At 33.6% G+C, this 72,089-nt stretch overlaps 1 protein-coding gene across 1 annotated transcript; it reads left to right on the top strand.

The window, feature by feature from the left end:
- Positions 1 to 38,163: 38,163 nt before the first annotated feature.
- On the top strand, positions 38,164 to 51,673 carry LOC139897269 (ent-kaurenoic acid oxidase 1-like). Its single transcript, XM_071879964.1, has 7 exons — positions 38,164 to 38,399; positions 49,465 to 49,942; positions 50,197 to 50,466; positions 50,579 to 50,747; positions 50,840 to 50,946; positions 51,241 to 51,362; positions 51,444 to 51,673. Exons 1-7 carry the CDS (start codon positions 38,164 to 38,166, stop codon positions 51,538 to 51,540), a joined length of 1,479 nt encoding a protein of 492 aa, XP_071736065.1. The 3' UTR covers positions 51,541 to 51,673.
- Positions 51,674 to 72,089: the final 20,416 nt, after the last annotated feature.

The following is a 72,089-nucleotide window of genomic DNA, read 5'->3' as shown; positions in this document are numbered from 1 at the left end:
TGTGCATTAGCTCATTTTAAGGATATTATTGGGAGTCCTTCATGGAATATTTCGAAAGACGTTGCATTCGAGTCGTTGAGTTCATCAAGATTATTATTAGGTCAATTATAGTTGAATGTATTATGAAATGGTATGCATGCCGTCAACCTTCATTGTAAAGAAAGTTTGTCTTTTAAAAACGAATGCAATGTTTGTAAAATGTATCATATAGAGGTCAATTACCTCGCGAGGTAATCATATGTTATTGTATTCGTTCTTATGGATTAGGACGGGTCATTACAGCAAAAATCGGAAAAACCCGTCGAGAACTCGCGAGAACTCGGAAACTCAATCCTGGCGAGAACTCGTTTTGTGAATCGGCCAAAAAATCGGTCAACGCGTAATTTATCGGTCAACGACCGATTTCTCGGAAAAATCGGTCAACTTCTCAGAAAAATCGGTCAAATCTCAAAAATTATCTCAAGAGTCTAATATTTATACATATATTTATTCAAAAATATATATTTATATTAAAAGTCAACGAAAGTCAACCACTGAGTTCTTCCGAGTTCTCCCCGAGTTCTCCGAGAACTCCGAAAAATTGTTCCGCCGAGAACTCCCCAAGTTCCGAGTTCTGTAACCTTGGCTATAGCACAATTTTGATCACTATTAGATAAGGGGTATAATATATATATATATATATGTATATATATATATATATATATATATATATATATATATATATATATATATATATATATATATATATATATATATATATATATATATATATATATATATAGGGGCAGGATTAATGGGGAAGTAACCAATCGGAGGGAAGCGGGGGAAAAAAATTCGTTTTTTTTTTAAAAAAAAATTCCGGCATCAAGATCACACGAAAATATGAACATTTAGAAGAGACACTTCGTGATGAATGTTATTATTTAGGCGGGAAAATGATCGACAAAAATAACATTCAAGATAATATTATTCGTGAAGAATATAAACGTTTTTTTTCCATGTTTTGTGAAGTAAAATTTAGTCCGATTTAGAGTTTAGGGTTTAGGGTTTAGGGTTTGGTGTTTTGGGTTTATTCCATAAACCCAAAACACCAAACCCTAAACCTTAAACCCTAAACCTAAACTCTAAACCGTTCGTGTTAAAAACTCAATCTAAATTCTAAATCTAAACCCTAAATCTAGACCCTAAACCCTAAATTTCTAAACCCTAATATCTAAACCCTATAAATCCTAATATCTAAACCCTAATATCTAAACCCCAATAGCTAAAACCTCAAAATACGCTCGAAAAACACGATAATTGTTATATATTACTTCTTCGAGCGTTTTCTCGCCAAAATAAAAACATTTATCACAAAGTGTCTCTACTAAATGTTCATATTTTCATCTCATCTATAATGTTCGTGAACAAAGTTTTTTCAAAAAACGAAAAAAAAAAAGTTTTTGCTTCCCCCCGAATGGTTACTTCCCTCTTAATCCTACCACTATATATATATATATATATATATATATATATATATATATATATATATATATATATATATATATATATATATATATTGCAAACAAGAAAAAAACATTATCCTGGAGTTAAAGTGTTAGCTACTCGGTTTATATATATATATATATATATATATATATATATATATATATATATATATATATATATATATATATATATATATATATATATATATATATATATATATATATATCTAATATCTAATTTTTTTTTTTTAAGTTTTTTTTTTTTTTTTGGTAAGCAAGGAAACCCTCCTATGAACGAGCACATTGGCTCCCCATAGAAGATAAAACCTCGAGTAATCAAGCCCCCCAAACGCGAGACCTGGTACCGGGTGAATTGCGCATTATGCGCACCCTCTTGTCACACTCCCTTTTTGAACAATTTGGCATAGCCAAGGATTGAATCCGGGTGGTGTGCTTCATTGGATAACTCGATGGCCCGAACTTTTCCATGTTTATATATATATTAAATGAAATTGTTATTTACATGATTAAGTGTTTCCAACATGTTAAGCAATCAAACTTGTTAAAACTTGATTAATTGAAATAGGTTTCATATAGACAATTGACCACCCAAGTTGACCGGTGATTCACGAACGTTAAAACTTGTAAAAACTATACGATGACATATATATGGTTATATATATAGTTAACATGATTTTATTATAAGTATGTATCTCATTAGGTATTTTAACAATGAGTTATATACATAAAAATGAGACTATTAATTTAAGAAACTAGAAAACGATATATATAACGATTATCGTTATAACAACGTCTTACTAGGTACATATGAATCATATTAAGATATTGATACACTTGGTTAATTATGTTAAATTATAAGTAAATATATTATTAAGTGTATTAACAATGAAATACATATGTAAAAATAAGACTACTAACTTAATGATTTCGAAACGAGACATATATGTAACGATTATCGTTGTAACGACATTTAACTGTATATATATCATACTAAGATATATTATATATCATAATATCATGATAATATAACAATTTAACATCTCATTTGTTATAATAAACAATAGGTTAACAACATTCAACAAGATCGTTAACCTAAAGGTTTCAAAACAACATTTACATGTAACGACTAACGATGACTTAACGACTCAGTTAAAATGTATATACATGTAGTGTTTTAATATGTATTCATACACTTTTGAAAGACTTCAAGACACTTATCAAAATACTTCTACTTAACAAAAATGCTTACAATTACATCCTCGTTCAGTTTCATCAACAATTCTACTCGTATGCACCCGTATTCGTACTCGTACAATACACAGCTTTTAGATGTATGTACTATTGGTATATACACTCCAATGATCAGCTCTTAGCAGCCCATGTGAGTCACCTAACACATGTGGGAACCTTCATTTGGCAACTAGCATGAAATATCTCATAAAATTACAAAATATGAGTAATCATTCATGACTTATTTACATGAAAACAAAATTACATATCCTTTATATCTAATCCATACACCAACGACCAAAAATACCTACAAACACTTTCATTCTTCAATTTTCTTCATCTAATTGATCTCTCTCAAGTTCTATCTTCAAGTTCTAAGTGTTCTTCATAAATTCCAAAAGTTCTAGTTTCATAAAATCAAGAATACTTCCAAGATTGCAAGTTTACTTCCAAGTTTTCTAAATCCATTCCAAGTAATCATCCAAGATCAAGAAACCTTTGTTACTTACAGTATGTTATCTTTCTAATACAAGGTAATAATCATATTCAAACTTTAATTCAATTTCTATAACTATAACAATCTTATTTCGAGTGGAAATCTTACTTGAAATTGTTTTCGTGTCATGATTCTGCTTCAAGAACTTTCAAGCCATCCAAGGATCCTTTGAAGCTAGATCTATTTTTCTCATTTCCAGTAGGTTTATCCAAGGAACTTGAGGTAGTAATGATGTTCATAACATCAATCGATTCATACATATAAAGCTATCTTATTCGAAGGTTTAAACTTGTAATCACTAGAACATAGTTTAGTTAATTCTAAACTTGTTCGCAAATAAAAGTTAATCCTTCTAACTTGACTTTTAAAATCAACTAAACACATGTTCTATATCTATATGATATGCTAACTTAATGATTTAAAACCTGGAAACACGAAAAACACCGTAAAACCGGATTTACGCCGTCGTAGTAACACCGCGGGCTGTTTTGGGTTAGTTAATTAAAAACTATGATAAACTTTGATTTAAAAGTTGTTATTCTGGGAAAATGATTTTTATTATGAACATGAAACTATATCCAAAAATTATGGTTAAACTCAAAGTGGAAGTATGTTTTCTAAAATGGTCATCTAGACGTCGTTCTTTCGACTGAAATGACTACCTTTACAAAAACAACTTGTAACTTATTTTTCCGACTATAAACCTATACTTTTTCTATTTAGATTCATAAAATAGAGTTCAATATGAAACCATAGCAATTTTATTCACTCAAAACGGATTTAAAATGAAGAAGTTATGGGTAAAACAAGATTGAATAATTTTTCTCATTTTAGCTACGTGAAAATTGGTAACAAATCTATTCCAACCATAACTTAATCAACTTGTATTGTATATTATGTAATCTTGAGATACCATAGACACGTATACAATGTTTCGACCTATCATGTCGACACATCTATATATATTTCGGAACAACCATAGACACTCTATATGTGAATGTTGAAGTTAGCTATACAGGGTTGAGGTTGATTCCAAAATATATATAGTTTGAGTTGTGATCAATACTGAGATACGTATACACTGGGTCGTGGATTGATTCAAGATAATATTTATCGATTTATTTCTGTACATCTAACTATGGACAACTAGTTGTAGGTTACTAACGAGGACAGCTGACTTAATAAACTTAAAACATCAAAATATATTAAAAGTGTTGTAAATATATTTTGAACATACTTTGATATATATATGTATATATTGTTATAGATTCGTGAATCAACCAGTGGCCAAGTCTTACTTCCCGATGAAGTAAAAATCTGTGAAAGTGAGTTATAGTCCCACTTTTAAAATCTAATATTTTTGGGATGAGAATTAGGTCTGGTAATCTAAGAATTAGGGAACATACACCCTAATTGACGCGAATCCTAAAGATAGATCTATTGGGCCTAACAAACCCCATCCAAAGTACCGGATGCTTTAGTACTTCGAAATTTATATCATATCCGAAGGGTGTCCCGGAATGATGGGGATATTCTTATATATGCATCTTGTTAATGTCGGTTACCAGGTGTTTACCATATGAATGATTTTTATCTCTATGTATGGGATGTGTATTGAAATATGAAATCTTGTGGTCTATTGTTACGATTTGATATATATAGGTTAAACCTATAACTCACCAACATTTTTGTTGACGTTTAAAGCATGTTTATTCTCAGGTGAATACTAAGAGCTTTCGCTGTTGCATACTAAAATAAGGACAAGATTTGGAGTCCATGTTTGTATGATGTTGTGTAAAAACTGCATTCAAGAAACTGATTTCGATGTAACATATTTGTATTGTAAACCATTATATAATGGTCGTGTGTAAACAGGATATTTTAGATTATCATTATTTGATAATCTACGTAAAGCTTTTTAAACCTTTATTTATGAAATAAAGGTTATGGTTTGTTTTAAAATGAATGCAGTTTTTGAAAAACGTCTCATATAGAGGTCAAAATCTCGTAACGAAATCAATTAATATGGAACGTTTTTAATCAATAAGAACGGGACATTTCAGTTGGTATCCGAGCGTTGGTCTTAGAGAACCAGAAATTTGCATTAGTGTGTCTTATCGAGTTTGTTAGGATGCATTAGTGAGTCTGGACTTCGACCGTGTTTTCTTTAAAAATGATTGCTTAACATTTTTGTTGGAAACTATATATTATTAACATGTATATATTATGTGATATATTAATCTCTTAACATGTTTGATATTGTGTGATAGATGTCTACCTCTAGCACAAATCCCATTGACTCACCTAATAATAACGAAGAGTCGAATATATATTGGACTGATTCACAAGTTCCTGAAGAAGAACCGGAAGAAGAATCAGAACCGGAAGAAGAATCAGAATCAGAAGAGGAGGAACCGGAGGAGGAAATAGAACCGGTGGGGGAAATAATATAACGGTTAAGTAAAAGAAAATCCTCAACCAACTGACCAAGGTTAATTATGGTCAATGGTGTTTCCACCAAGGAAGCAAAATATTGGGAGGATTACCAATTCTCCGATGAATCGGATTCCGACGAGAATTCCGATGATGTTATAGAAATTACCCCAACTGAATTTAAAAAGGCAAAAGAAAATAATAAGGGAAAGGGCATAAAAATAGAGAAATCTAATTCAAACCCCGATGAACTTTATATGTATCGTCAACCCCCGAAGCCCTTAAGTTGTAACAATGACCCGGGAACCTCTAAACCACCAGGTTTTTCTAAACCGTTGTGGAAAATGACAGCTCGTATTAGGGGAACATCATATATCCCTAGAAACTTGGCAAAATGAACCAAAACCAAAGAAGAAGAAACGAGCGAGTCGGAATAAGATAGTTGTATTCGTGTGGTGTAATATATGTAATATAGTGTGCTTATGCTTTATGATATATGTAAAAATTGCTTGTATTAATAAGTATTTTTTTTTATGAATCTAACTCTTGTCTATTTTACAGTATAAAAACACAAAATGGATAGACAACCCAATATTTTAAGAGACCTACCCGGAGACATGATTGATGAAATCTTGTCTAGAGTCGGTCAGAATTCTTCGGCACAACTATTTACGGCGAAATCAGTTTGTAAGACATTCGAAGAACGTTTTAAGAATGTCTTGGTTTATAAGAGACTTTCGTTTGAAAGATGGGGGGTATCACATTGGGAAACCCATAAGTTACGATGTGTTTACTTTGACGCATATATTGCGGGGAACCCAAATGCTATTTTACGCAACGGGTTAAGAAATTATTTTGACTCAATGTATCCGAATATAGAACTTCATGATTTAGAAAAAGCGGCTAACATGCAACATAAAGAAGCATGCTATGCTTACGGGTTAGTAATGTTCGCTTCTCACCAAAGTGAGAAAAAGAACATCGGGCTACAACTATTAAACAAAACGTTCCCACAAGTGACGGAGTCGGTAATTGGGGTAAGAAATGAGGTTTTTAGGTTATTACGAGACTGTTGGTCATTACGTAACCCTCGTCCCTTTGACAACGTTACAACACGCTGTCTTATCAACGGCCATAACGGTTATGTTCCACAAGACCAAGGATGGGAAGTAGTCCTAGTAAAACCAGAATGCATGACTTGTTTCTGGACGTATGAATTACGTGTCTTTATTGCCTTTGTTGAACGACTTGTGTACTAGCTAGAATTATCTTCATAACTATCTTGTATCAAAGTTATTGTGTGCTATATTTCATGCTTTATGTAAAATAAGCAGTATTGTAAGTTTGTAAAATATTGTATAAAAGTTTGAACGCGAAATATTATTATAATCAGTTTTTCATAATGAATTGTAGTAGTTGAATTGTATATTAGCTACTAAGTATGAACTTAACGGGTAGGTACTACCCGAATTTAAACTTATAAAACGCTAATATGAAGAAAAAGCTTTTATAAATGAGTTCATATTATGCTACGAAATACTATTAACTACTCTTAACATTCTGTATGATTAACTTGTTCCATTTGACTATTTTGAAGGAAATGGCACCGACTACTCGACACACCGTGAATATGAATGAAGAGGAATTCCGTACTTTTCTAGCTTCAAACATAGCCGCAGTACAGGCTGCGCTACATAACAACAATAACCTTGGATCTAGCAGTACAGGAAATCATGTAGGATGCACCTACAAAGAATTCACTGCCTGCAAACCTTTGGAATTTGATGGAACCGAAGGACTGATCGGATTGAAACGGTGGACCGAGAAGGTCGAATCGGTGTTTGCCATAAGTAAGTGTACTGAAGAGGACAAAGTGAAGTACGCTACGCATACCTTCACAGGTTCTGCGTTAACATGGTGGAATACCTATCTAGAGCAAGTGGGACAAGATGATGCGTACGCACTACCGTGGTCAGCATTCAAGCACTTGATGAACGAGAAGTACCGTCCCAGAACCGAGGTCAATAAGCTCAAGACAGAACTTAGAGGGTTACGAACCCAAGGATTTGATATTACCACGTACGAAAGACGATTCACAGAATTGTGCCTATTGTGTCCAGGAGCGTTCAAAGATGAGGAAGAGAAGATCGACGCATTTGTGAAAGGATTACCGGAAAGAATCCAAGAAGATATAAGTTCACACGAGCCCGCCTCCATACAACAGGCATGTAGAATGGCTCACAAACTAGTGAACCAGATTGAGGAAAGAATTAAAGAACAGACGGCTGAAGAGGCCAATGTGAAGTAAGTCAAAAGAAAGTGGGAGGAAAACGGTGATAAGAATCACCAATACAACAACAACAGCAATTACAATAATAATCGCAACAATTATCCCAACAATCGCAACATCAATCGCAACTACAACAAACAGCCCAACAACAACAACAACAACAACAACAACAACAACTACAACAATTATCCCAACAACAATAACAACCGCAACAACAACAACAATCAGAAGCAGCTATGCCAAAGGTGTGAAAAGTATCACTCGGGGTTCTGCACCAAATTTTGCAACAAGTGTAAAAGAAATGGTCATAGCGCGGCGAAGTGTGAGGTCTACGGACCAGGGGTTAACAGAACGAAAGGAACAAATGGTGTCGGAACGAGTAATGGCGGAGCAAGTAGTGTCGGAGCAAGTTATGCCAATGTAGTTTGTTATAAATGTGGAAAACCGGGCCACATTATTAGAAATTTAACGAACCAGGAAAACACGAATGGACAAGGCCGCGGAAGAGTTTTCAATATTAATGCGGCAGAGGCACAGGAAGACCCGGAGCTTGTTACGGGTACGTTTCTTATTGACAATAAATCTGCTTACGTTTTATTTGATTCGGGTGCAGATAGAAGCTATATGAGTAGAGATTTTTGTGCTAAATTAAGTTGTCCATTGACGCCGTTGGATAGTAAATTTTTACTCGAATTAGCAAACGGTAAATTAATTTCAGCAGATAATATATGCCGGAATCGAGAAATTAAACTGGGTAGTGAAATATTTAAGATTGATTTGATACCAGTAGTGTTAGGGAGTTTTGATGTAATAGTTGGCATGGACTGGCTGAAGAAGGTGAAAGCAGAGATCGTATGTTATAAAGATGCAATTCGCATTGTACGAGAAAAAGGAGAACCCTTAATGGTGTACGGAGAAAAGGGCAACACGAAGCTACATCTTATTAGTAATTTGAAGGCACAAAAACTAATAAGAAAAGGTTGCTATGCTGTTCTAGCACACGTCGAGAAAGTACAAACTGAAGAAAAGAGCATCAATGATGTTCCCGTGGCAAAAGAATTTCCCGATGTATTTCCGAAAGAATTACCGGGATTACCCCCACATCGATCCGTTGAATTTCAAATAGATCTTGTACCAGGAGCTGCACCAATAGCTCGTGCTCCTTACAGAATCGCACCCAGCGAGATGAAAGAACTGCAAAGCCAATTACAAGAACTTTTAGAGCGTGGTTTCATTCGACCAAGCACATCACCGTGGGGAGCTCCTATTTTGTTTGTCAAGAAGAAAGATGGTACATTCAGGTTGTGTATCGACTACCGAGAGTTGAACAAACTTACCATCAAGAACCGCTACCCACTACCGAGAATCGATGACTTATTTGATCAACTACAAGGCTCGTCTGTTTATTCAAAGATTGACTTACGTTCCGGGTATCATCAAATGCGGGTGAAAGAAGATGATATTCCAAAGACTGCTTTCAGAACACGTTACGGTCATTACGAGTTTATGGTCATGCCGTTTGGTTTAACTAATGCACCAGCTGTGTTCATGGACCTTATGAACCGAGTGTGTGGACCATACCTTGACAAGTTTGTCATTGTTTTCATTGATGACATACTTATTTACTCAAAGAATGACCAAGAACACGGTGAACATTTGAGAAAGGTGTTAGAAGTATTGAGGAAGGAAGAATTGTACGCTAAATTTTCAAAGTGTGCATTTTGGTTGGAAGAAGTTCAATTCCTCGGTCACATAGTAAACAAAGAAGGTATTAAGGTGGATCCAGCAAAGATAGAAACTGTTAAAAAGTGGAAAACCCCAAAAACTCCGAAACACATACGCCAGTTTTTAGGACTAGCTGGTTACTACAGAAGGTTCATCCAAGACTTTCCAGAATAGCAAAACCCTTGACTGCATTAACGCATAAAGGGAAGAAATTTGAATGGAAGGATGAACAAGAGAAAGCGTTTCAGTTATTGAAGAAAAAGCTAACTACGGCACCTATATTGTCATTGCCTGAAGGGAATGATGATTTTGTGATTTATTGTGACGCATCAAAGCAAGGTCTCGGTTGTGTATTAATGCAACGAACGAAGGTGATTGCTTATGCGTCTAGACAATTGAAGATTCACGAACAAAATTATACGACGCTTGATTTGGAATTAGGCGCGGTTGTTTTTGCATTAAATACTTGGAGGCACTACTTATATGGGGTCAAAAGTATTATATATACCGACCAAAAAAGTCTTCAGCACATATTTAATTAGAAACAACTGAATATGAGGCAGCGTAGGTGGATTGAATTGTTGAATGATTACGACTTTGAGATTCGTTACCACCCGGGGAAGGCAAATGTGGTAGCCGACGCCTTGAGCAGGAAGGACAGAGAACCCATTCGAGTAAAATCTATGAATATAATGATTCACAATAACCTTACTACTCAAATAAAGGAGGCGCAACAAGGAGTTTTAAAAGAGGGAAATTTAAAGGATGAAATACCCAAAGGATCGGAGAAGCATCTTAATATTCGGGAAGACGGAACCCGGTATAGGGCTGAAAGAATTTGGGTACCAAAATTTGGAGATATGAGAGAAATGGTACTTAGAGAAGCTCATAAAACCAGATACTCAATACATCCTGGAACGGGGAAGATGTACAAGGATCTTAAGAAACATTTTTGGTGGCCAGGTATGAAAGCTGATATTGCTAAATATGTAGGAGAATGTTTGACGTGTTCTAAGGTCAAAGCTGAACATCAGAAACCATCAGGTCTACTACAACAAACCATGGATTTCATTACTAAATTGCCAAGGACTGCAAGTGGTTATGATACTATTTGGGTAATAGTTGATTGTCTCACCAAGTCAGCACACTTCCTGCCAATAAGAGAAGATGACAAGATGGAGAAGTTAGCACGACTGTATTTGAAGGAAGACGTCTCCAGACATGGAATACCAATCTCTATTATCTCTGATAGGGATGGCAGATTTATTTCAAGATTCTGGCAGACATTACAGCAAGCATTGGGAACTCGTCTAGACATGAGTACTGCCTATCATCCACAAACTGATGGGCAAAGCAAAAGGACGATACAAACGCTTGAAGACATGCTACGAGCTTGTGTTATTGATTTTGAAAACAGTTGTTATCGACATCTACCGTTAGCAGAATTTTCCTACAACAACAGCTACCATTCAAGCATTGAGATGGCGCCGTTTGAAGCACTTTATGGTAGAAAGTGCAGGTCTCTGATTTGTTGGAGTGAAGTGGGGGATAGACAGATTACGGGTCCGGAGATAATACAAGAAACTACCGAGAAAATCATCCAAATTCAACAAAGATTGAAAACCGCGCAGAGTGGACAAAAGAGCTACGCGGACAGTAAAAGAAAAGATATAGAGTTTGAAATTGGAGAAATGGTCATGCTTAAGGTTTCACCTTGGAAAGGCGTTGTTCGATTTGGTAAACGGGAGAAACTAAATCCAAGGTACATTGGACCATTCAAGATTATTGATCGTGTCGGACCAGTAGCTTACCAACTGGAGCTACCTCAATAACTCGCGGCTGTACATAACACTTTCCACGTCTCAAATTTGAAGAAATGTTTTGCTAAAGAAGATCTCACTATTCCGTTGGACGAAATCCAAATCAATGAAAAACTTCAATTCATTGAAGAACCCGTCGAAATAATGGATCGTGAGGTTAAGAGACTTAAACAAAACAAGATACCGATTGTTAAGGTTCGATGGAATGCTCGTAGAGGACCCGAGTTCACCTAGGAGCGTGAAGATCAGATGAAGAAGAAATACCCGCATTTATTTCCAGAAGATACGTCAACACCTCCAACTGCTTAAAATTTCGGGACGAAATTTATTTAACGGGTAGGTACTGTAGTGACCCGAACTTTTCCATGTTTATATATATATTAAATGAAATTGTTATTTACATGATTAAGTGTTTCCAACATGTTAAGCAATCAAACTTGTTAAGACTTGATTAATTGAAATAGGTTTCATATAGACAATTGACCACCCAAGTTGACCGGTGATTCACGAACGTTAAAACTTGTAAAAACTATACGATGACATATATATGGTTATATATATAGTTAACATGATTTTATTATAAGTATGTATCTCATTAGGTATTTTAACAATGAGTTATATACATAAAAATGAGACTATTAATTTAAGAAACTCGAAAACGATATATATAACGATTATCGTTATAACAACGTCTTACTAGGTACATATGAATCATATTAAGATATTGATACACTTGGTTAATTATGTTAAATGATAAGTAAATATATTATTAAGTGTATTAACAATGAAATACATATGTAAAAATAAGACTACTAACTTAATGATTTCGAAACGAGACATATATGTAACGATTATCGTTGTAACGACATTTAGTTGTATATATATCATACTAAGATATATTATATATCATAATATCATGATAATATAACAATTTAACATCTCATTTGTTATAATAAACAATGGGTTAACAACATTCAACAAGATCGTTAACCTAAAGGTTTCAAAACAACATTTACATGTAACGACTAACGATGACTTAACGACTCAGTTAAAATGTATATACATGTAGTGTTTTAATATGTATTCATACACTTTTGAAAGACTTCAAGACACTTATCAAAATACTTCTACTTAACAAAAATGCTTACAATTACATCCTCGTTCAGTTTCATCAACAATTCTACTCGTATGCACCCGTATTCGTACTCGTACAATACACAGCTTTTAGATGTATGTACTATTGGTATATACACTTCAATGATCAGCTCTTAGCAGCTCATGTGAGTCACCTAACACATGTGGGAACCATCATTTGGCAAATAGCATGAAATATCTCATAAAATTACAAAAATATGAGTAATCATTCATGACTTATTTACATGAAAACAAAATTACATATCCTTTATATCTAATCCATACACCAACGACCAAAAACACCTACAAACACTTTCATTCTTCAATTTTCTTCATCTAATTGATCTCTCTCAAGTTCTATCTTCAAGTTCTAAGTGTTCTTCATAAATTCCAAAAGTTCTAGTTTCATAAAATCAAGAATACTTCCAAGATTGCAAGTTTACTTCCAAGTTTTCTAAATCCATTCCAAGTAATCATCCAAGATCAAGAAACCTTTGTTACTTACAGTAGGTTATCTTTCTAATACAAGCTAATAATCATATTCAAACTTTAATTCAATTTCTATAACTATAACAATCTTATTTCGAGTGGAAATCTTACTTGAAATTGTTTTCGTGTCATGATTCTGCTTCAAGAACTTTCAAGCCATCCAAGGATCCTTTGAAGCTAGATCTATTTTTATCATTTCTAGTAGGTTTATCCAAGGAACTTGAGGTAGTAATGATGTTCATAACATCATTCAATTCATACATATAAAGCTATCTTATTCGAAGGTTTAAACTTGTAATCACTAGAACATAGTTTAGTTAATTCTAAACTTGTTCGCAAATAAAAGTTAATCCTTCTAACTTGACTTTTAAAATCAACTAAACACATGTTCTATATCTATATGATATGCTAACTTAATTATTTAAAACCTGGAAACACGAAAAACACCGTAAAACCGGATTTACGCCGTCGTAGTAACACCGCGGGCTATTTTGGGTTAGTTAATTAAAAACTATGATAAACTTTGATTTAAAAGTTGTTATTCTGGGAAATGATTTTTATTATGAACATGAAACTATATCCAAAAATTATGGTTAAACTCAAAGTGGAAGTATGTTTTCTAAAATGGTCATCTAGACGTCGTTCTTTCGACTGAAATGACTACCTTTACAAAAATGACTTGTAACTTATTTTTCCGACTATAAACCTATAATTTTTCTGTTTAGATTCATAAAATAGAGTTCAATATGAAACCATAGCAATTTGATTCACTCAAAACGGATTTAAAATGAAGAAGTTATGGGTAAAACAAGATTGGATAATTTTTCTCATTTTAGCTACGTGAAAATTGGTAACAAATCTATTCCAACCATAACTTAATCAACTTGTATTGTATATTATGTAATCTTGAGATACCATAGACACGTATACAATATTTCGACCTATCATGTCGACACATCTATATATATTTCGGAACAACTATAGACACTCTATATGTGAATGTTGGAGTTAGCTATACAGGGTTGAGGTTGATTCCAAAATATATATAGTTTGAGTTGTGATCAATACTGAGATACATATACACTAGGTCGTGGATTGATTCAAGATAATATTTATCGATTTATTTCTGTACATCTAACTGTGGACAACTAGTTGTAGGTTACTAACGAGGACAGCTGACTTAATAAACTTAAAACATCAAAATATATTAAAAGTGTTGTAAATATATTTTGAACATACTTTGATATATATGTATATATTGTTATAGGTTCGTGAATCAACCAGTGGCCAAGTCTTACTTCCCGACGAAGTAAAAATCTGTGAAAGTGAGTTTTAGTCCCACTTTTAAAATCTAATATTTTTGGGATGAGAATACATGCAGGTTTTATAAATGATTTACAAAATAGACACAAGTACGTGAAACTACATTCTATGGTTGAATTATCGAAATCGAATATGCCCCTTTTTATTAAGTCTGGTAATCTAAGAATTAGGGAACAGACACCCTAATTGACGTGAATCCTAAAGATAGATCTATTGGGCTTAACAAACCCCATCCAAAGTACCGGATGCTTTAGTACTTCGAAATTTATATCATATCCGAAGGGTGTCCCGGAATGATGGGGATATTCTTATATATGCATCTTGTTAATGTCGGTTGCCAGGTGTTCACCATATGAATGATTTTTATCTCTATGTATGGGATGTGTATTGAAATATGAAATCTTGTGGTTTATTGTTACGATTTGATATATATAGGTTAAACCTATAACTCACCAACATTTTTGTTGACGTTTAAAGCATGTTTATTCTCAGGTGAATACTAAGAGCTTCCGCTGTTGCATACTAAAATAAGGACAAGATTTGGAGTCCATGTTTGTATGATATTGTGTAAAAACTGCATTCAAGAAACTGATTTCGATGTAACATATTTGTATTGTAAACCATTATGTAATGGTCGTGTGTAAACAGGATATTTTAGATTATCATTATTTGATAATCTACGTAAAGCTTTTTAAACCTTTATTTATGAAATAAAGGTTATGGTTTGTTTTAAAATGAATGCAGTCTTTGAAAAACGTCTCATATAGAGGTCAAAACCTCGCAACGAAAATTAATTAATATGGAACGTTTTTAATCAATAAGAACGGGATATTTCACCCCCCCCCCCAAATATTAAAGTTTTGTGACTTTCACAAAGATAACAGACATGAGACAGATGAATGTTTCCTTCTAAAAATGGTAATCCAAGAAGTTATCTGATCAGGGAATCTATCACACCTGGTCAAAGGTATACGAATTCCCAAAACTCCAAAGCTAGCTGACCAAGTGCCCGAAGAAAAGAAACAAAACGCAGGTAAGGCAATTTTATCAATTGAAAGTTATTTTGTGGTTAAATCCCAAAGATACTATAATAGAGAAAGATCATATGAAGTGATAGAATGGGAAGAAGTCTCATTCCCAGCTCTTGCCACTATCACACCGTCTGATCAGCATGTTACTATCAATAGGTTAATCTTCAACATGTAGGTACAAAGGGTATACCTTGATAGCGGGAGTTCATGTGACATAATGTACGAACATTGCTTCAAACAGCTTAGTCCCACTACCAAACCTCGCATGATGCCTCTACGAGAGCCTCTGGTTGGTTTCTCGGGGGAGAGGTGATGGCCCATCAGAGAGTAAAAATGAGGAAGATGTGTCTACTAGTGTCAACTGTACACCAACTTGTCAAGTTTCATACAAATGAAGGAATCGGGACACTCGCCTCGACCTATGATCGTACAAAAGTAGTCATGGCCATCAAGGAAACAGCTGAAAATCCGGGAGAATGTATTCAGGAAGCCACCGAAAAAAGACCCCACGAAGAAAAGGTGTCCATTAACCCTTTATTTCCAGAACAAAAAATCACTATTGGTTGCCAGATGTCTACGGAAAGAAAGATGAAACTTTGTAAACTATTGTAGGTTAACGTCGATGTCTTTTCCTGAGAGTATGCAGAATGACAGGGATCCCCCAATCTTTGGACATACAAGGGTCACTCTTTACCATAGAGTACAAGCTTAACGAACATAAACACATATAGCCGATCCATGATAATATGGCCATCAAACAGGCCTTCCAAACACCGTTTTGATGTCCACATCATCAAACCGATGTTTGGAGCACCTGTCATACTAGTTTTATAAATTTAACGTATACAAATACGTGTTCTATAAACTTGATCAAAGTTAATACTTGTATGGCAAAAAAATCTTTTGATGTATAAGTGTGAGGCGTGGGTTACTTCCCCCTCACCGAGAACGCGTATTGATAATTGCTCAACTAACGTGATTTTTTATTCTTTTAATTTTAGTTCGAGGAAAAAATGAAAATTTTGTTAATTCACACCTCAAGAATGGTTCTACCTCTTCGAAGGCAATTTAGTTTGATTCGATCTTTTTTGTGTGCTCACGTTCTGTAATATGAAAGTTTTGCTTACTTTGGTTGTGTTTTTTTGCTTTTTTTAGATGTCTCTTTGTTTGTACGAGTTTGTTTAGTTTGTTTTTGTTCCAGTCCGCTTGTTAGTAGATAGCGAGGCCTTGTAGTTGTTTAGAGTTATCTGATCTCGACTCTCTCCTCTTCGTGTTTGGTTGTACTCTGGTTTGGTTCTGTAGCGACCCGACAAAATTGTCATTGACAGCACCGTCTACTTAGGTCCCGTTACGTGGTCATAAGTCTTTAAAACAACGTTTGACCAAAAGTAGGTCGCATTCATTTCAAATGTAAGGATGTTTCAAGGTTTACAAAGCAGTTCGACAACTAGTTACATTACAATGTTTAAAGTACAATTGAAACATATGCGACACAATTTAAGAATAAGTCAAAAGACGCTCTACGTATGCATGTATACTCGACATCCAAGCAAGTATTTCACAGTATAGTGCGGAAGTATGTATCACCTAGTATTCAAGGACCTGAGAAAAACATAGAAAATCTGTCAACGAAAACGTTGGTGAAATCATAGGTATATGTATAAAGTATGTTTTGAACCACAAGATTTAGTATAAACTGATTATCAAGCGTATACATCTCAAAATATGTGTTTGTATCATGAGCATCAAATTATCAAAGCTTAACTGAATCTTACCTCTGCATATAGTGTTAGAACCTACACTATTCCGATAAAATTATATTTCATTCGCTAACGGTAGCGAACCGTCCGAATGAGGGTTCGTTAAACCCGTATGGCCACACAACATAAGTTCACGCTTACACCTTACAAGTGTAACTAATGATAATTGGACTTGAGGATTTTTGTTCTAACTCGTATGTATCTTTGCTTTCGTATTCGTGGTCAAAGTATGAAAGTATAAATCGTTTATGTTTTCTCATCCCACATATAAGTATAAAAGAGTAAAAGTGGGACTATGATCTCACCTTGATGGCACGAGTAAATAAGTACTTCACAAGGTAAACGTGTGCAAGAACAAATGCTAGTCTTGACCTAAATAAATAGATTGTATCAACAACGGTAAACACGATGGGTCAAAGTTGTTCAATTAGTCATATGGCTCGTTACGACTCGATTACATAGCATGTGAATCAAATTATCATGTTTCATGTAAGATATAACTATACAAGAAGATTAGAACGGTTCAAACAAGTATTGGTTAAGTTTGGACAAAAGTCAACTTTGGTCAAGTCAAAGTCAACGAAAAAGTCAACACGTTCGGGTCGGGTCCCGAACTATTTTTCTGAGGTTTTTAATCATATATAAGCATGTTAGAACAAGTTACATGTGAATCGGAGGTGCGTAGCATAGCAAACATTTTTTGTAATTTGATAAGGTAGGTTAGTCCCTGAATGCGGCTATTGCCGTGTGTCACACCCCCAAATAGGGCCTGGGGTATTTGTGACTAATTATATCAAATCACAGTTGTATAAACGATAACGACTCTACATGAGACATTTTGTTGAGTTTTTCAGCGGAAGATAAATATATCTTTAATTGATATGATATGTAATGAAGACTCCAAGCATAGCAAGCAATCATCATCAAAGCAGTAGATATACAGCGGAAGCAATATTTAAGTACCTGAGAATAAACATGCTTAAAAAGTCAACACGAGGTTGAGTGAGTTCATAGGTTTGTCATAAATAATGATTTCAGTAATAGTGTTAGACCACAAGATTTGTTTTTCATAAGTAGATCACTCAGATCCAGTCAAGTTGATCTCCCGCAGGATCAAAAAGTTATGCCAGTGCGTGATATTTAAACTAAACGTTGTTTACCCCGTGACAAGTTGTTCTGTCCTTGTTGTTTAATTTCATTATCAAGTAATACAAAGACTTAGTCAAATGTATCGGGGACGTTACTCCCGATAGGCCTATCCCCAATAATTAAGAATGCCGCAGCAATTAAAAATATCACTGTAGGGACTTAGTCGAACATAGCCGGGTATAGCATAGTTTTAACAGTTGGTACTGATATTTAGACTAGACTTTCAAGTTTGACCCGTAACAAGTTATCGTTTATACTTGTCGGTTGGAGACTTGCTGGTCATAGCCCAACATATCACAGTTTAATAGTTGGTACTTGTATTTAGACTAGACTTTCAAGTTTGCCCCGTAACAAGTTATCGTTTATACTTGTCGGTTGGGGACTTGCTGGTCATAGCCCAACATATCACAGTTTAATAGTTGATACATGTAAAACAGTTATAAAAGTTACGCATGTATTCTCAGCCCAAAAATGTAAAGAGTAAAAGGGATCATATGAAACTCACATTAAATAGCAGTTGAAGTATTCCACGCAAGAAGGAAAGTAAAGCAAGTAAGTGATCTGGATATCAACTAGTAGTAATTCTTCAAAGAGAGAATGAGAGAAATTTTGGTGTGAGTTTGAATGAGAAATGAGAGGTATTTATACTTGAAAAAATTAGGTAAAAAGAATAAAATAATTAAAAGAAAAAGAAATATTTTAATTTTTAATGGGATTTTAAAATTCAAAAGTATTAAATGTTAGGTCATGGGATAATGGACAAAATAAAATAATAAAAGTAGTTTTCCATTATAATTTTTAATTAAAAAGTAATTTATTTATTTATTTATTTATTTTATTAAAAAAATCATTTATTTTAAGGATTTTTTTTTATATTTTTTTTAAAATAAACAAATTGATTTACTACTTTTCCAAGAATATTTGTCAATATTTTTTTTATTCATAATAACAATACTGATAATAAAGATATTAATTATTGATATATTGTTTAAAAGGATATTAATAATAATAATATTAATATATCAAATTAATGGGTAATTATTTACAAATAATTGTTCGTGAATCGTCGGAATTAGTCGAGGTTAAATGAAATCATATAAAGATTTTTGTTTAAATTTTGCCAAAAATTTACGGGTTGTCACAGTATCCCCTTGTTAATAGAAATTTCGTCCCGAAATTTAGTTGTTGCCATCAGTCAGCGTTGTTTGTAAACAGGTGAGGATATTTTCGTTTTATTTGGTCTTCACATTCCCAGGTATGCTCGGGGCCTTTCGTGAATTCCAACTAATAGGATATTGTTTTGTTTCTAGCGTTTAAATCTTACGATCCATAAATTCTACGAAGTGCATTTTATTATTAATGCGGAGGTTATCTAAAGGATTTAACAAGAGTGTCATTGATTAGGTTTTCCTCAGAAAGAGATGATGACGTTATACAAGCATTTCAATATACATGAAATGTGTGATGAATAATAGTGAGCTTATTTAAACCTTGAGCGTTTATGCCACAATATTAGGGTAGACAAAATAGAAAGGAGTTCATGAAAATCAAGGTCACGATATTTGATAGAGATAGTCATTATTTACAACAGGAACATCTTAATGATGAATATGAGTTGGAAAATAGAGTTTTACCAATATTGGGTAATATGGAATGATATGATTCGATTTAACAAGAGTATAAACGAAGCTATCGTAAAAGATTGAAATGAGGAAATTAAATGTTCGCTTTAACTTTTGACTTAGTCACGATTGATTTCCGGAATTTAAGGAATTAAAGAAATCTTCATAATCTTTATAAGATTTGATTCTCCGTTAATTAAGGAAATTAGGATTTTCTTTAATTAAATGCGATGAATTTCCTCAATTGCTATGTATGGAATTTTACTATAAATTAGCTTCTTCCGTTTCATTATCTTCACCACTTATATACTTTCTTCCTCAATTCATACTTTCAAAGATTGTGAAAATGCTCCATCCAATTCTTGTTCTTGACCTTATACTGGTTATCGCTACAATATTCCTTCTTTTCCAACTCCCACCAGAGGAGTCTGTTTACTTCTATTATGCTCTAGGATTTATTGTATTTTTAGTTCTCCTGTGTCTTTATATTGCTATACGCATTGATATACATGGTTTGTAATTTCGGTGTTGTTATCGGGATTTATATTTTCCTTTGAAGCTTCATGCTTTTGTAAAGCAAGTAACGGTCCAGAATTCGTAGGTATGAAGTTTCGAATGATCATAATATACAAAGCAGAATGAAAGGTAATAGCACGATTTGATTTGTCAAATTACTAGAATATACGGAAAGATAGAACTATCAAGAAAAATATTTTCTTGATATGTTTTAGAGTTTAAATGTAAGAGTCGTGTAACATGACAAATGATGATTATAAACTCTATGAATCATCATCTTCCATTAAAAATTTAGCATGACTTACTGTAATATAATCACGTTGGCCTGACGTCATTATATTATACTAACTCATGCTTCAATTCCCAACACTTCTTCAAAACATTTATAATTTAAACTTGAATATAGAAACTAAAACAGTTTCCTTTATGATGTGATAAAGTTATCGCAAAGAGATAATTAATTGCGAACAATAATCGTTATAAACATATCTTCAGAAATATAGAGGATATTTATAACGAAAGATACGGTGATATCTTAGAATTTCTAAGATTCAATGACGAGGAAAATTCTTCTGTTTCCTCTGCATTTAATGCTACCATATCTGAATCATTGGTTACCAATCCGAGATGGTTTCAAGAAATTTTATTTTTAGATGATTAAACACTGATTGTAATCGTCAACGGATCTAATGGTTAACGAATAGGCGTTATTGATTTTAAAAGTGATGAATGATAATTTCGGCGATGTGATAATTCATTGCAGAATACGAATGAATATAATTCATGAATGTAGTAATCTTTAGGAAGATAACACCTGCTAAAGCTTTACTTGAATTCCGTTATGTTAATTTCAGAATGTGTAATTGATTTTGTATGAAGATGATTGTGTATCATTGTGAAGGTAGTGCGTATAATTAATGATTTATGAATCGAAATTGAAGAATGTACAGTGTATTAATGTGAGATGTAAATATTTCTAGGGTATTACCTACCCGTTAAAATATTTTCACAATTAACAGTTTGTACAATAGAATTTACAATCTTTATGAAGATATACGTTCATATATGTATTCTTCAGATATAATCATAGATTTAATGAGTTAATATATATTAAACTCATCTGATTTGCGGTTTGGAACGAGAATAAATAATCTCTAAAACCTTAGAGATTTCATAATTGTCGCGAAATATTTCGCTAATGAAGTTATGAATCAATACATTCATCGTTACACTTGATTTATTATGAAATGGAGTTTATTGTGTTGAAGCATTGATTAACAATTATTAAGTCATTAACGAAGGGTGTACTTCATAGCATATTAGTGATATGAATTAACCAAGTAGTACATACTAGTTGAGATTCACACGTAATTGCTTAGTACGACAAGATTTATTATTGTTCCAAATCATATATATATATAAGATATACATATATAATTCTTCACGAAGAATGAGTCAATACATCTTAGCTCATTATTACTAATATTCCTTGGTATCTATGGGCGTTTGATGTTTGAGGTACTGAGTGTGATGTTGAGGCGTGGGATGCGGATGTTGTTGTTGATGAAGCTGATGCTGTTGGTTGTGATGCTGATGGTACTGGTTATGCTGCTGGTGCAGCTGATGCTTGTAGATATCGCACCGTATTCTCCAGTGCCACCACTCGAGCGCGAAGCTCGTTGACTTCTTCTACCATTCCGGGATGATTGGCGATTGGAACAAGAGGGTGAATAAGATCTAAAATCTTCAATATTATATATTCGTGACGGGATACCATGGAAAGAAGAGAGAAAATGGTGTTCCGAACTGGTTCGCCGGTAAGTGCTTCAGGTTCTTCGCCAAGAGGTGAATTTGATTGATGGAAGGGATCACCTTCTTCTTGCCTCCATTGATTGAGTCAGCTACGAACCCATCCCCAATTCATCCAGAATAGATGATGGCTGATTGGTTCGTTTGTTCCGGTTACGCTGCCGTTGGAGCTCGAGGAGTTCGAGAAATTCATATTATGTGTTTGGAATAGGGTTTGATATGAAATGGGTATTGAATACTAAATGATATATTCGTCTCCTTGAATACGTATTTATAGCAAAAAGATTTCCGTAATTTACGGAGGAAATTTAGGAAAAGTGGTAGAAAAGGTCTATTGGGATAGATATGATAAGATATGATTTGTCTATACTCCAATAATGGCAGTATGACGTGTCGAGATTATAAAATGATAAGTATGTAATCTAATAATCTTTCGATTAAAGACTTTCAATTCGTATACTGTGATAACCCAATGACATTTTCCGGTTCGCAAACTGATGCATAAAGGTATAAGGCATATAGGTACGTGATATAACAGGGAGTTATATACGTTTGAGTATGAATAGTAACAATTATAGGAGTTTCAAAAATCATGGATAATATTTCATGTAATACATATGTAATACACAAAACCATGATAGGTGACATAGGAATATCAAGAATTTCAGAAATCATGGTGTCGCATTTAAATGCGTTGGCGTAATTGGATAATAATTAGGAAAGTGAGCAGAGTTCTTAGGTTGGCTCGGCATTCTAAGATAAGTAAAGTTTCTAAAGTATAGTATAGCATTTAACAGATAAAGGCAACAAGTAAAGGCACTACGGTCAAGGAAAGTTGTAGTCCTACATTGCTAAGGTACCTAATTGTATAAGGCACACATAAAATGCAATCCTGGTTCTCTACAACAACCTGCTCTGATACCAATCTGTCACACCCCCAAATAGGGCCTGGGGTATTTGTGACTAATTATATCAAATCACAGTTGTATAAACGAGAACGACTCTACATGAGACGTTTTGTTGAGTTTTGCAGCGGAAGATAATATGTCTTTAATTGATATGATATGTAATGAAAACTCCAAGCATAGCAAGCAATCATCATCAAAGCAGTAGATATACAGCGGAAGCAATATTTAAGTACCTGAGAATAAACATGCTTAAAAAGTCAACACGAGGTTGAGTGAGTTCATAGGTTTGTCATAAATAATGATTTCAGTAATAGTGTTAGACCACAAGATTTATTTTTCATAAGTAGATCACTCAGATCCAGTCAAGTTGATCTCCCGCAGGATCAAAAAGTTATGCCAGTGCGTGATATTTAAGCTAAACGTTGTTTGCCCCGTGACAAGTTGTTCTGTCCTTGTCGTTTAATTTCATTATCAAGTAATACAAAGACTTAGTCAAATGTATCGGGGACGTTACTCCCGATAGGCCTATCCCCAATAATTAAGAATGCCGCAGCAATTAAAAATATCACTGTAGGGACTTAGTCGGACATAGCCGGGTATAGCATAGTTTTAACAGTTGGTACTGATATTTAGACTAGACTTTCAAGTTTGCCCCGTAACAAGTTATCGTTTATACTTGTTGGTTGGAGACTTGCTGGTCATAGCCCAACATATCACAGTTTAATAGTTGGTACTTGTATTTAGACTAGACTTTCAAGTTTGCCCCGTAACAAGTTATCGTTTATACTTGTCGGTTGGGGACTTGCTGGTCATAGCCCAACATATCACAGTTTAATAGTTGATACGTGTAAAACAGTTATAAAAGTTACGCATGTATTCTCAGCCCAAAAATGTAAAGAGTAAAAGGGATCATATGAAACTCACATTAAATAGCAGTTGAAGTATTCCACGCAAGAAGGAAAGTAAAGCAAGTAAGTGATCTGGATATCAACTAGTAGTAATTCTTCAAAGAGAGAATGAGAGAAATTTTGGTGTGAGTTTGAATGAGAAATGAGAGGTATTTATACTTGAAAAAATTAGGTAAAAAGAATAAAATAATTAAAAGAAAAAGAAATATTTTAATTTTTAATGGGATTTTAAAATTCAAAAGTATTAAATGTTAGGTCATGGGATAATGCACAAAATAAAATAATAAAAGTAGTTTTCCATTATAATTTTTAATTAAAAAGTAATTTATTTATTTATTTTATTAAAAAAATCATTTATTTTAAGGATTTTTTTATATATTTTTTTAAAATAAACAAATTGATTTACTACTTTTCCAAGAATATTTGTCAATATTTTTTTATTCATAATAACAATACTGATAATAAAGATATTAATTATTGATATATTGTTTAAAAAGGATATTAATAATAATAATATTAATATATCAAATTTCGGTAATTATTTACAAATAATTGTTCGTGAATCGTCGGAATTAGTCGAGGTTAAATGAAATCATATAAAGATTTTTGTTTAAATTTTGCCGAAAATTTACGGGTTGTCACACCGTGCCGCGACAATGTGCGGGTGCTAGTACCTGTGTTGTTTCAATTGTTCAAGTCTCATTCAAACTTCAAATTATCATAACTAATGAACCGTAAATACCTAAAACGCATACCATACATCGTCGGAAAGGTAATTTATTGAGGAACACAACTAAACACCTTTCATCAATTAAAAACATCATTTACAAAAATAAAAATCCAAGTTGAATGCTCATTTAATGTTCATCATAAATACTTTCAAGTTCATAAACGTACATTTATGATTCGAGAATTAAATGCATACATATAATACGCCGACTCGTAGGTAATTACGCATACAATACAACTAAACACTTACAATTAATATTGCAAAGCATTCAATGCATCAAAGATCACATTTTAAGGCAACCAAACCCTAACTAACAATCACAAATTTAACAATTTTGTTTATGAAGCTAATCCATGCCAACCTACATACCAAAATGAAGCTAGTGATGCTAGTAATACATTTAATACATGCACTTTTAACATTTAACAACATTTAAGCAACCAAATCTCAAGATCAAACACACCCATTTCAAATTTTAGCTAGTTACATCAAAATGACAAGAATAAGCATATAAATCATATATTCATGTTAGACTTGAGCCATAGACACTAATTAACACTTTTATAAGTTAAAAACATCAAGAACAAGGAATCTAGTGATTTTAGAAAGTTACCCAAACTTGATGAAATCGGTATGGAATTGAAGAGGAAGATGCAAGGATTCCAAATATGTAATTTGTTTTAATGTTTAATTGCTAGATTGAAAATGGATGATGAATCTTTGATTTGGAGTTTTGAGAGAAATGATGAAAGTATTAAGAAAAAGGAAAAAGGAAATGGATAATGAATGGAGGAGATGGATGTTGACTCCTTGACCTAGTCATGAGTTTGGTCAAATGACAACATTGGTCCCTCAAGTTTGAAGCGGGTGCGTGTATTAACCAAACGGATTACCTAAACGAAATATTTTAAAACGCGTATTAACGGAAGATGTTATAATTCTATAACGGACTTTAAATAATTAAACGGAAAGTAAACGGAAAAAGGCGGGATGTTACATTACCTACTCCTTAAAAGAAATTTCGTCCCGAAATTTAAGTAGGCGTAGTGGTCGTTGTTTCTTCCTCTGGATCTTGCGTTTCCAAATCTACGAATAAATTAGGGTATTTCTTTTGCATTTGATCTTGCCTTTCCCAAGTAAAGTCGGGTCCTCTTTTGACGTTCCAACGGACCTTGACAATCGTAATTTGGCTTTGTTTTAGCATTTTGACGGAGTGGTCCACAATTTCAACCGGTTCTTCCACAAAGTGGATTTTGTCATCAATAATAAGTTCCTCGAAAGGGATGATGAGTTCGGGTTCGGCAAAACACTTTTTCAAGTTTGACACATGGAAAGTAGGATGAACGGAGCTCAGTTGAGGCGGAAGATCTAAACGATAAGCAACGGTTCCAACACGCTCCAAGATTTCGAAAGGACCAATATACCGCGGATTTAATTTCCCGCGTTTCCCGAAACGGATTACACCTTTCCAAGGTGCGAATTTTAACATTACGCGGTCACCGACTTAGAATTCGAGGTAATTGCGTCTTTTGTCGGTATAGCTCTTTTGACGACTTCGGGCCGTCCTAAGCCTATCTCGGATTTCAACGATCTTCTCGGTTGTTTCATGAATGAGTTTGGGTCCGGTGATTTATGTGTCGCCTACTTCGGCCCAACAAAGAGGAGAACGACATTTTCAGCCATACAAAGCTTCGAAAGGTGCGGCGTTGATACTCGCGTGGAAACTATTGTTGTAAGAGAATTCGGCGAGAGGCAAGTGCTTCTCCCAAGCTTTTCCAAAATCGATAACACAAGCTCGTAGCATGTCTTCCAAGGTTTGAATTATGCGTTCACTTTGTCCGTCGGTTTGTGGATGATATCCGGTGCTCATGTCTAAACGCGTTCCCAATGCTTCTTGTAAAGTACGCCAAAATCTAGAAACAAAATAGCCATCTCGGTCAGAAATAATCGATAAGGGCACACCGTGACGAGCTACGATCTCTTTAATGTAAAGTTGTGCAAGTTTTTCCATGTTGTCGGTTTCCTTCATGGCTCGGATTTGGTGAGACGGTTAACAATAACCCAAATAGTATCGTAACCGCCCACCGTCTTTGGTAGTTTGGTGATAAAGTCCATCGTTATTCTTTCCCACTTCCATTGCGGGATTTCGGGTTGTTGAAGTAATCCGGACGGTCTTTGATGTTCAGCTTTGACCTTGGAGCAAATTAGACATTTTCCAACATAAGTAGCGACGTCCCTTTTAATGTTCGGCCACCAATATTGTTCTTTGAAGTCGTGATACATCTTATTGGCACTGGGGTGAATCGAATATCTTGACTTATGGGCTTCGTCTAAAATAAGGCTTCGTAGGTCCCCATAACTAGGTACCCAAATTCTTTCGGTGAAATATCGGAGTCCGGTTTCTTTAACTTCGAATCGAGAGGTGAGGACGTTCAAGTGTTCGAGAGAGATGTTTTCATCCTTGAGAGCCTCGTCTTGGGCTACATGAATTTGACTATTGAGATTGGTGTGGATGGTGATGTTTAAAGCTCGGACATGAAGAGGCACCGCTCTTTCTTTTCGAATTAAGGCATCGGCTACTACATTTGCCTTCCCGGGATGGTAACGAAGCTCACAATCGTAATCGTTCAAAGTTTCAATCCACCATCGTTGTCTCATGTTTAGCTACTTTTGATCGAAGATGTGTTGAAGGCTTTTGTGATTGGTGAAGATAGTACTCTTAGTTCCATAAAGATAGTGTATCCACATTTTAAGTGCAAAGACAACGGCTCCGAGTTCAAGATCATGTGTCGTGGAGTTCCGTTCATGAATTTTGAGTTGTCGAGAGGCATAAGCAATGACTTTCTTTCGTTGCATCAATACACACCCAAAACCATGTTTCGAGCCATCGCAATATACAACAAAATCATCATTGCCTTCAGGAAGAGACAAGATAGGAGCAGTGGTTAGCTTTGTCTTCAAGATTTGAAACGCGGATTCTTGTTCAGTCTCCCAAATGAATTTCTTTCCCTTGTGAGTCAAAACGGTTAGAGGACGTGCAACCAAAGAGAAGTTTTCGATGAATCTGCGATAGTACCGTCCAGACCCAAGAATTGACGGATGTGAGTAGGAGTAGTAGGAGTCTCCCATTTGCTAATGGCTTCGATTTTTGAGGGATCGACCTTAATACCTTGATCACTTACAACATGACCAAGAAATTGAACTTCCTTCAACCAAAATTCACACTTGGAGAATTTGGCATAGAGTCATTCTTGTCTCAAGAGTTCGAGCACGAGTCGAAGGTGTTGTTCGTGTTCTTCTTCGCTTTTAGAATAGACCAAGATGTCATTGATGAACACAATAACGAATTTATTGAGATACAGTTTGCACACGCGGTTCATAAGGTCCGTGAACACTGCCAGTGCGTTAGTGAGACCAAATGGCATTACAAGAAATTCATAACTACCATAACAAGTCCGGAAAGCGGTTTTGGAGACATCTTCCCCCTTAACCCTTAATTGATGATAACCCGAGCGGAGATCGATTTTTGAATATACACGAGATCCTTGTAATTGATCAAAGAGGTCATCGATGCGCGAAAGAGGATATTGGTTCTTAACCGTCAATTTGTTTAGTTCACGATAATCAATGCACATTCGTAGGGATCCATCTTTCTTCTTAACGAACAAAATCGAAGCGCCCCATGGTGAATGGCTAGGTTGGATAAAACCACGGTCGAGTAGTTCTTAGATTTGACTTTGCAATTCTTGCATTTCGGATGGAGCAAGTCTATACGGTGCATGTGCTACGGGTGCGGCTCCCGGAATAAGATCGATTTAGAATTCAACCGGTCGATGAGGTGGAAGTCCCGGCAATTCGTCGGGAAATACATCGGAAAAGTCGCTAACAATTGGCACATCATCGATATGCTTCTCGTCGGTTTCAACTTTAAGGCACGAGACGAGGTTGTGTCCGGTGCAACTCTTATCGCCATAGACAACTAAGGGTTCACCATTCTCGATAGGAATTTGAATTGCTTTAAGATCGCAAAGAATGTGAGATTTCATTTTGGCTAGCCAATCCATACCAATGATTACATCAAAGCTCCCTAGTTCAATAGGTATCAAGTCAAATTCAAACTCTTTACCCATTAAGTTTAACGTACACCCCCGGTAAAATTTGTCGGCACTCAATAGTTTCCCGTTGGCCACTTCAATGGTATAAGTAGTATCTAGTGGGAGTGGTGGAGTGCTAAAAGAATGAGTCAAAGCCTTGGATACAAAACTCTTATCGGCACCTGAATCGAATAAGCAAGAGACATAAGAATTGTTGAAAAGAAACGTACCCGTGACTAGTTCATTGTCATCTCGGGCTTCCTCGGTGTTGATGTTGAAAGCCCGACCGCGTGTATTAGGGTTAGCTTTCTTCTTTGGGCACGCATTCCTATAATGACCCGGTTGGTAACAAACGCCCGATTTTGGTGCATTGGACCCCTTTTGAGCAACGGGGGTGGTATTCCTACAATCTTGGGCCACGTGGCCACTCCTTTGACACTTGACGCAAAATGGTTTGCCACATTCATTAAAATGATGTTTGTAGCACTTGTTACAATAAGGCAAGTTTCCGGCATAACTCTTCTTGCCGTCGGAGGTGAAAGGCTTTTTGGTGAAGGTGTTGTTGTAGTTGCTTGATGGAGTGGCTTCCCATTTTCTTTTGTTGCCACCCGACTTATCCTCGGCTTTAGGTGCCGGTACTATGACCTCGTCCACCGTTTCTATCAATTTGCGGGCCATATTCAAAGCTTCTTGATAATTGGTGGGTTTGGATGACATTACTCCGTGTTTGATGCTCTTTGGAAGACCATCCATGTAAAGTTCAACCTTTAAAGACGTGGGGTTCACAAGGTTTGGGCACATCAAGGCTAGTTCGGAAAATCTTTGATTATAAGCCTTGAGGTCGTTTCCGACTGCTTTTAGAGTTCTTAGCTCTTGTTCGAGCTTTCGGGTTTCCTCGCGTGGAAAGTATTCGGTGATCATCTTTTCCTTCAAATTGGGCCAAGAGAGAGCGTGGGCTTCATCGGTACCCACCGATTGTACATACGTGTTCCACCATGTGAGAGCGATACCGGCAAAAGTGTGGGTGGAATATTTAACCTTGTCTTGGTCCTGGCAACCGCTTATGCTAAAAACAGCTTCCGTTTGCTCAAACCATCGAGTGAGAGCAACCAGTCCTCTGGTCCCATTAAAAGTATGAGGTTTACACCCCATGAAAGCTTTTTAGGAGCATCCCTCGTTTGAGTTACCGGCTCCATTGTTGTTGTTGTTGTGGCTGTTGTTATTGTTGTTGTTGTTGGAAGAGTGACCGGCCATGGACGCATCTACGGCTGTGGCTATCATTTGTTGAAGAGCTTGTTCGGGAGTTTCATTGCGTGGTACACGGCGAGGAGGCATTGTTCCTTCAAAATACAAGAATATCGTTGATTAGTATTCTCAATAATACTAACCGTGATATGGAATAAGGATAAAGAGAAAAATTTCCTTGACTCGCCTTAAATTATTTATGTCATAATGTCGGAACGTTAATATGAGTTACCGTAATATAATCCCGGAAATTATATTACCCTGATTCATATGTGCATTCGACATTATTTCATATAGTCAAGGTGGCGTGTCAATCAAATTAAACAACGTGAGATTAAGATGAAACAAGAGTAGATATGAGTAGAAACGTTCGAGTATAAATGCACAAGTAGTCAAGTAATTCCTACTTCAAGTCTATATGCCGGTTGTAGTCTAGACTCACTAATTTACCCTATGTCTCGGGGTTGACACCAATGAACTCTAAATCCCTACAACCAACGCTCTGATACCATCTGTAGCGACCTGACAAAATCGTCATTGACGGCGCCGTCTACTTAGGTCTCGTTACGTGGTCATAAGTCTTTAAAACAACGTTTGACCAAAATTATGTCGCATTCATTTCAAAAGTAAGGATGTTTCAAGGTTTACAAAGTAGTTTGACAACTAGTTACATTACAATGTTTAAAGTACAATTGGAACATATGCGACACAATTTAAGAATAAGTCAAAAGACGCTCCACGTATGCATGTATACTCGACATCCAAGAAAGTATCAAAAAGTATAGTGCGGAAGAATGTATCACCTAGTATTCAAGGACCTGAGAAAAACATAGAAAATCTGTCAATGAAAACGTTGGTGAAATCATAGGTGTATGTATAAAGTATGTTTTGAACCACAAGATTTAGTATAAACCGATTATCAAGCGTATACATCTCAAAAGATGTGTTTGTATCACTAGCATCCAATTATCAAAGCTTAACTGAATCTTACCTCTGCATATAGTGTTAGAACCTACACTATTCCGATAAAATTATATTTCATTCGCTAACGGAAGCGAACCGTCCAAATGAGGGTTCGTTAAACCCGTATGGCCACACAACATAAGTTCACGCTTACACCCTACAAGTGTAACTGATGATAATTGGACTTGAGGGTTTTTGTTCTAACTCGTATGTATCTTTTCTTTCGTATTTGTGTTCAAAGTATGAAAGTATAAATCATTTATGTTTTCTCAACCCACGTATAAGTATAAAAGAGTAAAAGTGGGACTATGATCTCACCTTGATGGCACGAGTAAATAAGTACTTCACAAGGTAAACGTGTGCAAGAACAAATGCTAGTCTTGACCTAAATAAATAGATTGTATCAACAACGGTAAACACGATGGGTCAAAGTTGTTCAATTAGTCATATGGCTCGTTACGACTCGATTACATAGCATGTGAATCAAATTGTCATGTTTCATGCAAGATATAAGTATACAAGAAGATTAGAACGGTTTAAACAAGTATTGGTTAAGTTTGGATAAAAGTCAACTTTGGTCAAGTCAAAGTCAACAAAAAAGTCAACACGTTCGGGTCGGGTCCCGAACTATTTTTCTGAGGTTTTTAATCATATATAAGCATGTTAGAACAAGTTACATGCGAATCGGAGGTGCGTAGCATAGCAAACATTTTTCGTAATTTGACAAGGTAGGTCTGTCCCTGAATGCGGCTATTGGCGCGCCGCGACACAGAATGGCCGCGCCGCGACAATATGCGGGTGCTGGTACCTGTGCTGTTTCAATTGTTTAAGTCTCATTTAAACTTCAAATTATCATAACTAATGAACCGTAAATACCTAAAACGCATACCATACATCGTCGGAAAGGTAATTTAATGAGGAACACAACTAAACACCTTTCATCAATTAAAAAACATCATTTAAAAAAATCAAAATTCAAGTTGAATGCTCATTAAATGTTCATCATAAATACTTTCAAGTTCATAAATGTACATTTATGATTCGGGAATTAAATGCATACATATAATACGCCGTTTCGTAGGTAATTATGCATACAATATAACTAAACACTTACAATTAATATTGCAAAGCATTCAATGCATCAAAGATCACATTTTAAGGCCACCAAACCCTAACTAACAATCACAAATTTAACAATTTTGTTTATGAAGCTAATCCATGCCAACCTACATTCCAAAATAAAGCTAGTGATGCTAGTAATACATTTAATACATGCACTTTTAACATCTAACAACATTTAAGCAACCAAAACTCAAGATCAAACACACCCATTTCAAGTTTAAGCTAGTTACATCAAAATGACGAGAACTAGCATATAAATCATATATTCATGTTAGACTTGAGCCATAGACACTAATTAACACTTTTATAAGTTAAAAACATCATGAACAAGGAATCTAGTGATTTTAGAAAGTTACCCAAACTTGATGAAATTGGTATGGAATTGAAGAGGAAGATGCAAGGATTCCAAATATGTAATTTGTTTTGATGTTTGATTGCTAGATTGAAAATGGATGATGAATCTTTGATTTGGAGTTTTGAGAGAAATGATGAAAGTATTAAGAAAAAGGAAAAAGGAAATGGATAATGAATGGAGGAGATGGATGTTGACTCCTTGACCTAGTCATGAGTTTGGTCAAATGACAACATTGGTTCCTCAAGTTTGAAGCGGGTGCGTGTATTAACCAAACGGATTACCTAAACGAAATATTTTAAAACGCGTATTAACGGAAGATGTTATAATTCTATAACGGACTTTAAATAATTAAACGGAAAGTAAACGGAAAAAGGCGGGATGTTACAGGTTCTTTCATGATACGATGAACAACTTTTGTTATATAGTCAACATTATATTCTGCAAAAAAAATAAAAAATAAAAAATTATAAGTGTGACATGTTCTTTTGTAAATAAACGAGTGATGAAGAGGGCCCACATGTTGTTGCGGGAAATGGATTCGCTTGATATATTTATAATTACAGTTCGCATATCGACGATTGATACAAATCTTTTATTAAATGAAATGAAAAAAAAATATACTCTACTAAAGTTTACAAAAATAAAGTTAAGTTGTAAAAGAAAAATATACTCCACTAAAGTTTATAAAATGAAGTTGAAACAAACTTTATATAAAGGAGCGGAAACATTTTTAAAAAGACTATGATAAATGGTTTCGCTTTATATCACGACGATGATTGATACAAATAATAACATTAATTATGCTTATAATATACTACTATATACTTATACTATACTAATAATAATAAAAAATAATAATAACAATAATAAAGTATCCATAATCAATAATAATAATAATTAAATAAAAGTGGTTGTGGTGACCTAATGTCGTTTGAGTTTTTCAAATGACTAAATCTCGGTGCTCTTTTAGTATCATAAGGATAACTTTTCAAACGACTACATTTTGGAGCTCTTTTAGTATTATAAGGATAATATATAATTTTGACAAATAAAAGGTTACTTTGATCAAAGTGAAAAAATGAAGAATCGTCTCTTTTCTTGGAAAGTAAATCTTCTATCTTTAGGAGGAAGGCTTATTTTGATCAAGTCGGTTTTAGAAGCTATTGGGATATATTACATGTCGTTGTTCAAAGCTCCTTCGATGGTGATTAATAAACTTGAATCTCTTCGTGCTTCTTCTTTTGGGGTGGAAAAGAAAATGCTCACAACATTCATTGGGTTAGTTGGAATCTTATTCTTAATCCTATAGAAAATGGGGGGTTATCGGTGGCAAGTCATTTGTCATTAAATCTTGCTTTAGTCTACAAATGGCGATGGTGATTGGTTAATATCATGACACTTGTTGGGCTAAAATTGTTGATGCGATTCATGGTTCTAGTCATGGTGACTTCCTAAAATGCGGTAATAATTCTTCTGGTGCTTGGGCAAACATCGTGAAATGCATTACATCTATACATGCAAAAAATTACATTAATGCTGATCGATAATCTCTCAAGTTGGGTAACTGTTCTAGCAGTTTCTTTTGGTTCGATCCATGGCTTTCCAATTCTATTCTGTATGTTCGCTACCCTCGCCTTTTTGCTATAGACACTGCTCAATTCTCTTCGGTTGCATCAAGATTCGTGAATGGAAATTGGTTATGGTGTTGGCGTCGTCCTCCAAGAGGAGGTGTGGAAGCTAGTCAATTTTCAGATTTATGTTATGCTCTTCATCACATCCCCCCTTCTACTTCATCCGATTATTGGTATTAGAGAACCCTATGTGTGACGACCCAGAAATTTCCGACCAAATTTAAACTTTAATCTTTATATTATTCCGACACGATAAGCAAAGTTTGTTAAGTTAAATCTCAAGAATTTTAAACTGTGTTCATACATTCATTATAACCTCGACCAAATTCCGACGATTCACGAACCGTTATATATAAATAGATATGTATATGTATATATATATATATATATTATAATTTGAGAATATTAATAAAGTATTAAACGTATAATACTTTACACGAACGTATTTGTTTCAATATGATTTTCGATGAAATTAAAAAATATATATATTAAATGATTGAATTATCAGAAATATTGAATTATGATTACAAGTCTCTGTTGAGAGGTCCACTATGATTTGAGAAAATCTATTCCTCTTAACGATATTCAGAATAATTTGTAAAGCTATTTATAAATAAAAACAAAAAGTGTCATTTACGAAAGTTAGACAAAAGTTAGTGGAGAATTGGTTTCCATAATATTCTATTAATCTATTTTCAAACGTACAAAGACGTTTTCAGTTTAAAAAGAACTTTATTATTAAAACGTATATAACTTTTATAAATATCTAGAATCACTTTTGACAACTCATTACTTAACCAGTATAATAAATATAATGATATTTATATTTTATTTCATTAAATATATATAACGATTTAAATTAATATTATATATATTTATACGCGTATTATACATACATAGTTTTTATACTTTTACTATACTTTAACTTTACCTTGACTTTACTTTTACTTTACTTTAACTTTAATAATTCACTTTAATAATTCATACTTTAATAATTCACTTTAATAATTCATACTTTAATAATTCGCTTTAATAATTCATACTTTAATAATTCACTTTAATAATTCATACTTTAATAATTCACTTTAATAATTCATACTTTAATAATTCACTTTAATAATTCATACTTTAATAATTCACTTTAATAATTCATACTTTAATAATTCACTTTAATAATTCATACTTTAATAATTCACTTTAATAATTCAAAAATCTATTATAAATAGAATTCAATAGGTTTCATTATTTCATAGAAACTTGAAAATATATTTCTCTAAACTCTCTCAATCGATTTATATATATATATATATATATATATATATATATATATATATATATATATATATATATATATATATATATATATTTGCTCTGTATTATTTCAAGATATTATTAGTATACATAAAATATTACGACGGAGTGCTGTCCGAGTGATTTCAAAATAGTTTTTTTTTTAATGAGTCGAAGCTAAGGAAATTATGGGTTATAGCTATGGATGTGATGGGTATGGTTCATGGGTATGCTCGTGAGGTCAATCTAGTGTTTATCATCTCCGTTGCGTCTACGTACTTTCCTGCAATATTGAATCTCAATATTGATACGTTCGTGAATCCGAGGCCAACCTTGCACTTGTTAAATGACGTTATATGTATTTTTACTACGAAATACAGTATTGTGAGTTTCATTTGCTCCCTTTTATATATATTTTTGGGACTGAGAATACATGCGCTGTTTTTATAAATGTTTTACGAAATAGGCACAAGTACTAAAACTAATTCTACGTGGGTTTAAACCAGAAATATACCCTTAGCTTGGTAACATTAAACTACTTGTCTATGTACGGTAGGCGCGAATCCTAAAGATAGATCTATTGGGCCTGACAAACCCCATCCTGACTATGGGATGCTTTAGTACTTCGAGGTTATTTTAAACACACCTGATCTGGTGTACTTCAGAGGGTAAAACATGAACGTTAAGGCTTGTTACCGGGTGCCTACAACTTATAGAATACTTTATACACTTGCGAGTGTACATATATTTATAAACGGAAATCTTGTGGTCTATTAATATATTGAAATGATTGTTATGATAAACCTATGAACTCACCAACCTTTTGGTTGACACTTTAAAGCATGTTTATTCTCAGGTATTAAAGAAATCTTCCGCTGTGCATTAGCTCATTTTAAGGATATTACTTGGAGTCATTCATGGCATATTTTGAAAGACGTTGCATTCGAGTCATTGAGTTCATCAAGATTATTATTAAGTCAATTATAGTTGGATGTATTATGAAATGGTGTGCATGCCGTCAACTTTCGTTGTAAAGAAAGTTTGTCTTTTAAAAACGAATGCAATGTTTGTAAAATGTATCATATAGAGGTCAAATACCTCGCGATGTAATCAGCTATTGTGAATCGTTTATAATATATATGAACGGGTCATTTCACTATGCATAAAGATTTTGTAGTCTTAAAAGTAAGAAGACTGATCCAAAATCACTTATCCATCTCGAGCAATATTTCCTCTATGTGGTGCAAATATGTCCCAATCAAAATTAATATCTTCATTTGGTGCCTTAATCTTGATCGTCTCCCAATGATTAAAATCTGGAACATAGAGACATTTTCGTGAACAGGGATTGTTGTGCTCTTTGTGACGTTTCAGAAGAATCTCGTAATTATCTCTTCATTAGATGTGATACTAGCTACCAAATTGGTGCAAATTAGGTACTTAGCTCGATATCTCCATTCCTATTTTGGACTCGATCGAAGACTTATTAGCATGGGTAACGTTATTCCGACGGCAAGCGACAAACGTTTCATTGTCACCGTGGTGGCTATCTCGACTCTTTGGCATATTTGGAAACTCATGAACGACATTATCTTCAAGGATCAGAACTCAAGGAAATCATATGTATTTGACTACATTGTATTGTCTTCTTTTAATTAAATTTTTTCGAGGTACCACATGTCTTCTCTTTATTGAACTTCGTGGTTACTTTTGCCTTTGATTTTTCTGTAATTTTTTCTTAGCTCCTTGCTAAGCTTTTAATATATTCCGCCCTTCCATAAAAAAAAAAAGTTTATTTTTCATTTTTCGTATAACCTATTTGTGTTGGTATTGATTGTTATGATAATAATCCTATATATTCTCTTCATTATCACTTATAAATAATATGGATGAATTTACTTTGATCGGTAAAGATCAGAAACATATCCATGAAATCTCAAATGAAATACAAACAAATTTATACAATAGTTTTTTCAAGCTTTTTATTCTTTTAATAAGTAACATTACATTATATTGGGACATAACGGTTTTGGTAAAGTAAAGAACAAACATTTGTGTTAATTAGCTTACGAATTATAGCTTAGATTCTTGAACATGTGATTCAATTGTGGTAGACTGGTAGTTCACCTGCTTTGAACCCTGCACTTGACAACAAATGACAATTATGTTATGTTCACGTAAATTATTATGTTCACCGTTTATATCATTCCGTGTTATTAACTACGATGTTTTTTTAACTATAAAAGATAGACCAATTAACTCAAACGACAAATATTTATGCCACATGGCTTTAGTATATTTACAATTACATAATGATATAGTGTACGACATATAATAAATAATTTTTATTTTGATATGAATCTTATCGTTAAAATTTTATAATCTGTATGGACCCCGGAGGCATGTATGTTATTATAGTTCAATAGATATAAAATGAACCATGCTTAAAGAGACTTTTAACCAACTAATTTCCATTTCACTCACTCATTTTCTCCATATATATAGTAGAAATTGAGTGTGGTTTGATTTGTGTTTTTTTTTTCTTTTTTCTTTTTGGATAAAGATTTTTGAGATATTTGGATATGGGATTTGAGGAATTAGGTTATTATGTGGGAATATTGCTAGGACTAATCCTGGTTATAGTATGGGGAGTTAAGAGTGTTAATGTGTGGATGTATGAATCATCGTTAACGACGACTCAAAAGGAGTTTCTGCCACCCGGGGATATGGGTTTGCCATTTATCGGCAACATGTGGTCCTTCCTTCGTGCCTTCAAGTCTAGCGATCCTGATTCATTTGTTTCGGATTTGGTTCATAGGTAATATAACTCATGTTTATTATACTCCGTACCTTTTTAACTTTTGATTTTGTTCATGTTAAGTTATACTCCGTATAACACTATGCATACATGACCAACTTGATATTTTTAACATAGCCTTTTAGGTTATCCCATTATCCTAAAAGATCATAGCAATTCCTATAATAAAACCAGTCTATAGTCTAATAGTATCCGAAAGAACCTTTTAACCAGTGGCGAAGCCAGAATTTCGGATGAATGGTGTCATAAAATAGATATCGAAATATAACGAAGTTCTAATTTTTAATTGACAAACTAGGATTAAGTAGAAATATATAAAAATAAAGTTATTTTACGTTAATCATATCAAAATGGCTATACATTAAATGGTTATGTGTTAAATGGGCTGTTAAAGTGTGAACTACACAATTATTTCGATGTATACGGTATAATTTCACTCCTAAAAGCCTAAAAGTCTCATGCATTAATGGGTTTTTATTAAATCCAATGGGGTCATTTTAAAATTGTCCAACAATTTTACAGTAACGATATAATAATTTACAAGCAAATATAAATGTTGAGTGGTGTCATATGACCCCTCTACAATACATGTACCTTCGCCACTGCTTTTAACCTAAAGGTTATGAATTTACAAAGCCGGTATCAAAAGTTTTAGTACCTAAAACGATGTGAAAAAGGGGTCCTTTAGACCGTAACGAATAATATAAGCTATTTTAAAAACACCCTTAGGCCCTAACAAATAATATAAGCATTAAAAAAATGCCCTTTGAGGCTTGCTAAAATGCTGGTGGACTTTAAATATTTTTTTTTTTTTTTTTGACTTTGATTGTCATACTTAGGACTATCGTGCTCTGCCTTCGCTTCAGTTGTGTTTCTCTAGTTCATATTTTTCTCGAATCTCCGATTATGTCTATATATATAAAAAATTGCGCCCCTGAAAAGTGAAAACCTTGTAACTCGAACGGTCGATCACCTTATTTTTCCTTCAGGCCTCCCATTGGATTTAACTAAGCCTTGACGATAACATTTTTTTTTTATATACAGGGTGGTTTAATTGTTTCATAAAACCTAATGGTTATTGGTTAGGTCGCCAATTTTAAGTAAAATGACATGGAAACCGATGAAGTTATTAAATGGATTATTTTAATTTTTGGGTCAATATTAATTTATAACAAGTTTTAGATCAGTCATCATGCATATACTTCACTACAATGAACGAAACTACATCTAGCAATTACACTATGATAACGCTGTGGCGTACGTAGAGGTTTCTACAAAATGTTAACCGAGGTCATTTTCGTTCACTTTATAACAATTATGTATATAAATGTAAATGTAAATGTAAATGTAAATGTAAATGTAAATGTAAATGTAAAGTTATACTACTTGAAGGGACAAAACCTGCAGATTTCTTATACTTAAAGGTTAAAAGATATAAACTTTAAAAGCTACTTTTGTTTTCACTACATTATTAAAATTAAATTAAATTAAATTATAAATTATTAGGAGCTCGACTATTCTAATGTAGCCCTTAAGGCTTAAGCTGTCATTAAAAAGTACTTTATGCAAATAATACTGGGTCGTGTTGTTAGGCTTTTTTTTTTAAAAGGCAAAACAATATATTATTACTATCAACTTCACCATACAAGATACACACAATTTGATTAGTACCATGAATCACACAACATGGTAACAACACATATAAGATACACATAATTTGATTAGTACCATGAATCAGTCAACATGGTACCTACACATATTCACAGACCACTTACTTACATGGAAGAGACACGACTGTTTGCGAATAGCAAACAATTAAAACAAGATAAAAAAAAAATTAGTACCATGAATCAGTCAACATGGATTGTTTAGCCAAGTTACCCATTCGAGCTTTCTTCCCTTCACCCTATGAGAGATCCATTCAAATGATTTATTTGTATTTCATTTAAAGCCACGGGTGCATTCCAAGATTTACCTCGAAATACCATATTGTTCCAGTTCCTCCAAATGAAGTACGTACACACCCACTCGACTGCTTGCCATATTTTCATCCCGAGATTAGATGTGCTGACCGATATATTACCTCGTAAAATTTCGTTAACACTAAGGTTCATGAATTGACCAAGCCCCCACCAATTGCATACGCGATTCCAAACCTCAATTGAGTGTTGCAAAAAATTAAAGAGTGATCCACTGTCTCCAGGTCATCGTCACAAAGAGGACATCTAGTACTGTGTAAGTCGATGCCCCTTTTGTCAAGCTATATTCTAATCGGTAACCGTTTTTTGGTTGCCCTCCACACGAATATCTCTAAAAAAAATTTTGGAACTAAATTATTTCTCAATGTTTCTTGTGGAGAGTGACCATTCGCTAGTAGGGGTGTTCATCGGTTCGGTTTTCGGTTTATCGGTTCGGTTTTATTCGGTTTTGGATTTTTTTTTGAGCAAAATCGAAAACCGAACCGAACACCGAATTCAAAAGTAAAACCGAACCGAAACCGAAACCGAAAATCGAATTCGGTTTCGGTTGAAACCGAAAATTTTTAAAAATATGAAATTTAACAAAATGTAAAAATTATTAGCATACAAAAATGATTATATCATTCAAAATACATACGTTAAGAATTAATAAGTGGAAATTTGTGCAACCAAACCAATTCACCAAAATAATAATGTTTTCACTACATATTATAGCTACTAAGTTTAGTCTTATAACTATGAATCTTCAAGTCATAAACTATCATCTTGTCTTATAACTATGAATCTTCAAGTCATAAACTATCATCTTCAAATTTCAAAATACTTTCAACTTCAAGTGTTCAAATCTTCTAAGTCATCACCTATTTTTTCGCAACTTCTACAAAATGATTCATAGATACACATAGTTAAATATATTGAAAATTATTAATAATTAATAATAACTAAACATGTTACAGTAATAGACTACCATTTGAATGACTAAATCCTATTAGATTTACAACCTGAATAAACAAGTGCTAATATACAAAATGTCAATATATTGAGCAAACGTATTGAGAGAGAAGAAAGTTGAGAAAAACATACTAAATATGCAACATGAACAAACAAGTACCAATGTACAGATTGTTAATATAACGATTTATATAATATTAATATTATTGCAAATGGCAAGAATAAGGAGAGATGAACTTACACTTTTCAAAATTTTCAAGATCTCCAATGAGTTCTTCCACGTCAACAAGAACATCACTTGAGCGGATTAAATCTTGACAACATATTAACGCCTCAACAGTTTCAGGAGCTAAAGAACTCGATCCTAAATGTGTCGAGAACTCAACCACCGGTACTAAAGGTAGACTCAGATGCAACCGTTGATATGGGTATTGCTAAAATATCACGAGCAAGTAGAGACAATATCAGAAAAGCTGGACCTCTTTTCTTCCACCAACCCAAAACAGTAAATTCATCACTCTCAAAATATTCATCATCTCCTTCAATCTCCTCTTCTAAATACCTATCCAATTCATATTTAAATTCGGTTTTCGGTTTAACCGATTTCAGAATTTTCTAAACCGAAAACCAAATTCAAATTCGGTTTCAGTTTTACTCGATCCAAAAACCATTTTTCAAATTCGGTTTCGATTTTTTTCGGTTTGGTTCCGGTTTGATTTTCGGGTTTTTCGGTTTCAAACCAAATACTGACCACCCCTATTCGCTAGTACCTGCTCATCAATGATTGAAGATAAAAGTTTAACAGTGAATCTACCATCGTTTGCAAGTGACCAGTACCATGAGTCTTGTTTCCTGTGATCAAAATCGAAACCAGAGAGGAGCTGTAGCAGCGCTTCAAGCTCATCTTTAGTTGGACCAGTGGGTAGCCGAGACCACCCCCACTTTGTTTTGAAACCTGATGCAGAAACCTCCACACGATCCTATTAAAGCGTCCTTTGCAGTTTCTAGTCTATAGAGTCTTTGAAACACGATCCGTAATTTATCGCCCCCGATCCAATTATCATCCCAAAACCAAGTTGTTGCTCCATCGCCGATTGATTTGCTGAAGGAGTTCCTGAAAGAGACATTTAAATCTTCCAAAGAGTTACCTGCTATAATTATGTTATGCCAAATACCGGAGGTCGAAGAGTGAAGTGAATCACTCCGCAACCCCATACCACCGTTAGCACCATGAATACTACGAATAAGTTTGGTCCAAAGTGAATTGGCTTTGGTTTTAAACCTCCACCACCACTTCCTCAATAAAGCTAGATTTTTGCTTTTTAAAGACCCAAAGTTCAACCCCCGGATTCATAAGGTGACATGACACATTCCCATTTTACCCATGGAATTTTCGACCCAATACCCACCCGCCCCAAAAAACACACGTCTCACTCTTTCAAGAACTTTGATCACACATGGCGAGACACGAAAAAACGAGAAGTAATACAATGGTAGGCTATTTAGAATCGATTTGATAAGGACTATTCTTCCTCCAAAGGACAACGTTCGCATTTTCCAATCCGAGAGCCTAGATTTAATTTTGTCAATAACCGAAGACCAATCTTTCAACTTGTTCATTTTGGAGCCAATAGGTAACCCAAGATAGGTAAAGGGGAACTTCCGAATTTGACACCCAATTTGAGCAGCCACATGATTCATCTCATCAAAGTTGACACCAATACCATAAAGATAACTCTTATGGAAATTAACTTTCAAACCTGAGGCTAGTTCAAAGCACTTAAGTAGATTCTGCAAACTATATATATTCGCACGGCTCCATTCCCCCATAAAGATAGTGTCGTCCGCATATTGGAGATGCGAAATTAGTACTTTATCATTCCCGATCTCTACTCCTTTGAATAACCCTTTCTCAATGGCGGCTTTAGCAAGAATGTTCAATCCTTCGGATGCAAGTATGAACAAAAAAGGTTCATGTTGTTTGTTAGAGTGTAGTTATATTTATAAAGTGATAACTTTTTATTCGTTTTGAAAGGCAAACACACATCAAAGATAATTTTTACACAAACACAGAAGATGGATACCTCGATACCGTCGACTCAATGTCACTTTGATGTGAATAACTATTTATAATGTACAAACAAACTATTAATGTTAGAACTTCTAGATGGCTTTTAGGCCTACTGTTAAGACCGTCATTACAAAAGTCTAATTATTATATGAGTATTTTGTAATTCACTAAATAATTCTTAGTAATAGTAAAAGCCTGTCATTTGGTGTCGTTTTCTTGTAAAATATTGTCATTGTCATTAATACCTTACTATACTAATACTAAAAGATCTGCTGCTTTCTCTCGTCCCATCAACTCCAAAACGACATCACGCCCCCAACTATAACCACTACCTTATTATTATTATTATTATTATTATTATTATTATTATTATTATTATTATTTTTATTTTTATTTATTTACTTTTACTAACTATACTCAAAGAGCTGCTGCTTTCTGTCGTTCCATCAACTCCAAAACGACTTCCAGCTTTCAATTTACAAAACACGCCCCCAACTATAACCACCTTCAATAAACTACACCAAACTCCAGGGAGGTAAACCGTAATTTCCCAAACTTAAAATAAATACTCCACCCACACACTTCGACAGTCTGTATCTTCCTGCTCTCCGCGAGTTAAATTCACCCAACCACACCGTTAAACTCGAAATTTTTTTATGAACAAAACGAAACTAACTACGCTCAAAACGGACACTTTTTAAAAAACGCTAAACATAACGACAGCTCGTACCTTCCTGCTCGCCGCGAGTTAAATTTTTTCGACAACACCGTTAGACTCGAAATAATTTTACCAACAGAACGAGACTAACTACGTTCGACACGGACACTTTTTAAAAAACGCTAAACATGACGACACCTAAAAAAGGGGTCTTAACAAATGGGTTGTTTCACCTCTGTACATACACAACGATACGTTAAATATGAATACGCATGTCAAAAGCCTCCGCCGGATCGCGCGGCCCGGATCCGGACTAGTTATATACTATTTTTTTAAATGGTATCGATATCGATATCTTTTTGTAATAAAAAATCATGTAGTACATTCTCGTGTAATGGTCGTGTCTGGTTGGTATTACTTGCCTAGCATTCTGATAAGTTCTATTCTTGATGTATTCTTGCTTAAAGTGGTTCTCCTAAACCACATGTACATTTGTTGTTATTAATATTATTGCCTTTCAAAAAAAAAAAAAAGTATATAGAGTATATTTTTTCCTGTTAAAAAATGAATTAATCATGTAATCTGGACAAGTGATCAGCCGCCTATGTTGAATATTATTAGCGCTAGTCCAAAACCTTGGGTAGGAATATCTTTTTTAGTCCCACACTATTGAGATTGTTTTGTAAGTGAACTGTTTTAATTTTTTAATTTTCTTGCCCAATTTCCATTATTAGTCAATTAAAATTTAACTAGTTAACATACTGATATATTTCACAGTAAGTAAATGATAAAATGATGCATAGTTGTAACGTATAATGATTAATTGGAATCCTATTTTTTTTTTTAAAGCTAATGAATAGTGAATACCGCCTAATATAACTAATCATACGTCATGTTTCCTAAGAGCTTTAGCTTATGTACAAATTATACGAATCATTTTTGTGATATATATTAATTATTACATTATATCTGCAGACATCCTTATTGTTACGTAATTCCCATGGTTCTCATAAAATCGCACTAATCGTCCTTAACTTTTAAAGGTAAGAAGAATTGCCCCCGACTTACTTAAAATGTACATTCATAATCTATAATTTACTTAAAATGCACGTTGATAGTCCCTACCATTAACATAGACACTTAAGTATGTTAGGGACTATCAGCATAAACTTGTAAATAGGTATAATCTTCAAAAGATAAACTACGATTAGTACAAATTTTATGAAAACCACGGGAACGACTGTCATGCACTACTAAATCAATTACCGATGATCGGCGTAATTTCTAAAAGATAATGACGATTGGTATAATTTCATGTAAATAACAAGAACAGTGATTTGAAAAGTCAAATGATTCAAGAACTATTAAATTTGTCGATACATTTTACCCATAAATGAGAAACTACATATAGACTCAAACAAGTCACTCTTCGTCATCAGATGAACAATAAAAAGAGTCCCGTTTCTAAATCTCCACAAGCTCCTATGCGTAGCAGCATGTGCTAGAGAACACCTGAATAAACCACGCTATGAAACCAAATGTCCCACTTTAATCATGACTTAAAAATATACAAATTATATTATATTATAATATATTATACATTATACATATATATTATTAGGAAAGGTTAAAATAGTGTTCATTCAGTTATTTGTTTTTTCAAACTTCTTATTTTTTTAAACCCCGTGAACTTAACGTTAAAAGATTATTTAGCTGATTAAAACATATAGGTTCTTTTCTATTAGTGGTTGTAGTTGCTCTATGGCTTCGTTTATCATGCGTTCGAACCCCGTGTACACCTTTTTCTTAAATAGCTTTTCTAACAAGTGCCATTGGTATGATTGATTTTAAGTATGCTAATACACTGTTCAGTCAATTATTTATCTTTACAAGTTTCAAATTTTTTTAAACCACGTGAAATCAAGGTTAAAAGACTATTTAGCTAATTAATTAAAACATATATGTTCTTTTCGGTTTTGTGGTTGTAGTTGCTCTCTGTCTTTCGTTTACCATGTGTTTGAAACCCGTGTAGTGCCATATTGTTATGGTTATTTTTGAGTTAAAACCTTTTTCACGTGTTAGACTTGGATAGGTTGACGAGGCTTGGTCTTACTATTCATAACCGAATCTAATTTTTTTTTTTTTTTTTGAACACTAAACTACACTTTACCACTCTCTTTTCTTTTTATCTGGTTTAAGTCCTCGGGAAATTTACAATTTTAATTTTCAACCTTTTTTACAACTTTTTTGATTAATAACTTTTTTATTTATTTCAAGCTTCAGCTCAAATTTACAAGTTTACTCAACCGTTTTAAAATTCTTTCCTCAAACATTTTTAACATCTTTTTTTTAATTTCTTTGCCCCCCCCCCCCCCCCCCCCCCCACACACACACACACACACACACACACACATATATATATATATGGGCAGGATCAATGGGGAAGTAACCAATCGGGGGAAGCAAATATTTTTTTTGTTTCGTTTTGTTTTGAAATTTTTTTGTTCCGGCATCAAGATCACACGAAAATAAGAACATTTAGAAGAGACACTTTGTGATGAATGTTATTATTTAGGCGGAAAAACGATCGACAAAAATAACATTCAAGATAATATTGTTCGTGAAGAATATGAACGTTTTTTTTTCTTCATGTTTTGTGAAGTAAAATTTAGCCCGATTTAGAGTTTAGGGTTTAGGGTTTAGGGTTTGGGTTTATTCCCTAAACCCTAAACCCTAAACCCTAAACCGTTCGTGTTAAAAACTAAATCTAAACCCTAAATCTAAACCCTAAACCCTAAATTTCTAAACCCTAATATCTAAACCCTATAAACCCTAATATCTAAACCCTAATATCTAAACCCCAATAGCTAAAACCTCAAAATACGCTCGAAAAACACGATAATTGTTATATATATTACTTCTTCGAGCGTTTTCCCGCCAAAATAAAAACATTTATTACAAAGTGTCTCTACTAAATGTTCATATTTTCATCTCATCTATAATGTTCGTGAACAAAGTTTTTTCAAAAAATGAAAAAAAATAAAATTTGATTCCCCCCGCTTCCCCCCGCTTCCCCCCGATTGGTTACTTCCCGCTTGATCCTGTCACTATATATATATATATATATATATATATATATATATATATATATATATATATATATATATATATATATATATAGTAAGAAGGAAGAACAAAATTGGGGGAAGTGGAAGAAGCATTTTGAGCCGGCAGGTGAATGTGTGGAATCAGGGGGATAATATTATTAAATTAAATAAAGGTGACTGTGTGGTCCGAAATTTTGTCCCCACTTTCCCCTAACATGTTACACTCAATTACGTTACATTTTGTATACTATAAAAAGTTTCTCATATGCAGCAGATGGATGGCTGCCGCAAATGCGTGGCTAACCACCCTGCTTGTTAATATCAAGCCATAACAGAATACGAGACAAAATAAGCTAAGTTGTATCACACACCAAAAATAATATGCTTAATGGATTCAATTCCTTGAATACAAACCGGGCTCCCAATAGATTCAATCCACACATTTATTGATAAATTAGGTCAGTTGGTAGTCTATTAATGGCTAATCTCCATAAGAAAATAATGATTATTGAAGAATTACTTTAGATCAATTGGTAGTAGAGCATAAAGAGGGCATAAACAAATTATCTATGTGTCTTCTAGGTTCATTCATGATAATGTCATCTTTTGAAAATTGCAAACACAAAAATCGGTTGCGGACGTAATTGAATGGAAACATTCTCCGAACACAAAGTTAAAAAAAGATCCATATTTTGGCATCTAGCTGATCAGGATACCATCACCATTATCAAATACAGTACCATCGACTAATCTATATGATATAAAACAATCGGCATCAATGTCCAAATGGCATAGTTTGTCGTATCTAGCAACAAGTGAACCATCTCAAAATGAAATGACTCGAAAAATGCCAGTTATAATATTATTAATAAAGTTAGACCAAACACCTCTTGTTTTTCGACTAGAAGGACCAGGACCTACATCTTCCCCACGGATCACCTTTAACAACCGTAACCAAAGGGCATTTGGAGTCGAAACCAACTGCCATTTTTATTTCTAACAAGAGCTAGGTTAAAAGCCATTAGTCCTCCCACATCCAAACCCCCTTATTCATAAAGGTCATGACATTATCTTATTTGACCCGCAAGATGATCTTTATCATTGCCAATATTCTAGAAAAACCTAGTGTGAATATCTTCCCAAATTTTTCGAACACCTTCCATGCATTGACTTAATCTAAGTTAACCAACCTCTAATAAAATAAGGTTAGCTTTTCATTTACAAAGTTTTTTTAAGAAGATGATCAATTAAACAATTTCAATTTTGAATAGAATTCATATTAACGCCAATTGACAGCCCAAAATACATAAAGAAGGGATTAGCAGATAAACATCCCGTATCACTCGCCATTCTGACTCCGAGAATCCAATGCCATAAAATTGTAAAGATCATCACCCTTATTTAATTTGATATATCCGATAGTTATTTTATTACTGTTTACTTAATAATGCTTTATTAATATTAAAGTAAATTAATTTTTTGACCTATATATTTAGAAAAGTTAGATGGCGTATGTTTTCTAGAGGCAAAACTCTAAAGTAGTATATTCTATGGAGATTAAATTTGAGTCTTCGGCATAGATTCTCATGTTTTCATCACTATACTATCCCTTAGACCACTCTTAACCATGACGTAATGTCATGGTATCACGGACTGTCATATCAGGGCCACATCAGCACCTTCTTTCCATCACTAACTGCTAACAACCATGACGTACCCATCACACACTTCCTCACACCCACTAAATTAATTAATTATTTACGAGTACAAGTAATAAGGCAAAATGTACAACAAATATAAACAAGTGTTCCATGATCAAAATTTCATCCAACGAAAAAATGAACCACGCGTGGTTGAAGAAAGCTCATGACATATTTGCTAATATAGGCGCCAATGAAGGAAATTAACAATAACGGCCGCAACGGCGAACCGATAAGAGTCCCCTTACAGTTCAAATATTTGTTGTAATTAAATTTAGATGTGGCATTAATTTTAAACTATGTATTTCATCTATAAGAGCTACATAAATTAAGTTCAGAATTGAAAGGTATTGTTCCGCTAAAACATCAAGTTTAATTTTATATAATTTAATTCATACTCTATCAACTTAGTACCTAGGACCGGAACGAATGTATTGACGTCAGTGGACGACCCATGTTGGTCGTAGGATTGGCCCTGGCCCAACTTAAAAACAATAGCACTACATGTATATGTGTATTCAGGTTACATTGTTTTTCTATCAAGTCTAATCTTAATTCATAAACTGAAATTTTATAATAAAAAAAAAATAAAAATGTAGATTTGGATCAAAGGGTCTTTACAAGACACTGATGTTCAGCAAACCTAGCATCATTGTGACTGCTCCTGAGGTAGTTCGCAAAGTATTATTGGACGATGACGCTTTTCAGCCCGGGTGGCCCACAGCAACGTTTCAAATCGCTGGAAGAAAATCTTTTATTGCAATATCTTATGAAGAACATAAAAGGCTTCGTAAGTTGACTAGGTCACCAATCAATGGACACGAAGCCTTGTCTATATACTTGCCCTACATTGAGAACAACGTGGTCTTGGCGCTGGAGAATTGGTCGAAAATGGGACAGATTGAGTTCCTTACTGAACTTCGAAGGCTAACTTTTAAAGTAATCATGCACATTTTTCTAAGCTCGGAGATTGAGCACTTAATAAAGTCCTTGGAGGCAGAGTGCACGATACTCAATTATGGTCTTAGAGCCATGGCCATTAATATTCCCGGTTTTGCATTCTATGAAGCGCTTAAGGTACATACATTATCTTGACTATTTCATTTATTATTAGGATTATTCTAACGACGGTCTTTATGGCTGTCGTGAAGGTGCATTAATGTGTTGTACAAATGGTTAACATTAAGATTTACTTGACAGTTATTGCAGAGTACAGTTTTTTTTTTTTTTTTTTTTTTTTTTTTGCACATTTACGACAACCCTAAGGCTCCTTATTTTTAAAGCGCTATTGTGTTACAAGTGTTATAAATTAACAATGACTGTATTTATAGGCAAGAAAGAGACTTGTAAAGGTTCTGCAAGGGGTAGTAATTGAACGTAGGAAGAAACGAGAGACACCCCAAGGGATAACTAGAAAGGACATGCTTGATCTTCTCTTAGAATGTGAAGACGAAAATGATAATGGAAGAAAACTAGATGATGAAGAAATAATCGATACACTAATCGCGTACTTAAATGCAGGCCATGAATCTTCAGGCCACATCATAATGTGGTCAACTGTCTTCTTACAATCCCACCCCGAAGTCTTTCAAACAGCAAAGGTATTATACATTATACATTGAACAATAGAACAGTCTAAATTTAAAACTAGCTTATAAAAGGATTAAAAAATGTGCTAGAGTTTTAGTTAAATATGTGTTTCTTTATTAACAGGAAGAACAAGAAAGGATTGTAAAGAACATGTCACCGGGGCAAAAGGGTTTGACTCTAAAAGAATATAGACAGATGGAATATCTCTCAAAGGTGATCGATGAAACACTTCGTGTGGTGTCCTTTTCATTCATGACATTTAGAGAAGCAAAAAAGGATGTCGAGGTCAAAGGTTTGTATAATTAGTAAAAAAGTATCTCAAATATGAAATATCTCATTCTTCTTAACATAACTGTATAAACTTATTGGTTATGTGCTGTCTAGGTTATGTAATTCCTAAAGGATGGAAAGTGTTGCTATGGTATAGGAGTCTTCATCAAAATCCTGAAAATTTCTCTAAACCCAAAGAATTTGATCCTTCTAGATGGGATGTAAGTGTTTACTACTAAACTGTAACTTTCATTGTTTAACTTGTACAAATTGAATAATAAACCGGTAAACAAGTAAAGTTTTTACTATTTAAGCTACTCAGGGAAGGAAGCATTTTTAATCAGATATATGTGGTCTAACTGGGTTATCTCGTAAACGTTTTCGACCCTTTTGTCTAACCACCCAATATATGCCGCTAGTGAGATTTGAAGATGAGACCTCAACACCCCAACTACTATGCTAGATAACATGGTTCACAACTTGATTAATTTGTGTAATATAATGCTAATAATTAGGATTTTGTACCAAAACCTGGTACTTACCTTCCATTTGGAGGAGGAAGTAGACTTTGCCCCGGAAATGATCTTGCCAAATTAGAGGTTTCCGTCTTCCTTCATCATTTTCTCTTGAATTACAGGTAACTCTTTCTTATGAAATACATACATTATATGATTCTAAAATAATAATTAGCTAATTACTATTTTTACTTATATTACAGTTTTAAAAGGGAAAATCCTGAATGCCCGGTGATGTATCTGCCTCATCCACGACCGAAAGACCACTGTCTCGGAGAAATTATTAAAGGTACAAAGTGAATGATGTAGAGTTGAAAACTGAATAAGCTGTATGTGCAATACACTATTAAAGACTTGTATGAAAATTTCTGTTACTGTGTGATTTGGATTGTAGTTGTGAAATAGTCGCTTATAATTGTAATGTTGTTGGGATTCACTTAATGGTTTATTGTTATTATTATCGTTACTATTATGTTATTACTGTTGGTGAATACGCTTCTCTTCTCTCCCAGTTAGTGTTTACCTTTATATGTTATTTCTTCGTTCATCATTTTGTGAACAATTTCAGGCGTGTGTAAGCGTTGATTCTACGAGTGTTTTCGTAGGTGGGTCGAGTATTTTTCTTGCTTTTGGGCTTTGTACACCTTTAATACTAAAGGTATTGTTCATTGAATAGCTTGCGTTCTTGTTCAAAGGGCGGAACTAAGTACGACTATGAGGTTTTTACCCTTTAAATTTGAGTAAGTTGTGAAATTTGTAGTATTTGAGTTGACTAGATCACCAATCAATGGACTGGAAGCCTTGTGTACAGGGGCGGAACATTTAAGGGACCAAAGGGGGTATCCGTCCCCCCTAGATTTCGAAAAAAAAAAATTTACACTAAAAGTTTTTTTTTTTACGAAAAAATAAGGTTTTTTTTAGTGTTTACCCCCCTTCTATTAGTTTCGCCCCCTCCCGAGTCGGGGTCAAGTCCCGCCACGGCTTGTGTATATACTTTCCCTTCATTGAGACCATTGCGGTCGTAGCATTGGAGATTGGTCGAAAATGGGACAATTTGAGTTCCTTACTGAACTTCGAAGGCTAACTTTTAAGATAATCATGTATATTTTTCTAAGCTCGGAGATTGAGCACTTAGTGAGTCATTGGAGGTAGAGTGCAGTGCACGACGCTCAATTCTAATATTCTCTGTTTCGCATTCTATGAAGCGCTTAAGGTATATACGTTATTTTGACTATTTTACCTATATTTAAAGTGTCGTCGTGTTACAAGCATTATAAATTAACAATAACGATGTATCTATAAGTAAGAAATAGACTTGTAAAGATTATGATAAAAGTAGTAACAAACGTCGGAAGAAACATGAGACCCTCATGGACTAATTAGAAAGGACATGCTTGATCTCCTCTTAGAATGTGAAGACGAAAATGATAATGGAAGAAAACGATGAATAAATAATCGTTAGAGTAATTCTTAGAATGAAGAAAACAAGAAAGGAGATTGATCACAATCACCAACTCATAACAACAAACGAATAAGTAAAGTATAAACGATAAAAGTAAACATAAATGACGCAAAGATTTAACGTGGTTATATGCCAACTCAAAACACGGAGAAGGGTTGAGTCAACTGGCGCGAGCCGGAGATATTTACTATTAATTTCGTGCACAAAAATTTTCGGGAGTAGGTTTCAATTTATAAAAGTTAAACACAAAAGGAAACAAATCGTAAAACTTGATGGCCAAGACAATTTTCGCGTTTCGCGATCTTCACTTCGCGTTTCGCAAGCAATAACCCAAAAGCGAGATCATTCAGTCAAACGAGATTTTGTAGATAGAATTCGTTCCTTTCCCGTTTGTTTAAACACTTCACACTCAACAATCTCACACTTGAAGATTTTGAGCAAATCCTACACCGATCTTCAACACAAAATCAACCTCAACTGTCAGTCATGTTTAAACACCCACAACAACTCCCGATTAGCTGACTATAATCACTTTTGACACCGTCGGATGAAACACCCGAATCACACCGCATTTCCACATCGCTATACTACGAGGGAAGGAAGTCTTTCAACATCAAAAAACACCGCTGAGTGATAATCCAGTCTCTTAGTTACTAACTTGGGCCATCTTGATTTCTTGCACCACCAACTTCTTACAAGAAGATGATTTTCTTACACTATATAAGACACATTGAATTGTGTGAGACTTCAGTTATAGAATTTCACCATGTGTAACGACCCTCATTTTTCCGTTAAATTTTCCATTCATTATTAACTTTCGTTACTTGGTATTCATGCCACATCATCTTTATATAATTTCATATGTTCTGAAATAATAAATAACAATCCAATATTATTTATTTCATACACTATACATTTATGTGTTATTACGTGCTTACGTGTTTCAGTATAAGTCCTTCTAGTTACCGTATCGATTTCCAAACTCACAATTTTCAATTATAACTTCTCGTAATTCTCGTCACTAGTGAGACATTCTTATGTCAAGTGATTCTATTAAATAGATTTTTCTTAATAATTATGAATTCTCTATAATTTATTTTATACGCGATATATTATTTTCCGCCTTGGGTTGCGAATCGAGAAACGCCAGTTATGACTTTTATGTATCCCGACCTATCTAATTACATTTCTATAGCATACTATATTCAAAATTATTATCTATAATAATTTATGTATTTATGTGTTATTCCTAGTACACCGCTTCACTGTTTTTATCATATTTCGCTCATTTGGGCTAAAAACGAGTTGATTCCAAAGCCCAGAATTTTGTAATTTGATGAGAAATAATAATTTATATTGTTAAATGGTCCACCTCCATTACCAAATTCGACCAGCCCTTGCCCATAGCCCATTCCTTTTGTTAATTTTGCACTTACACCCAAAATTCACTCTCATTTGATCATTTTCTTTTTTGCAAACCCTAAAACACTTTCTCTCTTCTCCTCCCCTTCACCTTGGACGAAATTTATAACCCTCACATCACCAAAAATCATCCAACTTCATATCTCATACAATTGTTCTTCATCTCTCAAGATCGAATACATAATCGAGTTCTCCTTTTCGCGATCTTCATCATCCTTCTTTCAATTTCTTGATTAGGGTATATCTATAAACCCTAAAAAAATTTTCAATTCTTTATATTTATATGTTATATTTCATGTATGATTAGTTATAGTGCTTGAATATTTGTTGTGGTGAAGATTGGTATATATTTCAAGTTTTTCGGTTTATTAAATTTTGGACAGCAGCTAAATCATTAATTTTAGGACCATTAACATGGTAATCTGTTATAGAAAAGTACTTTATTGAATTCCTTTCTTTGAGTACGTAATTTTTCATATAGGATTCATGTTAATCGGATAAACAGATCAATTTCTACACTTAAAACTTGTTTTAATGAATTAAATGTATAAAATTATGAACACCAGGTTTTGCATCGGTTTTAGAGCCATATATGGATATTTTAATGTTTCATTGTGTTGGGATTGTTGTTGCGAATCAAAAATATATAAGATTCATAAAAAATCCGAGTTATGGTAAAAAAAAAATACAATTAAAACAAGTTTTGATCTTTAATTATTATTAAATCCGAATTATTATTGTTAATTATTAAAATTAAAATATTAAAATAATAAAATCTGAGAATTTTGGTAATTTTGAATAAGATTATTATTTTATATTAATTTAGTTATTAATGAATTAATATATTTGAATTACTCCATGATTTTCTTTTTAATTAAAGGGTTCTTAAAATCAATTTATTTAAAATCAAATAAATACCTAAAATAGATAAATCTTATGTTTTATATTTTAATTATGATTTTAAATATTATTATTAACTTTCGTTACTTGGTATTCATGCCACATCATCTTTATATAATTTCATATGTTCTGAAATAATAAATAACAATCCAATATTATTTATTTCATACACTATACATTTATGTGTTATTACGTGCTTACATCATCTTTATATAATTTCATATGTTCTGAAATAATAAATAACAATCCAATATTATTTATTTCATACACTATACATTTATGTGTTATTACGTGCTTACGTGTTTCAGTATAAGTCCTTCTAGTTACCGTATCGATTTCCAAACTCACAATTTTCAATTATAACTTCTCGTAATTCTCGTCACTAGTGAGACATTCTTATGTCAAGTGATTCTATTAAATAGATTTTTCTTAATAATTATGAATTCTCTATAATTTATTTTATACGCGATATATTATTTTCCGCCTTGGGTTGCGAATCGAGAAACGCCAGTTATGACTTTTATGTATCCCGACCTATCTAATTACATTTCTATAGCATACTATATTCAAAATTATTATCTATAATAATTTATGTATTTATGTGTTATTCCTAGTACACCGCTTCACTGTTTTTATCATATTTCGCTCATTTGGGCTAAAAACGAGTTGATTCCAAAGCCCAGAATTTTGTAATTTGATGAGAAATAATAATTTATATTGTTAAATGGTCCACCTCCATTACCAAATTCGACCAGCCCTTGCCCATAGCCCATTCCTTTTGTTAATTTTGCACTTACACCCAAAATTCACTCTCATTTGATCATTTTCTTTTTTGCAAACCCTAAAACACTTTCTCTCTTCTCCTCCCCTTCACCTTGGACGAAATTTATAACCCTCACATCACCAAAAATCATCCAACTTCATATCTCATACAATTGTTCTTCATCTCTCAAGATCGAATACATAATCGAGTTCTCCTTTTCGCGATCTTCATCATCCTTCTTTCAATTTCTTGATTAGGGTATATCTATAAACCCTAAAAAAATTTTCAATTCTTTATATTTATATGTTATATTTCATGTATGATTAGTTATAGTGCTTGAATATTTGTTGTGGTGAAGATTGGTATATATTTCAAGTTTTTCGGTTTATTAAATTTTGGACAGCAGCTAAATCATTAATTTTAGGACCATTAACATGGTAATCTGTTATAGAAAAGTACTTTATTGAATTCCTTTCTTTGAGTACGTAATTTTTCATATAGGATTCATGTTAATCGGATAAACAGATCAATTTCTACACTTAAAACTTGTTTTAATGAATTAAATGTATAAAATTATGAACACCAGGTTTTGCATCGGTTTTAGAGCCATATATGGATATTTTAATGTTTCATTGTGTTGGGATTGTTGTTGCGAATCAAAAATATATAAGATTCATAAAAAATCCGAGTTATGGTAAAAAAAATACAATTAAAACAAGTTTTGATCTTTAATTATTATTAAATCCGAATTATTATTGTTAATTATTAAAATTAAAATATTAAAATAATAAAATCTGAGAATTTTGGTAATTTTGAATAAGATTATTATTTTATATTAATTTAGTTATTAATGAATTAATATATTTGAATTACTCCATGATTTTCTTTTTAATTAAAGGGTTCTTAAAATCAATTTATTTAAAATCAAATAAATACCTAAAATAGATAAATCTTATGTTTTATATTTTAATTATGATTTTAAATATTATTATTAACATTAAACTATAATTAATATCATAATTAATAAAACTTATAATATAATTTAATTATTTATAGGTTAATAAAACTTATGATAAGATTTAATTATCAAAATAAATACTTATATTAAATTAAATGATGTTATTAACATATGATATTAAAATTTTTCTATACATTAAATATAAAAGTTGACTTAAGTTGACTAATGTTGACTTTTTCGAATGAGTTTTACGTTTGACTTTCAGTTGACTTAAGTTGACTTTCTAGATAAGGAAACTTTCTAAGTAAGGAAACTTTTTAAAAATAGAAACTTTCCTAAAATAGAATCTTACTAAAAATAGAGAGTATACTTAATACTTTAACTTAAACAAATCTTTTGACACATAAATCTAAATCCACATCAAGCACTAGGACTATAATGCATTGACCTGACCTAAGTTAGACTTTTACTTACTTACTTTCGTAATTAGGTTGGAGTCTTTGATCATCTCTGATCATTTTATTTTGTGCTTGTTGGATTACTATCTACTTTGCACTCTAAAGTGAGTTATAGTCCCACCTTTTCTACTATTTTAAATCTTTTTGAGATGAGGATACACGCTTTTCGTTTTACATGTTAGACACAAGTAATCAAAAATGATAAATTATTCATCTGTGGGTTTTACAAAAATATACCTTAGCTTGGTAACTTATAACTACGGGCTCTGTACCGTTGACGCGAATCCTATTGATAGATCTATCGGGCCTGACCGCCCCATTCCTTCCTAGTCGCGCTAGTTTTCAAGGGAATGTTTAGTACTTCGTAGAAGATACACCTGTACAGTGTATGGTCCATAAAAGGGTAGATAAAACGAGTTAAGTTGGGTTACCAGGTGCTCACGGGATAGATGTAATAATGTTTTAAAGACGCTTCTCAACATTAAATCTTGTGGTCTAATATTATACGCTTCTCAGCATTAAAATTTGGGGTCAAATGTTATACAAATTGTTATACTAAACTTATAACTCACCAACATTATTGTTGACGTTTTCTCGCATGTTTTATTCTCATGTACTTAGATATTGCTTCCGTTGTTGATAGAGGTCATGACCGTGCTTTTGGGACCGATGATAACGAGCTGCGTCAATACCGATTTTGGCGGGTCGTTATACCACGAGATTACACTGCCTAACTCATCGCTCTAGACACGTTCAATCCCGCCACTGGCATGTCAACGATCACCCGTACAAAATTTCCCGTATATCTTTAATTTTCCTTCCCAGCAATCAGAATACCACAATAGACGCCTTCGTAGATTATTCATCAAGGAACCAGTGAGAACGTAGTCACAAATTTGAAATCTACTTTTAACTTTTCGCTTCCATGTTGGTACACTAACACCCTCATATCGCTATGAATTTCGCAAACCCATCTCTTCATTCCCAAGCATGCTTCCGCTGTATGAGTAGAATAAATTGCGGCTACTCGGGAAAATTTTGGTTCGTACCACCGGTCAGTCGCAAATTTCTTTGCCATTGGAGGATAAACGAGTACTCGAGTCTCTAGTGTTACCCGGAATTAATGAACCAATCCTTTGAATGGGATCCTGCCGAAGCGCTTACATTTCATCAAAGGGGCCGTAATCATCCTCAATATTTTATATTCTGTAAGTAACTCAGTGAGTGCCTTTCATGGAAAGACGGGCTTGGAAGAAGAATAATAAAAAACGAACAACCACGTTGGTTGTAATAGATCGACTTTCATGTTATTTGGAGAATCACGTCACACAACCATCTCCACAACTTTGACTAGTCGTTCAACTTCCACTAGCCCGATATTTTGGTCGGTTACTGATGCGTCCGGATCCGCCCATCATTTTCTCCCGAATTAGATGAATGGATGGTGGATGGTTGGGTAAACTAGACGGTCTCCTAGGTTTTACTCGGGACGGTCGGTCTCGCTTGCGTCTCTCTGGTCATTTGAAGAGTTGGGCCTTTCAGATTTTCAGAGAGCAAGACCTGCCGCACGAGTACATCAGAGGTATTAATATTTATATGAGCTAGGTCTGGGCTTGTACTCACAGTTATCTAATGAGTAGATAGCGTAAGTATAACCTAGGGTCGTCACACGACTCAACAGTTTGGACGAGAATTACAAGAATTAAGTTAATGTCTTATTATATTTTTGTGAGTATTTTTCTATTATATGATTAATATTTTTGTGTTGTGTTTTTCCTGATTTATAAGCTACCTATTTAACTACTACTTATATATATATAGCTAAGGATATGTATATCTATTAAACTTTTATAGTGTATATCTTTTATAAGTTTTATTTGATATAATCGGAGATTACTTCTATTTATTAAAATGTGTTGTGAACTTAAAGTCCTCCTTAATTGTTCTGGTTCCAATTAAGGATGTCATTGCCAAAGGTGATTCTGATTGTAGGGTTACTTACCTATCTCCGACACCGCACCCTTATAGAGTACAAGCGGCCTTTACTTAGGTTAACTGATGTGCGAGCGGAGGTGTACGAAATAGTATTATTTTTAATATGAAATACGGCGAAATATGATACAAGTTTTATTTATTTATATAGATGAGATATACCTAAACCTTGCTACAACACTATAGGCAGTGTACCTAATCGTAGAGTAGTGTAGTTTTTAGTAAGTCCGGTTCATTCCACAGGGAGCTAGTGATTACGTACTATATTTTTATAAAACTATATTTATATTAAATATATATAATTATATATAGTAATATTATTATTATTATAAAAGGGGGGTTTTACCGTTTAATGACCGGTTTGTCGATTTTAAATAAAGCGTAAAGATAAATGACGATAATTAAAATGCGTAAAATAAATAACAATGACGATATATAAAATTGCGAATAATAAAATTACAGTAATTAAAAGTACGATGAGAAATACGATAAAAGAATTATGCTTATTTAAACTTCCGTAATCATGATGTTTGACGTTTTAATTTTAATTTATTACTCTGGGTTAATTGTCCTTTGTCCTGGTTTATTTGATACCTATCTGGGTTTTACCCATAATAGTCCATCGGTCCTAATTATAAAATGCTCGTCAAATTAATTCCCGAAGTCAAATATTCCAACTAATTAGGGATTCGAACTATAACAAGGTTTTAATACTTTGTTAATAATTACACCAGGTTATCGACTGCGTGTAATCCAAGGTTTTAATACTTTGTTAACAATTACACCAATTATCCTTGTATGTAATCCACCCCTGTTTTAATTAGTCCATGATACATTAATTTATTTACTTGGCCATAATGAATAATAAATTACCCAATCCAATTGATTAATTAAATGATTGTAAACGATGTCATATAATAATTATTAGATTAACTAATTTGAAGATAGGTTCGACAGATTCTAATGAGTTGTCATTCAATTAGACAATATCCCCCACCTATTAATAGTCAATAGTCCAATGTCCACAAATGTCGGTTTTTTTGTCCAAATCCTAATTATGGTACAAAATCCAATAACCCCGTCTTAATATTTAGTCCAACATCACGATTACTTCGGCTCAAATAAGCATAATAATAACTTAGTTACGAGACATTAATTTAAAAAGGAAGAACATAGCTTACAGTGGTTATTAATCGCGTAGCGTTACACGAACAGAGTTCCGACTTTAAAACCCGTAAAACATTTCTTACAATAACCTAATTATTATTAATCTTAAATTAAACTTAATATTATAAATATAAATATAAATATAAATTACAGAGAAAGAAAGAAAGTGTGTGAAGAGGTGTGTAAACTCGTCCGAAAATTGCTGAATTTATAGACTTAGCCAGGATTCTGAAGCCATGCGATCGCATGCTTTTTCTTCTTCCTGGCCATGAGATCGCATGGCCAGCTGTACTCAGATATTTTGCTTTTAAAACGTGGGCTGCTCGATTATTTAATATATATAATATAATATATATAATTTTATATAATTATATATATATATATATATATATATATATATTATATTATATTCTTATGCATAGTTGACTCGTAATTTTAGGTCCGTTGTCTCACGCGTTGATGCTCGGTTTATGTCTCGGTTCTGAATTTTCGAACGTCTTTTCGTACGCGTAGATATCTTGTACTTTGCGTTCCGCGGCCTGTACTCTTGTAAATTTTAGACGTTTCTCATCAATAAATGGAACCACTTGAATTATATCTTATACTTTTGAGCTTTTTGGTCATTTGCATCTTCAAATCGTCATTTGCATCTTCAGTCTTCGTACTTATTTATTTAAAAGATTATTACATAAAAATAGAACAATAGTAACTAAAAAGCTTTACATATTGGGATGATATTGCGACTAAATATATGTTCATTTGGAGAACTATCAAATATCCCCACACTTGAACGTTGCTTGTCCTCAAGCAATACAGAACTTGAAATTAAATCACACTTCACTCGAATCACTTTTTTATTCTCACATTTTATACATCAGTGATTTTGATACGACGGTATAAACAATGATAGTAACGATGTGGTTTACAGTCCCACATGACTATGAAAATTTAGATCCTTTAGGAAATTGGATCTTTATGAAAACATTTGATCTTTTGAAAATTCATTCTAGCTTTTATCCTAGATAAGTTTTCTGACTTGACCCACCATCGGTGTTGCAAAATATTTTTTTGGATCAATATTTTGGCTAAAACTATTAGGTTCGTGTAATCCACTGCTATCCCTGTATCGAAAAGCACACATCCAGTTTACTTGTTCCGTATATTACCTTTCGGCAAACTACCGTCCGGTTGTAAAGGAAAGCGTTGAACAAGCAACTGTTAAGGCAATGTCTAATGACATGCAGATGTTCATGGTCCAAAAACGTGTCGGATGCAATTAATATCCTTTGTAGGAGAAATAGTAAAGATCACTCTATAATTTTTTGGTCTGGCACAAGGTCCTGTCTTCGACCATACTATGCAACCACTTGGCGACCCTGTTTGATGCTGAGGTCCTTGGATTTCCTGCTGATTTTAGAGATGACTTTTCTAGATTTTTCGTCAACCTACAGCTGGTCTGGATGACAACTTTCTGACCGAAATCAAGAAGCGCATTTCTTTTTCGGAAGACTTTATTTCCTTTAATGATGGAATTGATTCATCGTGTAGATCCATCTTTCTTTCAAATATATTACAGTAAATCGGGTAAAACTGATTAGTTTAGTCCAAAACAAAAGTACCTGCAATAATCTTGTACAAAAATATGTGATATCTGTTTTAAAGAACTTGGTGCATTCTTCCCACACTTAGCTTTTATTTTATCTCTTTCTTTGCCTTTTTATTCTCTTCTATTCCATTTTAAATGAATTCTAGCATTTTGGGTTGTTTCTCAATTTATGTTCGATCCGAGGTAACAATAATTTCGGTATTATCACATAGTTTTATCGTTCATAAATATGTATAAACATGATTTTGAATTCATTTAATTGAAATTTTTTTCAAAATTTCACAAAATTTGGCAATTAAACTAAGTGTAAACCCGAGAGAATTTATAACCCTTCCCCACACTTGAGATCATGCAATGCCCTCATTTGCATGAAATCAGACTATAATTAGTGTAGAAAAGTGATTAAAAATACCGAGTTTGCAAACATATTGTTTTAAATGGTGCACATCATTTGTTCATTCTGTCATTTGTTATTTCACATTTGTTTTGCTTCTTATCATCAAAATTAATAGCTTTTGCTGAACTTAATGTCAGTCTTTGAAGTGCGCTGTTTTACCCTATTTTGTATAAGATAAACTACAAACATATATATATACATATATTTTTTTTGGCATACTTTAGATCAATAAAATTAAAATAATGATAATAAAATTTTTCGCCCCGCCCTCGGGTAATGCAATTTCGGTTCCATGACCTAGTCTTTAACTTACGATGAATTTTTAGAAATCATTTTTTTAAACTTAATGAAATAAAGTAAATTTTATTTTTTTTTAAATTACACAAAACTTAAATTTAAAAAACATATTAATTTCATATAAAACCTACAAAATAAAAAAAAAATTCAGAATGGAGGGAGAAAACTAGTTCTTTAGTGTCTGCTAGTGGAAAAGACTAATCGGATTCCATTCTTGGAAACTAAACGAGAACAGAACATCTAACTCTAGACAGCATTTTCTTTTTAGAACATTTGAATCTCCCCATACTTAGGTAGATGTGGTATCGAAATTGTAGTTAACTTCATTATTAATTTCTCTTGGACCATAATCAACTTGCATATCTGTGAATTTTGCTTTAAGCCATTGGTCGGATTCCTGTGTAATATCCACAAATTCAACTAGTTTCGCCTTTTCTTTAGGCGATAGATTGGATACTAACTGGTTACACAACTTAAAGTTCCCTTGGTTCTAGCATCGCGAATTCGTTTAATAAGTTTCTTCATTGAACTATTAATAACGGGGTCATTTAATTTAGTATCAACAACGGGGTTCTTTGTTATCAAGTCATCATTAGTTGTTACTTCATCTTCCCCACACTTAGGTGTTTTATTATTGTTAAACACTACCGTTGGAGTTGGTAAAAGAATATGCTTCTCATCGGTCGTTTTTATTGGTTCAACGGTTTTGGTTGGTGGAGATTTAGACTTTCGAATCACAAAGGTGATTGATTTTTCACCATTACTAAGTGTCATTCTACCTTCTCTTACATCAATAAACGCCCCGGTGGACGCTAAGAATGGTCGACCTAAAATTAGAGAAATGTTTGAGTCCTCTTCTATGTCAATGACAATAAATTCAACTAGAAAGGTTAAATTACCTACTTGAACGGGTAGGTTGTCAGCAATTCCAACTGGGTGCCTAATGGTTTGATCAAAGAGTCGAACACTCATCTCCGTTGGACTTAACTCACCTACTCCTAATGTCTTATATAAGGAAAGAGGCATAACACTCACACTCGCACCTAAATCTGCTAGTGCATCATACATGACACGATCACTAAGTAGACAAGGAACAATAAATTCACCCGGATCACCCAACCTTGGTGGAAGTTTTGGTGGAACTGTCTTCACCGGGTTTATTTTTACGGTTTTTGTTTCTTGTACCTTCTTATTCTTCTTCTTCTTTTCAGAGGTATCACAAACTTTATTACCTATTACTTGCTCATACTCAACTCCTTTTCTTGGAAACGGGATGGGTGATGTATATGGTGCCACCACTGGCTTTACATACTCGGGTGGTGGTGGCGTTGTAATTTATTCGTTGTTATTAACATCTAAAACCTTCTCATCTTCTGATGCTGGTTTTTCAGAATTCGTTGAAACCATATTAACATTCTCATTCCGAGGATTTACTTCAGTATTACTCGGTAGCTTTCTTTGTTCCCTCTCACTCATCATGCTAGCAAGAGTACCTACGTGTTTTTCTAGATTCAAAATGGAAGCTTGTTGAGTTCTTAATGGCTGATCAAACCTCTTATTTGTTTGGATTTGAGATGTAATAAATTGTGTTTGAGATTTCATTAGCTTTGCCATCATTTCTTCCAGATTTGGCTTTTTCTCTTCGGTTTATTGTGGTGGTTTATACAAGCTAGGTCTTTGTTGATTGAAAGGGTTGTTTTGAGTTGGTGGGTTATTCAGACCTTGTTGGTTATACGAGTTATTGTTGGGTCCATTTGAATTGTAAAGAATGTTTTAATTTCGATTAAAGTTTGGCCTTGGCGGTTGATAATTATTTTCCGGCCTTTGGTTCATGTAGGAAACATTCTCACGTTGTTCCATAGTTTGTTCAATGTAACAATCTTTCGTTAAGTGTGGTCCACCGCATTGCTCACAACTGATTCGTATTGAGTGAATATCTTTAGTCATCTTTTCCATTCGTCTCTCGAAAGCATCTATTTTGCGAAAACGGAATCAAAGTCATGGCTAGAATCGGCTCTAGCAGCTTTAGATGATCGAAAAATATCTTTTTCCTGGTGCCACTCATGCGAGTGGGAGGCTGTGTTATCAATAATCTTGTGAGCTTCGGTAGCGGTTTTCTTCATAATGGAACCACCAGCTACTGTGTCGATGTCTTTTCATGTAGCAACGTCGACACCTTGGTAGAATATTTGTACTATTTGATAAGTGTCTAAACCGTGCTGAGGACATCCTCTCAACAACTTTCCGAATCTTGTCTACGCTTCAGATAATGTTTCATTTGGCTTTTGCGCGAACGTAACAATTTCTCCTTGAAGTCTCACGACATTAGATGCCGGAAAGAATCTTTTTAGAAATTTCTCAACTAAAACATCCCATGTATCAATCGCTCCTTCAGGTAACGATTCTAACCAATCTTTGGCTTCTCCCTTTAAAGTCCAGGGAAATAACATGTGATAGATCTGTTCATCCTCAACTTCTCTGATTTTAAATAGAGTACAGATCCTATTAAAGGTTCGAAGATGTTCGTTTCGATCTTCTTTTGGCGTACCACTATATTGGCATTGATTAGTTACCATGTGTAGGATTTGTCCTTTGATTTCATAATCTGGCGCATTAACGTCTGGCCGAATAATGGCGTGGCCTTGGCCAGTGCGTGTAGCTCTCATTCGATCTTCCATACTTAGAGGTTCCGTTATTTTTATATTTGAAATTGTTGAATCCGAATCACTAGAAGATTCTGATTTAACGGTTTGTGGTTCAGGAGGAATGATTAGTGGTTCAGGATCTTAGAATTGTCCTTGAATATCCTCCGGGTTCTCAATTGTGAAGTCGGGTTCGAAAAATGAATTATATGAAATTTGAATTGGAGTACTTGTTCGACTAGATGATGATTCTAAAGAAAAATCAACAACGGCAATATTAGGTAGATGTCTTGATCGAGTTACAGGAGGTGAACGTATGAAAGGTGGTGAACGTTTTGCTCGGTGCATTCACTGAATATCCTATTAGAAATTATATAAGTTATCAAATTAATAGACTTTTCTGCTTTTCCCCACTTTTCGAATAGGCAAAAGATGCAGCAGGGAGCCAGGATCCTTTAAGTCGGAAAATCCACAACTCAGCCACTAACAAATCCAACTATTACTATGAAGCAGGAAATTTTGGATGTCTATCAATTTAATCGCTTAAAATAATTTTTCGTCGAAATTTTGAAATAAAAATCTATGTCTTAAAAACTAGAGCGTAGAAATGAAAAATAAAAAGCGCGTCAAAAAACGTAAGGTCAAAAAATAAAAAGTCGAAAAATAATAATAAGAAAGTAAAGCGTCGAACTTAAAAGTCTAAAACTAAATCTAAAAAGTTGCGCCTAAAGGTATTAAAGCTTAAAAGGAATTCTAAACGGAAAACGGCAATAACTTAATTAGGTACTAAAATCTGTAAACTACGTCGCAAAATTCTAAAGTACCTAAATCTTAATCTAAAGAAAAAGCACTTAAGGGATTTTACGGTAAGGCTTAAAGATCTAGAAATATAAAATAACTACGGCAAAAAATAAGTTTAAAACTAATTACGAACGACAAATATTACAAAATAAACGATAAAAAAACAAATTATAAATAAATTGATAAAAATACAAATTTTATAAAAATATTATTTTTATATTATATTTTATAAAAGTACTAAATTTATATAATTGATAAAACTAATTAAAACTTAAAATACAAAATTAATTAAAACTAAAACTAATTATTATTAAATTAAAACCCTAATTAATATTTAATTTATTATAATTATTATTAATTACTAACCCTAATCGTACGATACTAGGATCAGAACCTGTCCAGTCGATTCATGTGATCGCATGAATCTTAGTTGTTGGGCTCATGCGATCGCATAGCCCAATGTTCCAGTAATGATTCGGGCTTTGAAGGCTTCGGCCCAGTTCTAATTTATTTTTATTTTGATTTTAATTTTCTGATTTTTAAGAGTTTTATAAAATAATAGATACATAATTTTTATAAAATAAAAAGAAACTTATATTTTAAAAACTTAAAATAAAAATACTTTTATAACAAAATCTTAAAAATATAACTTTTTTTTATTATTTTTATATTATTTAAAACTTATAAAAAAAACTATATTTTTACAAAAAAATAGATTAAAACCTTATATATATATTTTCAATAGCGTTTCGCTTTCGGCTCCCCGGCAGGCGCACCAAAAACATGATGTGAGAGCGGAGGTGTACGAAATAGTATTATTTTTAATATGAAATACGGCAAAATATGATACAAGTTTTATTTATTTGTATAGATGTGATATATCTAAACCTTGCTACAACACTATAGGCAGTGTACCTAATCGTAGAGTAGTGTAGTTTTTATTAAGTACGGTTCGTTCCATAGGGAGCTAGTGATTACGTACTATATTTTTATAAAACTATATTTATATAATATATATATATATAATTATATATAGTAATATTATTATTATAAAAGGGGGTTTTACCGTTTAATGACCGGTTTGTCGATTTTAAATAAAGCGTAAAGATAAATGACGATAATTAAAATGCATAAAATAAATAACAATGACGATATATAAAATTGCTAATAATAAAATGACAGTAATTAAAGGTACGATGAGAAATACGATAAAAGAATTATGCTTATTTAAACTTCCGTAATCACGTTTTTTTTCTCGTTTTGATTTTAATTTATTACTCTGGGTTAATTGTCCTTTGTCCTGGTTTATTTGATACCTATCTGGGTTTTGCCCATAATAGTCCATCGGTCATAATTATAAAATGCTCGTCAAATTAACCTTATTCCCGAAGTCAAATATTCCAACTAATTAGGGATTCGAACTGTAACAAGGTTTTAATACTTTGTTAATAATTACACCAGGTTATCGACTGCGTGTAATCCAAGGTTTTAATACTTTGTTAACAATTACACCAATTATCCTTGTATGTAATCCACCCCTGTTTTAAATAGTCCATGATACATTAATTTATTCACTTGGGTATAATGAATAAAAAATTACCCAATCTAATTGATTAATTAAATAATTGTAAATGATGTCTGATGTTATGCGAGGTGTATACGAAATACTCTTATTTTTATTAGGAAATACGATACAATTTACACAAGTTTTATTTATTTATATAAATGGGATATACTTTAACCTTGCTACAACACTTATATTATATTATATTCTTGTGCATAGTTAACTTGTAATTTTCACTCCGTTGACTCGCTCGTTTACGCCCGGTTTATGTCTCGGTTCCGGATTTTCGAACGTCCTTTCGTACGCGTAGATATCTTGTACTTTGCGTTCTGCGGCTTGTACTCTTGTAATTTTTAGACGTTTCTCATCAATAAATTGAACCACTTGAATTATATCTTGTACATTTGAGCTTTTTGGTCATTTGCGTCTTTAAATCGTCGTTTTCTTCTTTTGTCTTCGCATTTATTTATTTAAACGAATATTACTTGAAAATAGAAAATTGCAACTAAAAACTTTACATATTGGAAGGATATTGTGCTTAAATATATGTTCATTTGGAGCACTATCAAATATCCCCACACTTGAGCGTTGCTTGTCCTCAAGCAATACATAACTTGAAATTAAATCACACTTTACTCGAATCACTTTTTATTCTCACACTTTATACATTAGTGATATTGGTACGGCGGTATAAACAATGATAATAACGATGTGGTTTACAGTTCCACATGACTATGAAAATTTAGATCCTTTAAGGAAATTGGATCTTTATGAAAACATTTGATCTTTTGAAAATTCATTCTAGCTTTTACCCTAGATAAGTTTTCCGAAATAACCCTTCACCGGTATTTGCAAAATGTTTTTGTGGGTTGTGTGGGTTTCAGATTTGAAAATTTTAGCTCAAAACTTGTGGTTTTGTGTCACCCACTTGCTAACCTTGTATTAGGAAAGCACACGTCCAGTTTACTTGCTCCTTATATTAACTTTCGGTAAACTACCGTCCGGTTGTAAAGGAAAGCGATGAACAAGCAACTGTTAAGGCATTGTCTAATGACATGCAGATATTCATGGTCTAAAACGTGTCGGATGCAATTACTATCCTTTGTAGGAGCAATAGTAAAGATCACCCTATAATTTTTCGGTCTGGCACAAGGTCCTGTCTTCGACCATGCTATGCAACCACCGTTCTTACGGGTGCGATTTGGTTCAGGTGACCTAATGAATTCCATGTGAATTCCTAGGATTTTACGTTCAATGGTAATGAACGCATTGAAAATGGGTTTTCAGAAAACAAATCAGTTTTAATTTGATCAAAATATTTTCTCGTTCAAGCTCGAGTTTAGATATCATTGAATTCCATGAGTTTGTAATTCTCAATCTTTAAAGTCAATCTCAAGGATTGAGTAATATCAGTCTTAAAAGCTGATTTTTGATCTTTAAGGAGATTATCCTTTCTGGGGGTCTGATTCATTAGTCTTATCAAGCTAATTTGCATGGCGCCCTCCCTATTTTACGAGACAGATCCTCTCATAGATAGGATAAGTCTGACCACTTGGCGACCCTGTTTGATGCTGAGGTCCGTGGATTTCCTACTGATTTTAGAGATGACTTTTCTAGATTATTCGTCAACCTACAGCTGGTCTGGACGACAACTTCCTGGCCTAAATCAAGAAGCGCGTGTCTTTTTCGGAAGACTTTACTTCCTTTTAATGATGGAATTGATTCATCGTGTAGATCCATCAATTCTTTCAAATGTATTACAATAAATCGGGTAAAACTGATTAGTTTAGTCCAAAGCAAAAGTACCTGCAATAATCTGTAACAAATATGTGATATGTGTTTTAAAGAAATTGGTAAATTCTTCCCACACTTAGCTTTTATTTATTCTTTTCTTTGCCTTTTTATTCTCTTCTATTCCATTTTAAATGAATTCAAGCGTTTTAGGCTGTTTCTCCATTTATGTTCTCTCTGAGGTAACAATAATTTCGGCATTAACACCTAGTTTTATCGTTCATAAATATGTATAAACATGATTTTGAATTCATTTAGTTGAAATTTTTTCAAATTTTCACAAAATTTGGCAATTAAACTAAGTGTAAACTCGAGAGAATTTATAACCCTTCCTCACACTTGAGATCATGCAATGCCCTCATTTGCATGAAATCAGACTATAATTATAAATTCATGAGGGTGATTAGTGTAGAAAAGTTATTAAAAATACTGAGTTTGGAAACATATTATTTTATATCACATTTGATATTTTGCGTCTTGTCATCAAAATTAGCAGCTTTTGCTGAACTTAATGTCAGTCTTTGAAAGTGCGCTGTTTTACCCTATTTTGTACATAAGATAAACTACAAACATACATAATATTTTTATTATATTTTTTTTATAAAACCTTTATTTATTAAAAAAATTTAAATGAATAATTTTTTAAAATTTTGTTTCCTTTTACTTTAGGTAGTTTCGGTATGTTTACCTAGTCCGTCCCTCGAAAAAATTTAAAATTTGTCGTTAAAGCGATTGTTTTAAAAGCAAATACTTTTGGGTTTTTTAATTTTTTTTGGTATACTTTAGATCAATAAAATTAAAAATAATGACAACAAAATTTTTCGTCCCGCCCTCGGGTAAAGCAATTTCGGTTCCATGACCTTGTCTTTAAGTTACGACGAATTTTAGAGATCATTTTTTTAAACTTAATGAAATAAAGTAAATTTTGTTTTTAAATTCACACAAAACTTAAATTTAAAAAGCGTATTAATTTCATACAAAACTACAAAACAAAATAAAATTCAGAATGGGGGAAGAAAACTAGTTCTTTAGTGTCTGCTAGTGGAAAAGACCAATCGGATTCCATTCTCGAAACTACACGAGAACAGAACAAGTAACTCTAGACAGTATTTTTTTTAGAACATTTGAATCTCCCCACACTTAGGTAGCTGTGGTGTCGAAATTGTGATTAACTTCATTGTCAATTTCTTTTAGACCATAATCAACTTGCATATCTGTGACTTTTGATTTAAGCCATTGGTCGGATTCCTGTGTAATATCCACACATTCAACTAGTTTCGCCTTTTCTTTAGGCGAAAGATTGGATACTAACCGGTTACCTAACTTAAAGTTCCCCTTGGTTCTAGCATCGCGAATCCGTTTAATAAGTTTCTTCATTGAACTGTTAATAACGGGGTCATTTAATTTCGTATCAACAACGGGGTTCTTTGTTATCATGTCATAATTAGGTTTTACTTCATCTTCCCCACACTTCGGCGTTTTATTATTGCTAAGCACTACCGTTGGAGTTCGTAAAACAATGTGGTTTTTACCAATCGTCTTTGTTGGTTCAACGGTTTTGGTTGGTGGAGATTTAGCCTTTCGATTCACAAAGGTGGCCGATTTTTCACCATCACTAAGTGTCATTCTACCCTCTCTTACATCAATTAATGCCCTGGTGGACGCTAAGAATGGTCGACCTAAAATCAGAGGAACGTTTGAGTCCTCTTCTATGTCAATGACAATAAATTCGACTAGAAATGTCAAATTACCCACTTGAACGGGTAGGTTGTCAGCAATTCCAACTGGGTACCTAATGGTTTGATCAAAGAGTTGAACACTCATTTTTGTTGGACTTAGCTCACCTACTCCTAATCTCTTATATAATGAAAGAGGCATAACACTCACACTCGCACCTAAGTCTGCTAGTGCATCATACATGACATAATCACTAAGTAGACAAGGAACAATAAATTCACCCGGATCACCCAACCTAGGTGGAGGTTTTGGTGGAACTGTCTTCACCGGGTTTACTTCTACGGTTTTTGTTTCTTGCATTTTCTTATTCTTCTTCTTCTTCTTTTCAAAGGTATCACAAACTTTATTACCTATTATTTGCTCATACTCAACTCCTTTTCTTGGAAATGGGATGGGTGGTCTGTATGGTGCCACCACTGGCTTTACATACTCGGGTAGTGGTGGTGGCGTAACTTCTTCATTGTTACTCACATCGAAAACCTTCCCATCTTCTGGAGCTGGTTTTTCAGAATTTGTTGACACCATATTAACATTCTCATTCCGAGGATTTACTTTAGTATTACTCGGTAGCTTTCCTTGTTCCCTCTCACTCATCATGTTAGCAAGAGTACCTACGTGTTTTTCTAGATTCAAAATGGAAGCTTGTTGAGTTCTTAATGACTAATCAAACCTCTCATTTGTTTAGGTTTGAGATGTAATAAATTGTGTTTGAGATTCCATTAGCTTTGCCATCATTTCTTCCAGATTTGGCTTTTTCTCTTCGGTTTGTTGTGGTGGTTTATACAAGCTAGGTCTTTGTTGATTGAAAGTGTTGTTTTGAGTTGGTTGGTTATTCAAACCTTGTTGGTTATACGAGTTATTGTTGGGTCCATTTGGATTGTAAAGAATGTAA

This window comes from Rutidosis leptorrhynchoides, chromosome 3 (genome assembly GCF_046630445.1).
Source record: "Rutidosis leptorrhynchoides isolate AG116_Rl617_1_P2 chromosome 3, CSIRO_AGI_Rlap_v1, whole genome shotgun sequence".
NCBI classification, from domain to species: domain Eukaryota; kingdom Viridiplantae; phylum Streptophyta; class Magnoliopsida; order Asterales; family Asteraceae; genus Rutidosis; species Rutidosis leptorrhynchoides.
Note: the sequence above shows the minus strand (reverse complement) of the source record. Positions and strands in the feature narration are given on the sequence as shown.

Excerpts from the sequence above, each read along its gene's own strand:
- LOC139897269 (XM_071879964.1), top strand. The coding sequence starts at position 38,164 with ATGGGATTTGAGGAATTAGGTTATTATGTGGGAATATTGCTAGGACTA. Across the intron at positions 38,400-49,464 it reads GTTTCGGATTTGGTTCATAG|ATTTGGATCAAAGGGTCTTT; the intron begins GTAATATAACTC and ends ATAAAAATGTAG. Across the intron at positions 51,363-51,443 it reads CATTTTCTCTTGAATTACAG|TTTTAAAAGGGAAAATCCTG; the intron begins GTAACTCTTTCT and ends CTTATATTACAG.